At 45.2% G+C, this 51977-nt stretch overlaps 4 protein-coding genes across 13 annotated transcripts in view; 2 read left to right on the top strand and 2 right to left on the bottom strand.

Annotated features, from left to right (window-relative positions):
- The first annotated feature begins 6556 nt into the window (after positions 1 to 6556).
- On the top strand, positions 6557 to 44765 carry LOC106912834 (uncharacterized). 9 transcript variants are annotated; one of them, XM_088003634.1, is made up of 23 exons: positions 6557 to 7064; positions 15623 to 15709; positions 21796 to 21813; positions 21896 to 21964; positions 23841 to 23882; positions 24040 to 24090; positions 24208 to 24243; positions 25487 to 25540; positions 25611 to 25652; positions 26766 to 26825; positions 27081 to 27158; positions 27387 to 27449; positions 27548 to 27619; positions 30053 to 30151; positions 30421 to 30444; positions 32392 to 32517; positions 33550 to 33621; positions 35036 to 35206; positions 36199 to 36291; positions 38691 to 38783; positions 38875 to 38967; positions 39040 to 39166; positions 40374 to 44765. In XM_088003634.1, exons 1-23 carry the CDS (start codon positions 6975 to 6977, stop codon positions 43160 to 43162), a joined length of 4449 nt encoding a protein of 1482 aa, XP_087859760.1. In that variant the 5' UTR covers positions 6557 to 6974; the 3' UTR covers positions 43163 to 44765. The 9 variants fall into 9 exon arrangements, with proteins under 9 accessions (XP_087859760.1, XP_087859762.1, XP_087859766.1 ...); XM_088003636.1 differs by lacking the exons at positions 21796 to 21813; positions 21896 to 21964 and having other exon boundaries at positions 6558 to 7064; XM_088003640.1 differs by lacking the exons at positions 21796 to 21813; positions 21896 to 21964; positions 23841 to 23882 and having other exon boundaries at positions 6558 to 7064.
- On the bottom strand, positions 20414 to 21782 carry LOC148160985 (uncharacterized; the record flags this gene model as incomplete). Its single annotated transcript, XM_088003705.1, has 1 exon — positions 20414 to 21782. A coding segment is annotated over one exon (1344 nt), but the record flags the coding sequence as incomplete, so codon positions are not given.
- On the top strand, positions 44754 to 47882 carry LOC106907366 (leucine-rich repeat flightless-interacting protein 2-like). Of its 2 annotated transcripts, XM_014973039.2 has the most exons (6): positions 44754 to 44891; positions 45957 to 46006; positions 46081 to 46192; positions 46278 to 46357; positions 47088 to 47192; positions 47268 to 47882. In XM_014973039.2, exons 2-6 carry the CDS (start codon positions 45995 to 45997, stop codon positions 47373 to 47375), a joined length of 417 nt encoding a protein of 138 aa, XP_014828525.2. In that variant the 5' UTR covers positions 44754 to 44891; positions 45957 to 45994; the 3' UTR covers positions 47376 to 47882. The 2 variants fall into 2 exon arrangements, with proteins under 2 accessions (XP_014828525.2, XP_087859788.1); XM_088003662.1 differs by lacking the exon at positions 44754 to 44891 and having other exon boundaries at positions 44901 to 46006.
- Positions 47883 to 49299: 1417 nt separating this feature from the next.
- Positions 49300 to 51977, bottom strand: part of tyw5 (tRNA-yW synthesizing protein 5) — a 3452-nt gene continuing 774 nt past the window's right edge. Inside the window, exons 2-8 of the mRNA XM_014973042.2 lie at positions 51923 to 51977; positions 51779 to 51848; positions 51661 to 51705; positions 50306 to 50443; positions 50142 to 50229; positions 49921 to 50037; positions 49300 to 49832 (exon numbers count right to left, since the gene is read on the bottom strand). The exon at positions 51923 to 51977 is cut by the window's right edge and continues 100 nt beyond it. Coding sequence (XP_014828528.1) covers positions 49516 to 49832; positions 49921 to 50037; positions 50142 to 50229; positions 50306 to 50443; positions 51661 to 51705; positions 51779 to 51848; positions 51923 to 51977 — 830 coding nt within the window. The 3' untranslated portion in view covers positions 49300 to 49515. The remainder of the gene's footprint in view (positions 49833 to 49920; positions 50038 to 50141; positions 50230 to 50305; positions 50444 to 51660; positions 51706 to 51778; positions 51849 to 51922) is intronic.

Raw genomic sequence — 51977 nt, 5'->3', positions numbered from 1 at the left:
TTGGATCGGACGAAGTCCATGTGACCCGGTTAGAATCTGACTGGTGGTTCTGATGGAGAGATGGAGGTCCAAACAGGACCAGCTCAGTTATTTAATGCTAAATGCGTTGAATCCAGCAGAACAAAGTTTATCTTATTAAAATAAATCAATAAATAATAAATGAGTTAATATCTTTATTTAAGGTGATTTGTTTTCTGCTCATGGTGGGAAAAGTCCAGCAGAATCCCATCAGAACATTTTGGTTCTTGAAAACAGTGGATGAACAGAACTTCATGCCTGGTTCTGGTTCTGCTCACTCAGGAATTAACCGTCCTGAAAAATCAACAAAACGTTTTAAACTTAATGACCCAACAACAACAATAATCTCAGTGATTACTGTTTCAACAAGGTGTTGCGCAATTCTCTGCATTTCGGTTCCATTACCAAAGTAACGAACAGAGGAGTTTAAATTAACTAATCAACCATCTCTGTGTTCATGAGAGGATTATTAATCGCAAAATAAATATCAAGCCTGAAAACCTGATATCGTAACGGACTGAATGTTTTTAACGTAATCTGTGGTCGGCTTGGGGAGCGCAGGAGGTTGCCATGGCAACTGGTGTGCTTAAACGACAGAGAGAGTAAAAAGTTACATTGGTTTAGAGTTGATCACCTGTTCAGGTTGTTTTACCTTTGTTTACCAGCCGTTGTAGTTTCTAAACGTTCAATAAACGACAAACTTGGACTAATTACCTCGTTCTTTGTGAGTATACGTCATTTACAACAAACATCAAACACGGCAAATATGTTTCATTAAGTATTTAACAAACAAATGGCTTCTACCGCGATAATTATGTGAAATTAAATTAATTGTCTAATATGAAAAAATAGTTTGGTGCTGTTGGGCTCAGAGTCTGAGAGGCTTTACTTTTATCAAACAAATATTTTTTGACTCTTATTTAGTGGAAATATTGATGTTGATGAGACTTTCTCCAAAATGATAACAGTGGGCTGAGGGAAATACAGCTTTATTTTGTAGCAGTTCAAGAGCTAACCAGCTTTCATCGCTTCGCAAAAAAATGAAACGGCACAGAAAATCCAAAGCACACAAAGAAGCTATATGTGATTCTTGAGAATAAGGACAAAACAGGTCCTATGGATAAAGCATGAAATTTGAATAAAATATACACAAAATATATTTTTTCCAAATATCTAACTAAACTAACCTGGGTCATGTGAGCACAACAATGTATATTTTTCTTTTTTTTGCTGAATATTTTTTTATTTTAAACATTGTAGTCGGTGGATGATGCCTGTAAAAGCCCTTGTCCAGGAGCAGAACTCAATACATTCTTATAGTTTAAAACAATTAAAGAAATACTAAAATTATATATTATGACAATTAAGTATAAGTAGTCATATAAATAATTATAAAAGTATCGATAAATTTAATTAAAAATCATTTATATATATTTTCCAACTCCATTGAAATTTGTCCTTAGTTTTTGTCAACACCGTCAGAAATGAAAAGAATGTAAAAAAAATCAGGCATTATTGGGGGGCACCAGAACTTCTGAGGACCCCATGACGTTGTCTTTTCTCTTCCATTGCTAAGAGGGCTAGTTAGCTCCGGTTAGCTTAAGTTATTCTTTAGTTTTTTCTTCTGTTTTATTCCTAAGTTGTTTGTCACAACCATGATGTCTCAACTCCATAACTGACAATTTACAAAACTTTGATGAAATTTTGTGAAATAAAAGCTTAATTTTGGTATAATGTAAAGATTTCATGGACCTGATGAGCTACAATATGGCCTCCTTCAGAATAACATCATATAAATTGAGGTAGTTTGGCATTTCGTCAACTCCATCAGAGTTTTTGTGACTCTTTCAGTGAAATTGTTGTCAAATCTCACTTAATTGTGCAACTAATTCATTTTAATGTATTTTACATGAATTGCATTACTTCACATGTACCAAGTTTTTCATTTTACTCACTAGTTTGTCACCACCTTCAGTTCTGTGTCAACTCCATCAGATGGACTTTTTCTTGTTTTTTGTTTTAAATAATATTTATTTTATTTCTTGAGAAGCATTTGTCTGTAAATTGAGTAAAAATATCACTAATGGGGTATTTTAAAAATCATTTTAGATTTATTTTTGTCAGATGGTGATGACAAAGTTTTGGGTCAGGTCGATTAAAAATGTAATTTTTAAAAAAAAATTCGCAACTGGGAGCCTGTACCTTAGCATCTTCATATTTTCTAAACATTATTTGTCATATTTGCATACATAAGGTTGAGAAATAATTTTAAAAAAAATATGGGAAAATTAAAACCCATTTTGTCCCTATTCTCAAGAATCACTGATAATCAGTGACGTATGGTGAGGTTCATTGCTGGTGAGCCACTGACTTACGACGGGCAAAAAGACTAACCTTTTACATGTCATCCATAGCCGCGTTAACTCAGTGAAACTTAGAAATGTAGCTATTAATTTCGTGCTACGATCCGCAGCAAAGGGAAAGAGGTATTCGCCACGCTATGCAGACTCGTTGCCATAGCAACTGCCAACATGTTTTAGGATTTAACACAAAAAAAAACTAGATTAGCTACCGCCTCTACTTTACTGAATTACTTAGACACACAAACTGTAGCCCACAAAACGCACATTTCATTAAAAAAAAGCTAAAAAATATCTTATTGCTGTCTTACCTTTATGTATCAATGCAAGGGCGTAGGTTCGGTCTAAGTTTTGGTGGGGACCTTGGTGGGGACCTTGACCCCCCCCGGCAGCACAGTGAAATACCCAAGAGCACCGAACATTTTTGAGAAGGGGGGGGGAAACCACATTGGCTTAATAACCCCCTCCCCCCAACCATAACCATATCATACATCTTGTGTATACAACCAGATACAGTCATACTCAGCAGATCAGTTCAAGAACACTGGTTTGTATTCACACTAGCTTAACTTAATTTAAGACTAACACTTCAAATGCCATATTTACTGAGATAATTTCACAGTATATTTCATATCTGAGAACTAACACCTCACCTGGAGCCCTGAAGCTCCAGCCACCTCTCCATCGTTCTGCTCTGCTGTCTGAGCATCCTATGTGAAAAAATATTACATCATTAACAGACCTATTCTACCTCACATTCAGTGCTGACCTTACTAAACACCGGACTTTACAACAAATGCGTTGCGTGATAGATATCTAACTTATGGGTCCACTCACTGTACTTACAGCCGACGTAGCGAAATAACTTCTAATGTCTGTCCTTTTCTCTTTTGGTGGCGACATGGTCTCGGAGACTCAGAAGGAGACGCGTGTGCCCAGCTAGCCGCCGCCTTTTGCAGCTAATCAAAGAACGTCCGACGATTCAACTGACTCCCCCCCCCCCCGTTCCGACACGGTCTCGGAGGCTCATAATAAATGTCAAACTAAGAAGCTTCCGTTCCGCGCACCGCCTGTTGCTGCTAATCAAAGATCGTAGATCCACGTTCTTTGAGCCAATATGGCAAAAATTGGTCGGGACTTTTTCATATCCCGTGAATATTGGTCGGGACATGTCCCTACCGTCCCTACCCAAACCTACGCCCATGCTATAATCCTTTCTGGATATTTTTCTGTGAAGAACCCAGACAATTTTATTTGATTGTGCTTTCTGGAAAACAATATATTTTTACATTTAGGCACTCCTGCAAACGTTACACATTTTCTGTTACAAACTGACTCCGGCCCCCACCAGAGAAAGGAAAAGTTATGTGGCCCTCACAGGAAAAAGTTTGGGGACCCCTGCTGTAACCTGTCAGGGAGAACTGGTGAAGTTCTGTCTCCAGTTCTGAGCTCCCAGTCCTGCAGCCTGAGGGAGGGCGACCTGCAGGACTGTGCAGACTGTACACTGGAGAGATTCAGGTGACGATTCATCAGATCGGTTATTATGGGTTTAATGAGGAACCAATTAAAATGGTTAAAATGATCAGTTGATGGTTTTCTGGTTACCATCAACTGATGGTTTCTGTAGACCCACAGTGTCTACAGAAAGCTTTGAGCTAAACAACAAATCGGATCTTATCAGGCGGCCTGCCTGGTGGTGTCGGTCCTGCCTGCCTTGTGCCTGGTGTTACCTTGGGTTTTACACCATGCGGACTGATTTTTTTTTTCAGTTTCTCTCTGGATCAGTCAGCAGTCAGTTCATCAACTGGTTCATTGAATCCTTTGTGACCAATCGCTGCCCTGCTCGCTCTGACCAGACTCTGGTTTCATGGAGATTCTCCTTAGCTTCAGTTTTAGCAGGCAGACAGTGAAGCTGCGTCCTGAAGCTCCATCACTTTGGTTCCTCCATGCTGTTACACCGTGTGAACACCAGGGGGCAGCATTCCTCATGTTTAGAAACCCAGTGGAGAACTGGGCTGAAGTAATAATCAGGAATCAGAAAGTAACTCCTTAATATTTATTTAAAAACAGTACAAGTTCCTCTGGTGAAGTTTTTTCACTTCTAACAAAATGTTTCAAATGTTTTAAGTGAAAAACTGCCAGTGGAATCAAGACTTTGTTTTTTTAATTACTAAGGAATTTTTGACTGAAAACAATCTCCCTGAAAAGTTATTTATAAATTAGTTTTGTCTTATTTCAAGTTCACTCAGATATTTGTACCTGAATCTAAACAAAAACACTTGGTGAGATTTTGTGCTTTTGCAGTTTGTTAGCTATAGAACGTTCTCCTGGCTCAGTTCATCTGTTTCTCCTTCCTGACCGCTCAGAGAGGCAGACTGCTGCTCATTACTGGTTCCGGCTCTGGTTCTGATTCTGGTGGGTGTTTTCTTTCCTCTCAGTGAAATGGAAACTTTTAAGTGTAACTAGCCCCTAGTGAAAGCTTAGGCCCGCCACCTGGCGAGTTTCACCAAATGGGGAGGAGACACTGCGGGGCGGAGCCTATAGACACCGAGGGGCGGAGCCTAGAGACAGTGAGGGGCGGAGCCTATAGACAGTGAGGGGCGGAGCCTATAGAGACCGAGGGGCGGAACCTAGAGACACTGAGGGGCGGAGCCTATAGACACAGGGCAGGAGCCTAAGAGACCGAGGGGCGGAGCCTAGATACACTGAGGGGCGGAGCCTACATACACTGAGGGGCGGAGCCTATAGACAGTGAGGGGCGGAGCCTAGAGAGACCGAGGGGCGGAGCCTAGATACACTGAGGGGCGGAGCCTAGAGACACTGAGGAGCGTGGCCAAACGTGGGGATGAGTGATGCTAAGTGAGGCTGTGGTCAGAACCAAAGAAGCATTACTGCTAACTTAGCTTTGTTGCTATATTTAGCAACTGTTCAGAAACTCCAAACTTTTTTCAAAAAATCAACTAGCAATTTTTTTTTCAAAGGACTAGGGACAATTAAACAACTTCTTTAAATAAAGCAATTAGAGACAAATGTGGTGACTTTTTTCATTAAAGCGGCTAGCAAAAACATTTGTTTGCTTTTTCAAAAAAAGTCACTGGAGACCATTTATTTTTCTACAAAAAAGCAATTTAGGTTTTTTTAAGAAGTCTCTAGTGGTAAATGTAGATGATTAATCATCATCTAAAAGTGGATTTTGAGTTTATTTTCTCTTTAACGATTCATTAGAAAGGAGCTGAATTAAACGTATGTCTCTAAATATCCATAAAACCTCATCATAAAGTCACCAGTCCACGTGGTTCCGGTTCCGAACCGTGTGGCAGAACCGGCCGTGTTTCTCTTTAAGAAGCTGCGGCCTGTTTTAGAGCTCAGTGGTCATCATTAAAAATAGCTCAGAGGTCTGAGGGGGGCTGAGCTTTCCCACTGAAACTGAATCCCTGAACGCTTCTGGAGTCCAGCAGTTGATGCTGCGTTCAGGGGAGGCTCGGAGAATCCAACACTCAGTTGCTCGCTAGAGGCGGGTGGTTTTAAATCTTTTATTCTGAACACAGAGACAAACTGGAATATTATGAAGATTAATCTACTTCATTTGGACCCAGGTTCGGATCACTTACTGACATGAATAAATATTAACGCAGTGTTGCTTTATTCTTTAATACATATACTAAAGTATTGAAATTCTTCCTGTGATGATCGGACTTTGCATAAATATTTCCTCCTCAGCAACATGAAAAGAAGGACTCCATTTAGGAAGAACCCCGCAGAACCAGAACCAGTAGGAGTTTTCATCTTCGCAGAAAACGTGGGTCAGAAAACAGAATATTAAAAAGTGGGTTTATTTCAACTGCTTTTAAAGGGAATGTGAAAGTTTGATGTCTTATTTTTATATGTCAAGATAATATTAATATAATGACAAACATATATTATTATATGAAACTATAATAATGATAATGCAGATTAACATTATTATTAAAATTATTATAAATTACGACTAGAAAGTGTTATTATTGCACAGCCAACGAACAGAAGCTGTCAATTTTTAAATAATGTTTTTATTATTATTATTATTATTATTATTACGTCACATAGTGACGTAACAGTGACAATCTCTTGTCTCCAGACCGCCAGTTGGTGAGTTTTAGCGGCGTTAATGTGGTTTACTGAATATTCCGACGGTCCGTGAAGGCACCGCGCGGTGAAGTTTTTAGTGCGGCAGGTTCGAGTCTTCCGCTGCGGCTGCGTCACGTTTCCAGACTGATGAGAGTCAGTTCAGCTCTCTGGAAAAGTTCTGGTTCTGCTTTTATTTCAGTCAGAGACCGGACCGGTTGGACTGGACCGTGAGGTCGGTGTGAGCGCAGCTTTGGGTCGCAGCGTTTCGGACTGAGCAGAACTTCGCTGCGGTTCGGAAACACAGGAAGGAGCGACTGAAAGAACGGATGTGTGACAATGAGCCGAGCCGCCGCGGTTCGTCTCTTCGGTTCCTCTGACTTGACATTTTAGAGACGCATGAGAGGCTCCAGCTGCTCTGGCCGACCCGGTTCGGATTAGTAGCGAACCGAATCGAACCGAGCTGCAGAAGACAAACACCGAGACGGAGACATGGGGACCCAGGGGACGGGACGAAAGCGATCTACCAACAAGGAGAAGTCCACCGCGGAGGACGATGCCCTCAACCTGATCGCCAGAGAGGTGAGTGGGCTTTGACTGGGCCACCAACTGCGCACAGCACCACGTGTTCTAGGTCCAAACGCCAGTTACCAGAGGCGGTTCTGGCATGACTGGGGCCCAGAGCCCCTCCTGGTGTTTACAGCAAAAAGTCATGTGACTAGTTAGCTCTGATGCTAATTAAATATATCTGTTTTAAAAATTATTTTAAAATTTGTAGTGTCGTTATAAAAACGTGTTATGAAAACTGGTAAAAATTTCAGTTGCAGCTCAAATGTTTTGAAGTGTTTATTGGTGAGTCAGGGCGCCCCCTGTCTGTTACACACAGAACTGGGTAAAAGTTAAAAGTTCTGGTTGACATGTTCTGATGATCCAAAATGTCTCCATGTTTTGACAGTTTCTCCAAAATGAGAAGTATCCCTTCAAATTTAGCACAGAGGCAGACAGTTGCCATGGAAACTAGCTGCCAATTCTGTGTGTAACAAACAGGGGGCGCCCTAAGTAACAGAATAAACATACAACTAAAACTGTTGAATCCGACACATGACCCCAGACATGATGCCGCCCTGAGTGCTGAGCCTCAGTTACTCCGACGTTTTTCTCTTCCATAAAGATGTTTTCAAAACCATTTTAACAGCTTTGGTGGTTTCCTAGAACCAGAACCGGACCGATTCTGTTCTCAGGACGCAGATCTGTGGTTCTGGTTCTGTGACCAGAAATAAAACATTTACTCAGATTTTATCTGTTCAGCTTCACATGAGAGTAAAGTTCTACCTCAGGGCTGCCGGACCCGGCCGGTTCTGCTGGAATCGGGTCGGCCCAGACCTGCTGAACGCCTGCTGCCATTTAAAAGCAGCTGCTGCGGCTCAGAACCGCTCAGGTTCTGAGCCTTCTGGGTTGTTGGGTCAGTGCCGTGAAGGGAACTGGCAGCCGAGTCCGGCTCGTGTTCCGACAGGTTCTGACTGTTGTGAAGTTCCTGACCCGTTTGGAGTCTGATGGTGGTTCTGGTTGTTCTGTTTTACCTTTGTTCTTTAGGACCTTCTGTCTTCTGTGGAGATCGGACTCGTTAAACAGAACCTGGTTTAACAGAACCATTCAGAACTGACAGTCTGTCTGTAAACGGGTCGAACCAGCAGCTGATTGAGGTCCTGCTCTCTGGGTTCTGTTGGACTCTGGTTCTGCCGGGCAGCGCCGCATTTTGCTGCTTTGTTCTCCTGCAGGGCGGTTTGGTTCTGATCAGTTCTGGACCCGGACGGCGCCATCAGCCTGAAGCATTTCCTCAGGTAAAGACCCAGAACCAGGAAGAACCAGAGTTCTGATGAACGGACCTGAGATTCAGAACCGACCCGTCAGAGACGCTTCAGATTCTTCTGGTTCCCAGAACCCTTGCTCTGCTGGGTTCTGTTGGGTTCTGCCGAGTTCTGTCGAGTTCTGCTGGGTTCTGCCGAGTTCTGTCGAGTTCTGCTGGGTTCTGTTGGGTTCTGCCAAGTTCTGTCGAGTTCTGTCGAGTTCTGCTGGGTTCTGCCGAGTTCTGTCGAGTTCTGCCGGGTTCTGTTGGGTTCCTGCTGAGAGCTTCATGGCTCTCATGCATGAGGCCCGAACAGAACCTGTGGGATTAACCTGGGCCGGTCTGAAGGAAGAACCGGTTCCCTCTGAGGTTCTGACGGGTCGGAATGTCGGCGCTGATGACTCGGCCCGTTCTGCTGAAGAGCTTTAAAAATAGACGGGCCCAACGGGTCAGCTGCTGCCGCCGCCGCATTTAGACCTGAGGGGAACAGGTGGGAAACCAGCCATGTTTATACCACTTTACCCCGACTCCGGTCTGTCTGTCTAGTCAAAGTCCGGTTTGGTTGTGAGGTGTGAATTGACCTCTGACCTCTGGTCCTCCAGACCTCGGTCTGGCTTCAGTTTGAATGTGAATGCCAAGCGGACCGGAGACCGCTCCAAAAGCAGGAAGTGGACTACAGCACAGGGCATTCTGGGTAACTACAACCAAAGCTAATGTGCTAGCCTAGCGCTAGCAGCAGAAATGGCTCCTGGTCTTTAGCCTAAAGAGAAATCCTCCAACCGCTAAAATCTAACGCCTCCATCTTGTTTCCATCTGGTGAAGAAGGAAGTTGCTCTCAGTGTCTTCAGAGGTTTTTGTGTCGTTTCCTTCAGTGGGTCTTGGTGCAGCGCCCCCACAGGCCAGGAGGGGAACAGGTTGCTCAGAGGGTTTGGTTGTGAGGCCTAATAATCTCTTATCTGGTTCCTAAATTTTGATAATCTAATTCAAACCGGACTTTATTCCACTTTCTCACATCTGGATCAAAGTTACTGAGTTCTTTTAGTTTTAATCGTCAGTTTTATTAAATTTAAAAGTTCTGAAGGTTTTCTGATCTGGATTTCAGTTGTCTAGATTGCTAGATATCTTTTTGTTTCTTGCATCACTCAGTAATAATCTCATGCTTAACAACTGTTTGCTGTAGTCAGTGCAGATCTGAGGTCAGTTTTACATCCTGCTGCTGCTGCTACATCGTCTGGCCGCAGTGGTTCTGTTTGGGTCATGAAGAACTGAGCAGAACTTCTCCCGGGGCCTCATGTGCGCCGCCGTATTTTACACACAAGTCAGCATGTATGAAAATGAACGTGGCGTGGAAATGTGCGTAAATATATGCAAACTTTTGACCTGCCGTTAAAATGTGTGGCAGTAATGTAAAACTTTCTCACAATAAAAAGTCAAAACTCACATAAATGCACTGAAACCTGACGACATTCAGTCATTTAGACCAAGAATCATCAAACCCGATGATGTTCACACTTCAATACTTTATTGTATTGAATACAGTGAAACTGAACCATATTCATCCTCAGACAAAAACCCAACACACACAACATAAAGGGAATAAAAACAACGGATGTGAAAACCTCCTCCAGTGCAAATAATCTGATGTAACGTTGGTCTGTGCGCCAAAGCGCATGAAATGCATAATGAGGTAATTTCATCCTGACTGAGAAACCACCATTGAAATATATATGTATAACAATTATTATTATAAATACTATACTGCTACAAACAGGGGGCCGTTGCCATGGCTACTGCTTCATGTGGCGGCAGACTTCTGGGTATTTATACTAGTTTACATTAATATGTATTTTATGACCAGCAGCTGCTCTGTTTCTGTAAACTGGGATGAATAAAGCTGTGAGCCAACAGATGGCTTTTTTGAGTTCTAAATTTGTCCTAGTCCAAGTTTTAGTGTGAAAACTGCAGGGTGTTTGATGCAGGAGGCTGTAGGTTCAGATTTAGTTTGGTGTTAAAATGCAGAACCTTCAAATTCCCCTTCAGCTTTTCCTGCTTAAACCAAGATGGCGGCCGGCTAGCAAAACTGCATCTGGAAGAAGGACAATGTGATGATGAGTTCTCCCGGTCCGACCCGGTCCGACCCGGCCTGGTTAATCTTTAATGCTCAGGGCTGAACAAACAGCCATTCTGCTAATCTTTAACCGGTCCGGTTCTTCCTGGAACCGTCAGCGATTCCCATCAAACCTCCATGAAGCGTTTTGACTCCTGGCTGACAGAACCGCCTGTTACTTCCTGACCCGCTCAGGGTTCTGGCTGCGGCTCGGCTCCTTAAAAGGAAGCGCAGCCTCTGACTGTTTCCTCTGGGTGACATCACCTTGGGCTCGGCCGCGCAGATTGCTATCGCTAACTACTTCCTGTTTGTTGAGCGTGGAGGAGTTTTGTCCTGAAGGAGGGCGGGGGGACCGGTTTGTTTCTCACAGCTTCAGCTGGCCGGATCTCAGAACCGGTCCAGAACTGGTCATGTTGGTCTGTTTGTTCAGATTCCAGCAGAGCAAATGCCACTGATGAAGATGCTAACTGGAGATTTCCTCTTTTAGACTCTCTGAAATGCTACAAAATGAGTGACATCATCTGATATCTACGTTAATTCAGATTTAATATCGTTCATTTCTAGCTGGAACCAAATCATGTTGGACCTGTGGACCGAATCTCACTCAGAACCTCTAACAGAACCGGTCGCCTGGCCTCCTGTCAGCTGGTTCACAAGAATATTTGTGAATTACTGTAAATAAATTCTTGTTCTTCAGTGAAACATTTTAAAATGTTGAAGTTCAACATTTTTCACATGATCATGTGATGAAGATTCACTTCTAGTCCTGGTGCTTTGTTTCTGTCAAGATATGAAAATAAAATCTAAATCTACAGATGCGACAGTGGAATCAGAACCAGTCAGTATTGATAACCAGCAGCTGGTTCTGAAATCACTCGTTTCTCTTTGTGTCAGCTGTCGGCGCCGGTCCGTTTTGGTCGGTCAGTGTGGCGTTCATCTGGGTCCAGATCCAGCTGCTCTGACGGCCGGTGTGTCGGACTCGTCTCTCCATCTGAGAAAAACAGATTTTATCAGTGAGCTGCTGGTTTCCTCTCTGGAGGGCAGCCGTCCTGCTAAATGAGAGCGGTTCTGATGAACTCGGTCCGATGTAGGTCGGTATAAATAGCGGCAGAACCGGCCCAGATAGCTTCATCTTTCTGATCAGAAACAGGTGAAACCAACTTCCTGGTTCAGGAGGAGACCAGCTGGACGATCCAGTCCGACCACATGCTGAGGTCCGGAAGCTTCCTGGTTCTGGTTTGTCCGTCCTGTTGGACCTCATGTCCTCTCTCTGTCCTGTCTCCATTTCCAGTCTGGATGCTGTGAATCCGTCAGCGACACAATAATCTAATTGACCACATTTCATCCGTCGCCTCCTGCTGGCTGCTGATTCTCCAGTCCGACACCAAGAACAGTTCATGCAGATGTAACAGCAGGAATGTTGCTGGAGCTCTGAGCTGCACAAAGCTACAGTAACTCACATGGTTCCTAACCTCCATGTTTTTCGTCCACTTTTAGAGACTGAAACGTCTCAATGGAGCAAAAATCACCAAGAAGTCATCATTCGATGAAAAACATCAAAACTCAAAGTAAACACACTGATGCAGTTCAGTTGGACAGAGTTTCTCATCTCGTTTTCCAGCTGTGATTTAACCAAACTGCTGGGCCGGAACCGGACCGGGTTCTGAAGGACGGGATGAGAACCGGATCATTTTTCTGTTAAACTCCTCCTGATGACAGGAGATGTGAATCGGTGCGACATAAACTGAACTATAAAGGGTCAAAGAAGAAAAACGCAGTGCTGCTTCTGTTTCTGCTCCCATCAATAAATGGGAGAAAATGAACGTTGAAACCATAAATTCATAATAAATTGATTTTATTTAAACTCATAAACCTCATTAACCTAAACGTTGATCGTCTCCTGGCTACACCTGAAATCAGCAGCAAAAGATTATTTCAGTCAGTTTGTTTGGGGAAGTTTATTAAACTTTTTTATTTTATCTAAATATTTTATGAAATATCTTTCCTCCCAGAAATATTATGTTATCCATGGCAGTAATCTAATCTAATCTAATCTAATCTAAAATGTAAAGTTCCAAGAGAAGCAATGAAATAAAAGATTAAAATATATCAGCCGTGTAGCTTAATGTTTATTTACGACTAATGAAGAATCTTTGAATTTGTATTGAATCTTCATCACAACAGCAGGTAAAACTGTTTGTAAAAGTAATAAGATAATATAAACGTTAAACAGTGACGGCAGAAATGCAGATATTTTTGGAAAACATCCTCAGAACCGCTGCTGGTTTTTAGACCAAAACATTTTATCTTCTCAAACCTTCAACCTGTACTGAACGGTTCTGGTTATGCTGGAGGTTTCTTCCTGTTTAAAGATGAGTTTTTTTCTCTACTGTCGCCCCCTGCTGGTCAGGAGGAGTGAATGCTGCAAGTGAACGACTCCATGCTCAGCTGGGATCCCTTTGAAAACTTTTTAAACTAATTGAATAAAACAAACTTGGAATGACGTGATTTTTCTGAAATGAGTTTTTTAGTAAAGTGCCTCGAGACGACATGTTACTGGTGCTTTAGAAATAAACTGAATTTAAATACATTTTCAAATGAGAGGAAAACGTTCTGCTTCAGGACTGAAACATTTCAAGGAGGTTTTCTGCTGTGATGAAGGCTGTTGCCTAATATCTTCTATCATCGTTTGTTAAATAAGAGGAACTAAAAGATGAGTCAATAAACCGAATGTGTAAATTTCCTTCCTGAACTGTGAAAGTGGGTCGTTTTATTCTTCTTGTATTTACTTTCTCACACCTGTAGCTGTTTTTAAGCAGCTGGATCTGACAGGTTACTGAAACACGCTTCATGCTTGGAGTTTAAATGAGAATCATTTCCAGGTCTGATCTGATCAGGTTGATCCACCTGACCCACAGGTGTGAGATCATTAAATGATTTGTTAAAGTTTCCACTGCAGCTTTAATTCTCTCTCTTTGACCTCATGACCTTCATGAAGTTTGGATCTGTTCAGATTTCCTAACAGGCTGAAGCACGATGAGCCAGACCTAAATATCATCAGAGTTTCTACATGTTGCTGCAGGTTTCAGTTTGCATCACCTTCATGTTGGGAGTTTATATAAAAGAGTTAAAGCCGATGATGATGATGCCATGTTTACTGCATTGTTCCTGCTGCTACTTAAGAAAATATTTGCAGAGCGTTTACTCCCCATTCCAGCAGCTGCAGTCGGCCTCAGGTTTCTATTTTTAGTCCAGTGTGTGACTGGAAGGAGGTCGGCCTTTATCAGGCTGCAGTGAAAGCTCTTCAACATGGACGCTATTAAAGGCAGCGCTAATTACCGGCCGCCTGGCGGCGACGGGGGCGGCTCTTCACTGCTGCTTCATTCTGCAGAATGAGACGTTTTAATAAACAGAAAACTGTCCATCCATTTTCTAACACCCTTGGTGGGTCAGGAGCTGCTGCTGCCTCTGCAGCTAACGTTTTGGGTGAGAGGCGGGGTCACCTGGACAGGTCACAGGGCAACACACAACCACACACACACCCCCGCACACACACACACACACACACACACACCGAGGGACAATTTAGAGATGCGCCTTGCACAGGGAGAACTACCAACTGCGCCACTGTCCTGCCATGTATTAACATGTTTAGATATAATTTAGCTGTGAACTCAGGTTAAAGTGACTGGTGCTGCTGTGAGATCATGGCACGACTCCACCTGATGTTCTTCTTCTGTGGTTCTTCAGAAGTTGAAACTTAAATGATTTATGACTGGTTAACATTTTGGACTAAATATGTTTTAGTTTTCTAATTAATCTAAAGGTTGTTGTTTGTGAGATGTAAAAACAAATAATTACATCAATAACTGTCTGTATTATATTTTTCACATACAGAGGTCACCATTTTATCACCTGCATGCAATGCATTCTGGGCCAATTTTGTGGCCAGGTTACAGTCAACTGGAGGCAGTTAGCTAAATGCTTGAAGGTTTAGAGGCTAACAAGGGAAACAAAACATCTGGAAGGAGACAAACTGCTCAAAGTGTTCAAGGGCCGCTAACAACTTTTGAAACAAGCTAGCATGATCGGCTAGTGGACTACTATTCACTGTGTTAGCAGGAGCTAGCTCCACTAGCAAAAGCTAAGCCCATTAGCATGAGCTAACTCCACTAGCATGAGCTAACTCCACTAGCATGAGCTAACTCCACTAGCATGAGCTAACTCCACTAGCAGGAGCTAACTCCAGTAGCAGGAGCTAAGTCCACCAGCAGGAGCTAAGTCCACCAGCAGGAGCTAAGTCCACCAGCAGGAGCTAACTCTACCAGCAGGAGCTAACTCTACCAGCAGGAGCTAAGTCCATTAGCTAGAACTAAACACTACTAATTAAATTCAAATCAGTTTATTTCAATAGCCCCACCAGGTCACATGTTGTCTTGATGCATTTTATTAAAAAATTATTTAACTTCAATCATTTCTTCTAATTTATTCTAATTATCAATCAGAGCATCAAGTTCATTATTCAAATTAGCATAAAATGTTTGTTTTGAGGAAAACCAGCAGAGCATCACTCCTCCTGACCAGCAGGGGGCAACATGGGAGAGGAAATCACCCCGGTAACAGGAAGAAACCTCCAGCAGAACCAGAACCAGAACCAGTACCTTCGGCCGCCTGGAGGTTACAGAAGAACTGAACCAGGAGAAATTTCTGTTAATGAATGTAAAAGTTTAAACACAGAAACACCAAAGTTAGGATGACTGAACCAGACGAAGCTGGGTTTTTATCTCTGTTCTGCTTTCAGCCGATTCTGAGTGAGAAACGTCTCACTGGCCGGTGGGGGCAGAAGGGCGGGGGCAATAGTGGAGGCATTAGAGCCACCGCCTTGAGCCCAGCGGCTGAAACCACCGACCGCAGAGAGAGAGGAAGGAAATGCTCACACACACACACTCACTCACACACACTCTCTCTCTGAGACGTCCTTTTAAGGGAAAAAGTCTCTCTGGGTTATGAATTCTGCAGAGAGGAGAAAAACAGAAACAAGTTTAAAACATGAAGCAGAGCACTGACCTTTGACCCCTGGCCCAGCCAATCAAAATTGGTCCCAATCGTTCTCAGTTGCTCTCAGTTACCCCCAGTCACCCCCCTGTTCTCACCAGTCTCTCTCTCTCTCTCTCTCTCTCTCTGCAGGCAGAGGCCAGGCTGGCGGCGAAGCGAGCGGCCCGGGCCGAAGCACGGGAGATCCGGATGAAGGAGCTGGAGCGGCAGCAGAAAGAGGTAACCGGGTTGATCAGAACCAAAAATTAATTATGACCCAAGACACAACAGATCCCACAACTTCCTGTCTGTTAAAGGAACTGCTTCCTGTCTGTTAAAGGAACTGCTTCCTGTCTGTTAAAGGAACTGCTTCCTGTCTGTTAAAGGAACTGCTTCCTGTCTGTTAAAGGAACTGCTTCCTGTCTGTTAAAGGAACTGCTTCCTGCCTGTTAAAGGAACTGCTTCCTGCCTGTTAAAGGAACTGCTTCCTGCCTGTTAAAGGAACTGCTTCCTGCCTGTTAAAGGAACTGCTTCCTGCCTGTTAAAGGAACTGCTTCCTGCCTGTTAAAGGAACTGCTTCCTGCCTGTTAAAGGAACTGCTTCCTGTCTGTTAAAGGAACTGCTTCCTGCCTGTTAAAGGAACTGCTTCCTGTCTGTTAAAGGAACTGCTTCCTGCCTGTTAAAGGAACTGCTTCCTGCCTGTTAAAGGAACTGCTTCCTGCCTGTTAAAGGAACTGCTTCCTGCCTGTTAAAGGAACTGCTTCCTGCCTGTTAAAGGAACTGCTTCCTGCCTGTTAAAGGAACTGCTTCCTGTCTGTTAAAGGAACTGCTTCCTGCCTGTTAAAGGAACTGCTTCCTGCCTGTTAAAGGAACTGCTTCCTGCCTGTTAAAGGAACTGCTTCCTGTCTGTTAAAGGAACTGCTTCCTGCCTGTTAAAGGAACTGCTTCCTGCCTGTTAAAGGAACTGCTTCCTGCCTGTTAAAGGAACTGCTTCCTGTCTGTTAAAGGAACTGCTTCCTGTCTGTTAAAGGAACTGCTTCCTGCCTGTTAAAGGAACTGCTTCCTGCCTGTTAAAGGAACTGCTTCCTGTCTGTTAAAGGAACTGCTTCCTGCCTGTTAAAGGAACTGCTTCCTGCCTGTTAAAGGAACTGCTTCCTGCCTGTTAAAGGAACTGCTTCCTGTCTGTTAAAGGAACTGCTTCCTGCCTGTTAAAGGAACTGCTTCCTGTCTGTTAAAGGAACTGCTTCCTGTCTGTTAAAGGAACTGCTTCCTGCCTGTTAAAGGAACTGCTTCCTGTCTGTTAAAGGAACTGCTTCCTGCCTGTTAAAGGAACTGCTTCCTGCCTGTTAAAGGAACTGCTTCCTGTCTGTTAAAGGAACTGCTTCCTGCCTGTTAAAGGAACTGCTTCCTGTCTGTTAAAGGAACTGCTTCCTGTCTGTTAAAGGAGCTGCTCAATAAAATCATCATGTTGTTAAAATGCTGCTCTGTCTGATTAAAGCAGCAGGATTCCAGGATTCTGATTGGTTCAGGATTTAATGTGACAGAAAAAAAAGTAGCAGCAATTTGAAAAGTGTGGCATGTATTTATATTTAACTCAGTCAGGCTGGATTGAAAACATCTGAAGACAGAAGTTTTCAAGTCTTCCTACAGATTCTCAGTGAAATTCAGTCTGGACTTTGACTAGGCCATTTTAGCCCTTCTAATCCATCCCATAGTATCTCTGGTTGAACCTCCACCTGCTCTCAGCTCTGCTGCAGGTTTTCCTCCAGGATTCTCTTAGTTTATCTCCATCCATCTTCCCACAGCATGATGCTGCCACCGCCATGTTTCACCACAGGGACGTTATTCTCTACTTCCACATGCTTGCTCTCTCCCCAACATGGCTTCCGATAAACTAACTTGTTATATTTATAACAACCTGGCTGCCAGGCTGCAGGTGCAGACGGATTGTCCCACCTGAGCTGAGCAGCTCTGCTGCTCCTCCAGAGAGGCCGTGCTCCTCTGGGCTGCTTCTCAAATATGACATTGCAAAAACTTGATGAAAACAGCAAAATTAAAAATATCTTCCACAATTAAACTGAGCAAAAAGTTTCTATGTTGAGGTGGTTTCTGCTTTTTCCTAAAAGTTTTAGATCCACTAACATCTCTCTCTCTTTCTCTGTATCTCTCTCTCTTTCTCGCTCTCTCTCCACATCTCTCTGTCTCTCTCTCTTTCTCTGTCTCTCTCTGTCTCTCTCTCTTTCTCTGTATCTCTCTCTCTTTCTCGCTCTCTCTCCACATCTCTCTGTCTCTCTCTTTCTCTGTCTCTCTCTCTCTCTCTCTCTTTCTCTGTATCTCTCTCTCTTTCTCGCTCTCTCTCCAAATCTCTCTGTCTCTCTCTCTTTCTCTGTATCTCTCTCTCTTTCTCGCTCTCTCTCCAAATCTCTCTGTCTCTCTCTCTTTCTCTGTCTCTCTCTCTCTTTCTCTGTCTCTCTCTCTCTTTCTCTGTATCTCTCTCTTTCTCGCTCTCTCTCTTTCTCTCTCTCTCTCTTTCTCTGTATCTCTCTCTTTCTCGCTCTCTCTCTTTCTCTCTCTCCATCTCTCTCTCCCTCTGTGTCCCTCCATCCGGCGGCGTGCCCAGGTCGCCGTCTGGTTTGTGTTTGCGATTACAACCAGCTAAGAATATCTGAGGAGGAGGAGCAGCAGGATGAAGGTCTCTGCTGCTGCTCAGTGAAAAACGAGACAAAAGATCAGAAATTAAAAAACATCGACTGCTGAAGGGAAACTCAGACTTCATAAATACCTGCTATAATCTGATTAGGGACGATTGATTAATCAGATTAATCGATTACAGAAAAACACAGAATGACAAACATTCAGATTAAAACCTTAATCTGTAAATCCTCTGGTTTCAGTTTCATCCGGTTCACATTCAGGGAAATTAATCCTCTATTAATCACATTTTGCATCCAGTTATTAATCAGTTGATCAACAGTTTTCATAATAATGTCAGAAGGATTATTTCACTGAAGCAACTGTTGACTTTCAGCCAACAAAATGTTTTTGTCATTTGAAACAAGAATTTATTTATTTCCACCTTTTAGTGTTTTTATATTATACAGAATAAATTTCATTTATTGATTCAATGAAAAATTTGCAGAATGTGGCAACTTTTTAAATCCGATTAATGATCAGAATAATGGATTAATGATCAGTTTATTGGTCACAGCGTTCTCTCCGGTCGGAGCGGTGAATCTGTTCTGCTCCATAGACACTTCAGGTCCGATTAGTTCTGTTGGTTAAGCCGGGCCGGGCCGGGCCGGGCCGCGTGTGACCCGTAAACCTTTTAGCCGAGTTTTAAAGCAGATTAGCGGCTGCGCTTTAGCCCTGATTGTTGTTGCCGTGGCGATGGCTCCAGATCTCCCAGCAGCCTCTGGCCGTCGAGGCGTAGCGGCGAGCCCAGACCGGCCGGGGCGCTGACCTCTGACCCCTGCAGGACGGCCGGGCGGCGGCTGACGGGGCGGGGGCTGCGGGCGGCCCTCGGCGCGCGGCCCCGGGTCCCTCTGCTCAGGAAGGGAACTGCGGTGAGTGGAGCGGAGGAGGACCGGTAGAACCTCACGGCTGGTTCTGGTTCTGCTGAACCGGGTCGCTTTGGTTTAGGTTAATCTGCTGGAAAGTGTGGGAATGGCTCGAGTTTCATCAGCAGACCGGGTCCGGTCCAGTTTCAGGACCAGGTCCGGTCCTGTAACTGGACCGGTTCAGACAGACCACAGGCTGTTTTCTGGTTTACTGGTCCAGTCGGGTCCTCCAGCAGGTCGGCTCTAAATCTGGATTAAAGTCCTGGATGCTGTGATGGAAAAGCTGCGGTGGGTCGGAACCTGCTGGGTCGGGTCGGAACCTGCTGGGTCGGGTCAGCGCCGGTTCTGGAGGTCTGACTTCGAGAAACAACTGAAGGAAACTTTGGTTGATGTTTTTATTTTCCTCCAGCGATTCAGAACGACGTCTCTGTTTAGCTGCAGCTAACGATTAATTTACTGATCGATTGATCGATCAGTCAGATAGAAATAATCAATCTGCAGGTTTTTCATTTCAGCCTCTTTTCTATATTATAAATACATTAAAAGATAAATAAACTAATTCATTTGTTTTATTGAAGAAGAAAACAAACATGTTGTAACAGGAACATTGAAACGGAGTGGAGCTGATTATTGATTATCTGCTGTTTGTACTCCTGTTCACTAAATCAGATGAGAATTATTTTAATAATCTGTTAATCATTTCAGCCCTTCATAAATATCAATTTGGGGGTAAAGGTCATCTGTCTGACCAGTGCGACTCCACAGGCTTGAGTTAGCAGGTCAAAGGTCATGACCCTGAACCAGTGAGGCTGAGTTGAAGGAAGAAGTTTCTTCTCTCTAGAAACAAGATGGCCGCCGCACTGAGGTTAGCAGAGCTGCTTCTGGATTGGGGCGTCCAAACTGTACGGGCCGAAAACACTGATTCAAAACTTCTGACGGGTCAAGAAAATAATCAATGAAATTAAATCAAGGAAATGTCTCCATTTTCAGTTTTGTAGGAGGTTTTTCATCGTAGATCCAAAACGTAGAAATAATTCAGCATGTTTTCTGTTTTAAACCAAACCTGCTGCTGTAAATGAAAGAAAACAATAATTTGACCCTGATTAGGAACAAAGTTTAATGAACTACTTTGTCCAGTTCGGGGGACAACATTGTCTCGGGGCCACAAACGGCCCTCGGGCCGCTCTTTGGACACCCCTGAGACGAGTCCAGAGATATTGGACCAAGATGGAGGAAACCAGACACAGCAGATCAGCTGAAAATGTCCTAGTCAAAGTCCAGACCAAGCTGAGCAGAAACTGTATCACTGATGCAGCAGGTTACAGGATGGAAATTCACCAGGTGCTGGTTCTGTGGAGGTTTGAACCCAACAGAACCCAACCAAGTCTCTCAGGTTGCTCCTCGTTGTTTCTTCACATACCTGAGAAATTCAGAAGCGAATCTAGAATGTTTCTACAGGGACCCTGATACATCCTCCATGTTCTCATTGCTTCTCCCTGTTCCCTCCTTCCTGTTCTCTTTTCCCTCCTTCCTGTTCCCTTTCTCTCCTCCCTGCTCCCTCCTCCCTGTTCATGTTCCCTCCTTCCTGTTCCCTTTTCCCTCCTTCCTGTTCCCTTTCTCTCCTCCCTGTTCCCTCCTTCCTGTTCCCTCCTTCCTGTTCCCTTTCTCTCCTCCCTGTTCCCTTTTCCCTCCTTCCTGTTCCCTTTTACCTTCTTCCTGTTCCCTCCTCCCTGTTCCTGTTCCCTCCTCCGTTCCTGTTCCCTTCTCCCTGTTCCTGTTCCCTCCTCCCTATTCCTGTTCCCTCCTCCGTTCCTGTTCCCTCCTTCCTGTTCCCTTTTCCCTCCTTCCTGTTCCCTTTTCCCTCCTCCCTGATCCTGTTCCCTTCTATCTGTTCCCTCCTCCCTGTTCCTGTTCCCTCCTTCCTGTTCCCTCCTCCCTGTTCCTGTTCCCTCCTTCCTGTTCCCTCCTCCCTGTTCCTGTTCCCTCCTTCCTGTTCCCTCCTCCCTGTTCCTTCCTCCTTCCCTCCTTCCTGTTCTCTCCTCTGTTCCTGTTCCCTCCTTCCTGTTCCCTTTTCCCTCTTCCCTGTTCACTACTCCCATTTCTTGTTCCTTCCTTCCTGTTCCCTTTTCCCTCCTCCCTGATCCTGTTCCCTTCTTCCTATTCCCTCCTCCGTGTTCCTGTTCCCTCCTCCGTGTTCCTGTTCCCTCCTCCGTGTTCCTGTTCCCTCCTCCGTGTTCCTGTTCCCTCCTTCGTGTTCCTGTTCCCTCCTCCCTGTTCCTGTTCCCTTCTTCCTGTTCCCTCCTTCGTGTTCCTGTTCCCTCCTCCCTGTTCCTGTTCCCTCCTCCGTGTTCCTGTTCCCTCCTCCGTGTTCCTGTTCCCTCCTCCGTGTTCCTGTTCCCTCCTTCGTGTTCCTGTTCCCTCCTCCCTGTTCCTGTTCCCTTCTTCCTGTTCCCTCCTTCGTGTTCCTGTTCCCTCCTCCCTGTTCCTGTTCCCTCCTCCGTGTTCCTGTTCCCTCCTCCGTGTTCCTGTTCCCTCCTCCGTGTTCCTGTTCCCTCCTTCGTGTTCCTGTTCCCTCCTCCCTGTTCCTGTTCCCTTCTTCCTGTTCCCTCCTTCGTGTTCCTGTTCCCTCCTCCCTGTTCCTGTTCCCTCCTCCCTGTTCCTGTTCCCTCCTCCGTGTTCCTGTTCCCTCCTCCGTGTTCCTGTTCCCTCCTTCGTGTTCCTGTTCCCTCCTCCCTGTTCCCTCTTTCCTGGCCTCTGTTGCTGCTGCAGATCTTCCAGGTGCAGAAGGTAGGACCCTCCAGATATCTGTGTGTGTTGCCATGGAAACCTGGCCACTCGTTAACCTTTGCCCTCGTTTCCCGTCTTTCAGAAGTATTACGGTCTGAATCCCCGAGAGGAGCGGGCCGACAGTAAATGGGGAGACATTGAGCAGTGGATGGTAGATTTTGACTAAAAACACTAAAAGTTTGTGCACCCTGCTAACTGTGTGTGTGTGCCGAGTTCCTGATAATCCCCGTTAATCCTTAAAATGGAAAATATGGATTATATTGAATCAAAGTCAGAGTGTGGATGGTAATCCAGTTATTTGAAGGAGTGGGAGGCCTGGCTGGATTAGAGCCACCATGACCATCTGCTGCAGAGTGATCACTTTAGCTAACGCTAATGCTAATGCTAATGCTGATGCTGCTGGACAGACGGATGCTTTTATTGGTCAGATTAGCAGATTTTCATCCTGCAGATTATCAGCAACACGTCCAGATCAGCTCTTTATTCGGATTGGTTGAAAATAATTTGCATGGAGTCCCTGACTTCAAACATTCACTGATCATGCATGTGGTGACAGTGGAGAGGAAAACTCAACTTTAACAGGAAGTACAGACGCTTGACTGATTTGCTTTTCCACAGTGTCTAAAGGTATTTTAGACACCATGCAGCACAGTTTCACTAACCGCTAGTAAAGGAGCTAATTTTTAGCTGAGCGCTTTAGCATTATTGCTAACTTTGAAAACATTTAGTGCACTTAGCTTCCCCAGATCAATTCTGAAGCACTAATTTGTTTGACTGTTTTGTAGCTCAACATCTGAGTTTCAGTTTTTGGTTATTTACAGTTCAGAATTTTCCAAGTAGATGGAAAATTCTGTTTCCATTCATGCTCTTATTTTGAAGTTTATATTCATGCTCTTATTTTGAAGTTTGTTTACACAGCAGTAATGTTTCCTGTCCTCATGTTATCTCATGTGGTGCATCAGATATTCTGTACCCAGAATGCATTGCTTTAGAGCAGGGGTCCCCAAACTACGGTCCGCGGGCCGGATCCGGCCCGCCACCTCATTTGGTCCGGCCCCCTGAACAATACCGGATCCGGCCCGCCTCTTCATACCAGAGAGCATTGAGTGTTTTTTTTTTTTTCATATATTGTATTTTCCGGTTTATATGTGGATTTTTCTTCAACCACCAGGGGGGCTCTTGAGCAGATGTGAAACTTACTTTCCCTCAATGGAATATATACTAGTCAGTCCCAGTCACCGTTTCGCTGACGGTTTTTTCCATTTGCATTCTGGGTAAAAATCGTCATCGACCTTAATCCCCCCCCCCCCCCCCGCCTCGACAGACCGGCCCCGACCACAAAAGGGAACACTTATGTGGCCCTCGCAGGAAAAAGTTTGGGGACCCCTGCTTTAGAGCTACAAGGCAAAATTTAGGTAAAACCAGCAACAGAGTTAGCAAAACAACTATAAACTAAACTGAAACCAGGAGTGAAGTTTGTTCCACAGAATCACTTCCTGAAACACAAACCATACAGGAAGCTGAGTAATGACAAGATGAGCCTGTAGAGGGCGATACGCTGAGTCATTGACTCGTGATTGAATTTCGTGCCGTAGCATTAGCTTTTGGCTAAACACCATGTTGGTATAGCATTTCAGTGTTAGCAGAGCTAATGTTTGCAGTTAGTGCTTTAGTGTTAGCGCAGCTAGCTTTGTAGCCATGTTGTCCCATGCTTACCAAATCAGTTCCTCTTTAAGGAGAGGAAACGTCCAGCAGGAGCCGAACCAGGCTCAGAGTGAAGCAGCAGGAGCCTCCTTTAGCCTCCAGAGACGCAGCAGAGCGGCGAGCAGTGATGATGTCAGAGCAGCGTGGAGTCTGGAGCGTGTTGCTTCGTTTGGGCTGAACCAGATATTAACGAACCGTATTAATATTAACACTGCAGTGCTGGTGGATAATCAATCACTCAGCCTGAAGAAGGAAACTTAGAGGCAGAAAGTTTCAATAGCTTCATGTTTCAGATTTCACTGATCCTCCTCTTCCTCCTGCAGGAGGACAGTGAGAGGTTTTCTCGTTCTTCACGGCTCCACACGGTTTGTTTCCTCTTCCTCTGTTTCCTGAACCGTTTCAAACTGAACCCAGTTCTTCCTGCTGTGTGTGGTTGTTCCGGGTCGGGTCCAGAGGGTTTCTCAGAACCGGCCCGTGGATCTGCCCGACCCATTTCTGATCGTGTCGTTTTGCTCTCCACAGCTGTCTGATGACGATGAGCGGATGTCGGTGGGAAGCCGCGGCAGCGTCCGGGTCAGTACCGCTCTCTCTCTCAGACTTCTCAGCTGGTTCTGGTTCCTAGAACCAGAACCAAACGGACCTTCTGACTGATCATCTCGTTCTTCATCAACTTGTTTCTGTCTTCTCCAGTCGGATCTGGACTCTGTGGGGGCGTATGGTGGAGGGGTGAGACCCCGTTGAACTTTGACCTTCTCTGATTGTTTGTGGTTGACCCAGCATGTTTGACCCGATTTGACCCAGTTGCTCTGATTGCGGGTGTGTCGGTCTGTCAGTCAGACTGAGTTGCTGATTCTGTCTGGTTGTTTCTAACATGGAAACTCAGGAACATTGGTCAGTTACATTCTGGTTCTGACCGGTCCATTTCTCATGTTTTCATCAGAAAAAGCGTCAGAATCTCCCGTTTGCTTTGTCTGCAGCTGCAGAAAAATATCTGCACAAAGAAAACATGATTTAAATGTTGTTTTTCTGAGATTCTGCACTGAGTGAGACGGAGAACAGGCACAAGGGGAGGGACGGGGCAGAGCATGTACTGCCGACGACATATTCGCGTTTGTAGATAGATTTTTACCCAGAATGCAAATGGAAAGAAACCGTGAGCGAAACGGTGACTGGTACTGACTAGTATATATTCCATTGAGGGAAACTAAGTTTCAAATCTGCTCAAGAGCCCCCCCTGGTGGTTGAAGAAAAATCCACATATATATGAAAAAAAACACACTGAATGCTCTCTGGTATTGTTCAGGGGTCCGGACCAAATGAGGAGGCGGGCCGGATGCGGCCCGCAGGCCGTAGTTTGGGGACCCCTGCTGTAGAGGCTAATCTGCTACTATAACAATATATTCTTTATGTTTCACCCATTTTCTCTTCATTTATGGCTTTATTTGATGTAAAAACCAAATACTGACTTGATTAAAGTCACATTATATTTATGAAACCGTAATATGATCAGCGTTCCTGCAGCAGAGAGTAAAACCAGTTCAGCCTCTGGAGAAACAGCCTCATGCATTCACCACTGGCAGGAGCAGAGCGGCCACCAGGGGGCGGAAGCGGCGCCATCAGGTTAATCAGGCGGTAACAGGAGCGTCAGACGACCAATCAGCTGGCAGCGCAGCATCGTGGAGGAAACTGCTTTGTGTCGTACAACAGTTTCCCTCTGCATGATTTCACTCTGTGGATGATGAATGAATGAATGAATGTTTTCCTGTTTTTGGTTCTGCTGTTGAATAATGTTCCGTAATGCAACGGATCCCTTTGGGTTCGGTTCAGTCAGACGGTTCTGTTAGAGAAACAGTGACAACTCTGAACCCAGAAACAAGCCGGGGAGGGGCTCTGTCCTCGCTTCCTGCTGCTTCCTGCATCATGGGTGTGATTCTTCTTCTTCTTCTTCACTGTTTTCTTCTTCTCTCAGGGTTCCTCTTTGCACAGGAAGTCAAAGAAAAAGAAGAAGCATAAGCACAGAGACGTGAGTGAGGAAACGTCAGAGTGAGACGCAGAGCGATCTGCTCGTCTCATCAGGTGTTTGTCGTTCACAGAGAAACGGTTGCCATGACGATTACAGCGCGCTGTCCAGCAGGGTCAGTGGCTGCTTGACACACTAACGCATGACAGGAAAAAACGCGACGTAAAACACGCTAACCACATGTAGAGAAACCCAGATCTGTTTTTGTGGTGATACTTTAGAAACGTATGCAAGAAATTCTGACATTTTTAGTCATTAAACTTTTTATCAAATTTACATGTAGAAGAAAAATCATGAGAATAACAGACACATTGGGTACGCAAACATTTTCATTCTTTAAAAACTTTAAAAATAGCTCAGTTTTTGTTTTTCTCCACATCGATCACAGACTAAAACAGCCGAGGCTGCGGTGGAGTAGAAACACTGCCACCTGCAGGTGGGAGTTGGCATCACGTAGACTCAGTGTTTTCCACCATTTTTAAGAACATCTGAGATAAACTCACAGTGATGCATTAGCATGAAAAAATGCAGGGATCTGTTGATTTTTTTTTTGTGAATCGCTACAGACTGGAGTAACTGATTTATTAGTGATTGTTTCCAGAATCTGATAAAACCCTAAAGCCACAGAGCCGATGCCAGAGATGAACCACAGAATCATCAGCATACAGTTTGACATGCTGCACCTTATTGGTGCAGAAATTAATGAAAGTGGAGAAAAGGGAGGAGATATCAACCAGATGGAAAGCTGAGCTGCTTCCATGAATCATTTTAACTTTTCAGAAACATTTAAACAAAACAAATCAGGGGTTCAGCACAACCCACATATGGAGGCCTTAGTCCTTGACGCAGCCGTCGCAGGTTCGATTCCCAGCCTTAGTGACCTTTGCTGCATGTCTTCCCCCTTCTCTCATTACCCGCTTTCCTGTCAATTAACTGTCAAATAAAGGCCACTAGAGCCAAAAAAAATTAAAAAAAACAAACAAAAAAACAGGATTTTATCGACTCTTTTCCTTCCTTTCTGCTCTGATCTGTCGCTGTCGGCGCTCTGTCCTCCTGCTGCCATGAATAATAATCATATTTACACTCCAGGTTAAATCGGGTCTAACTGTTAAGTGATGCTGAAGTTGTTCAGGTCCTCGTTCTCCATTCCCGCCTTTTCTGGGTGGTTGGGGAGCCCACAGCACCACTGTTTTCTCAGAGCCTTCTGTGTTTCCCTGTTTGGCCTCAGAGCTCCAGGCTGAGCGATGACAGCAGGATGTTCCAATCGTCCAGACTGGACCTGCAGCCGGTGCGTGGTTCTGTTCTGGTTCTGGTGTGTTTTCTCCTCTAATGGCACCGTGTGAAGATGATAACTGCGGCTCAGAGCATTTCACCTGAAATCAGTCTAACCAACATGCTGCATGCTGAGAGACAGCAGAGGACATATTGTATGGACTCTTGCATGGGTTCTGGTTCTGGTTCTGATACCTTCTGCTGTAGTTTGAGTGCTGAAATGCTGCGTTATTCCTGATGGATCTCTGGTTGCTTCACTTCCTCTCTCCAGTCTTCCTTCACTTCCTCCGACCTGTTTGATCTCAGCGGCCCGTCCAGAAACCCCGGCTTGTCTTTCAATGGCTACCAGGTCAGTAAGCTAACGGTAGCAACAGGGTCAGTAAGCTAACGGCAGCTACCGGGTCTGTAAGCTAACACTCAGACAGACTGAAGTTCTGATTGGACCCGTCTCTGCAGTTTTAGGTTGGTTCTAGCTCTGTTAGCCATTAGCCAGCCAGCGTTCGGTGACCTAACACTCAGCACTGATATCATGTGTGTGCGGTTCTGCCCGGCTGAGCTCCTGATCCGTCCCCTGCAGAGCTCTCTGTATGACGACGGTCTAAGTCTGTGCAGCGGCTCCCGCAGAGTCTCCACCTCTCACGTAAGCCAGCGGAGCGGGTCCAAACGGGTCCGGTCTAACATCTGGGAGGGTAATGCAGGCAGACTGACAGAATCGTATGTGGTGTGTTCTTCCTGCAGCCTGTGGAGTACAGTAGCTACCGCAGCTCCAGAGCGTCCAGCAGGGCCAGTTCGGCCCGGACCAGCCCAGTGGTGAGAGCCACCGGCTCCGTTTGAGTTCATGCATGGGTCGGTCTGCTGCTGTCTATGCTATGTAGAAACAGTTCGGGCACTGCTAACTGAAAAGCTAGGTGTGCTAACCCTAAAGCACCAATCAGAAACATTAGTTCTGCTAACGATACAATGCTAACCAGCATCGTATTTAGTGAAAGCTAATTAAAAAAACGCCACTGCTGCAACAGTAGAGCACCAGTTTAATTTCCATGTTCCTTTCATCCATCCACACACACACCCCTTGTCCCCTAGTGGGGCCGGCAGGTGCTGGTGCCTCTCCAGCTAACGTTCCGGATGAGAGGCGGGGTCACCTGGACAGGTCACCAGTCTGTTGCACCACAGAGACACACAGGACAAACAACCATACACACACAGGGAGAATTTAGAGAGACCAATTAACCTGACAGTCATGTTTTTGGACTGTGGGAGGAAGCCGGAGTACCCGGAGAGAACCCATCCTGCACAGGGAGAACATGCAGACTCCATGCAGAAAGACCCGGGCCGGGGTCATGTTCCAGAAAGCCCTTAAATATTTAATTCATGTTTATATCTGATTCTCTGTCAACTAAATGTTTAGTTTGAAGCTACAAGTTTATTAGCAAGTTAAATATTTAGCATGATGTTAAATATTTGGCTCACTAACTGAATATGTAGTTTGGAGCTAAATGAGTAATTAGCTATGCATTTAGTTGGAAGTTAAATATTTAGTTTCAAGCTAATTTGTTTTAGCTCCAAACTAATTGCTTAGTTTAAAGTTAAACTTAATGTTTTGCTAAACATTTTTGCTTGAAACCAACTAGAGTGGGAGCTAAGTGAACATTAGGTTTGAAGCTATGTGTTTAGCATCGACGCTGAATATGTTGTTGGTAATCTAATGTTTAGTTTCAAACTGACATTTGAATGAAAATAGGACTTTGAAATGAACCTCCATTTTATTCTCCTACAGGCTAAATAACCCAGATTATTGCGGTTAATTTCTGACTGTTACAAATGGCTTCCCACAGAGTCCTGCTTTATCACACCTGGATCAGGTGACTGACAGCAGGAAGCTGCAGCTCGAGTCCCAGCCCTTTGAGAAACGCCTGCAGGAGGAATGAAGGCGCTTTTATTAGCATTTTTCACATTTGTTCACATACATAACGCATATAAACAATTCACATTCAACATTACATAAAACTTTTGCTTGGGAGCCAGTCCTCTGTGACCTTTGCCCCCTCCAGTTCGTCCAGTTCTTTCTCTATTTTTGGTCGCTGTTTTTTGTCTTTATTTTTGTTCATTTCATCCATTTTTCTTCCATTTGTGCTTTGTAGTCTCAAACCATGTATCAGCTTTTCCATAATGTAGATTTCTTCTATCATTCCATTGTTGTTGCCCAGGGGGCGCCACCCTTCCCCATTTCCTCCTAAAAGCTTAGATATTAACATTGTACCTATATTTCACTCTTACTTTCATGCCATTACAGTTGCAGAGCTGTAGCACCATGCTACCAAACATGTAAGAATGATCGGCCTTCACTGATCCACAGTTCCTCCAACACCCCGTATTTATGCTCTTATATCTATTCTGGACTTTAGCTGGGATGAAAAATCGTGTTGGATTTTTCCACATATCCAACCAATCTTCATCTGTAATCGCCATGCCAAGCTCTGATTCCCGCTTTTCTTTTATATGCTTAGTTGAATGTTTCTTCAGCATCAGTTTTTGATATCGAGTAGAAATTATTTTAATTTTTGCTGCACTGAATGAATGGTTTGAATCACAGACGGATCCCACCTGATTTATCTCCTGTAATAGTCTCTCAGTTGCAGGCATCTGTGAAATTAACGATTATCTACATTATACTCGTCCTTTTTGAAAACGCTGCAGCGCCCCATCTTTCTGAAGGCGCACCGTCCTGTGACCCCTGGGTTATTAATTGAAAACCTTTTACCAAACATCGATAGTTTAACTTTTAAATAAGTCAATTTTTGTGCGACATCAGGAGTTTGCTTTAATATCTGAGGCTAAATAAACCTCAGATATAGTTAACCAGCAGAGAAGCAGATGGTTAACCAGATAGTTTCCTCTGCTCTGAGTGGAAACGCTGCCCCCTGCTGGCAGCTTTCAGTAAACTCTCCAGAGAAAAACAAATATTTAACTTTTACTTTCAGTTCACATCAGACTAGTCTGCCCTGGTGAACCGGTGCTGTGTGTGTGTGTGTGTGTGTGTGTGTGTGTGTGTGTGTGTGTGTGTGTGTGTGTGTGTGTGTGTGTGTGTGTGTGTGTGTGTGTGTGTGTGTGTGTGTATTTCCCTGCATGCAGCATATTGCTGTGTTTTTCCCTCTGAAGATGGAAACAGTAGTTTGATAGTAACTCTGTCGTGTTGACGTCCTGTTGGGTTTTTCATTGTGTCGCCCCCTGGTGGCGTTGCAGGAGAACTGCGGCTCTGTCGCCAGTTTTGTGAGGAGTGGGGTGAGCGGCAGCGCCCTCTCCAGGCACCTGGATGACATCACTATCCCTGACTTCCCTGAAGTGAGTCCCCGGCTCTGACGGGACGGCAGGGTGTGTGTGTGTGTGTGTGTGTGTGTGTATATATTCGCCACCCTGACTGGATGATGTTCAGACATGTTGGAGCGTAACAACACCTGGGATTTATCTGGGATCTCATTGGATGCTCTGAAGGTGGTTTCTTTAACTGGAACGTTTTGAGTTTTTGGTGAATTTGCTGCTCGTCTGGTTGGACCTGAAGCCTCTTCATCGTCCTGTTCATCTGTCCTGATGTCTGTTTTCTGTCTCCGCAGGCGGAAGACAGAGACTTTGACAAGGTGAGAAACCGGATCTGATAGGAATTTTAAAAGTGATCTTCATGTCTAGTTGTTCAGGTTGTTTCCCAGTCTGACTCCATCATGACTCCATCATGACTCCATCGTGACTCCATCTTGATTCCATCATGACTCCATCTTGACTCCATCATGACTCCATCTTGATTTCCATCATGACTCCATCATGACTCCATCATGACTCCATCATAAATCCATCATGACTCCATCATGACTCCATCATAAATCCATCATGACTCCATCATGACTCCATCATGACTCCATCTTGATTCCATCATGACTCCATCTTGACTCCATCATGACTCCATCTTGATTTCCATCATGACTCCATCATAAATCCATCATGACTCCATCATGACTCCATCATAAATCCATCATAAATCCATCATAAATCCATCATGACTCCATCATGACTCCATCATGACTCCATCTTGATTTCCATCATGACTCCATCATGACTCCATCATGACTCCATCATGACTCCATCTTGATTTCCATCATGACTCCATCATGACTCCATCTTGATTTCCATCATGACTCCATCTTGACTCCATCTTGACTCCATCTTGACTCCATCTTGACTCCATCATGACTCCATCTTGACTCCATCTTGACTCCATCATGACTCCATCATGACTCCATCTTGATTCCATCTTGACTCCATCATGACTCCATCATGACTCCATCATGATTCCATCATGACTCCATCTTGACTCCATCATGACTCCATCTTGATTCCATCATGACTCCATCATGACTCCATCTTGATTCCATCATGACTCCATCTTGATTCCATCATGACTCCATCTTGATTCCATCATGACTCCATCTTGATTCCATCATGACTCCATCATGACTCCATCTTGACTCCATCATGACTCCGTCATGACTCCATCTTGATTCCGTCATGACTCCATCATGACTCCATCTTGATTCCATCTTGACTCCATCTTGACTCCATCATGACTCCATCTTGATTCCATCATGACTCCATCATGACTCCATCTTGATTCCATCATGACTCCATCTTGATTCCATCATGACTCCATCTTGATTCCATCATGACTCCATCTTGATTCCATCTTGATTCCATCTTGACTCCATCATGACTCCATCATGACTCCATCTTGATTCCATCATGACTCCATCTTGACTCCATCTTGACTCCATCATAACTCCATCTTGACTCCATCATGACTCCATCTTGACTCCATCATGACTCCATCATGACTCCATCTTGACTCCATCTTGACTCCATCTTGACTCCATCATGACTCCATCTTGATTCCATCTTGACTCCATCATGACTCCATCTTGACTCCATCTTGACTCCATCTTGACTCCATCTTGACTCCATCTTGACTCCATCATGACTCCATCATGACTCCATCTTGATTCCATCTTGACTCCATCATGACTCCATCTTAATTCCATCATGACTCCATCATGACTCCATGTTGATTCCATCTTGATTCCATCATGACTCCATCTTAATTCCATCATGACTCCATCATGACTCCATGTTGATTCCATCATGACTCCATCATGACTCCATCATGACTCCATCTTGACTCCATCATGACTCCATCATGACTCCATCTTGATTCCATCATGACTCCATCATGACTCCATCATGACTCCATCATGACTCCATCTTAATTCCATCATGACTCCATCATGACTCCATGTTGATTCCATCTTGATTCCATCATGACTCCATCTTAATTCCATCATGACTCCATCATGACTCCATCATGACTCCATCATGACTCCATCATGACTCCATCATGACTCCATGTTGATTCCATCTTGATTCCATCATGACTCCATCATGACTCCATCATGACTCCATCATGACTCCATCTTGACTCCATCTTTCTGCTCCAGCTATGATTTCAGAGGTTCATCTCTGATTGGTTGTTTCTTCCTTAGGGACCTCGAGCTACTTCAGCTCTCACGGCGGCGACCCTCACCTCGGTGGGCGGGACTTCCTCCCGGCGAGGCAGCGGGGAGACGGCGCTGACGGTGGATGCCGACGGCTCCATCCGCGAAATCAAGGTAAAGCCTTCTGGGCCGGAGTCGGTTCTCAGAGCCGGCTGGAGAAATCCGCGTCATGTTTCCGTTTCGTCCCGGAAGTTCAGTGAACCGACTGCGGAGCGTTTCACTGCAGGAACCAGGAAGTGATCACATTCAGCCCAGAAATCGGACCGGTACCGATTCACCCAGAATCTTCAGGTTTGGGTTTATCTGAGCTGGAATAACTAGACGGGATAAAACCCGGATAGAATCACGTTTGGTTCTGATATCGATCCAAACTCATGAAAGTCTGGCCAGATTTTATTTTTCTCTCCATTTTCAAAGTTTTGTGAAAGTAAAAACTAAAATGTCAAGATTTAAATATTATCAAAAATGTTTCCCTTCATAAATTTATTTCCCTAAAATAGTGTTTTCGTTCCAAGTATTTCTGTAAAATATTTCTTTCATTTCTCCAGCAAACAAACCAACAGAGAGGAATATAAAAATATATTAAATATTTTTTTCTTATTTATGAAGGAGGACAAAGAAATAATTTAAATTATTATAATTTAAAAAGAAGAAAAACTTTAAATTATGAGGAAAAGTCACAGTGTTACCAGAATGCTGTGATATTAGCAGGACAGTGATACTCCAATAAAACATGAAAATGAGGAATGTTGAGCAGCTCGTTAAGTTATACTTTGGTTTTATCAGTAAGGAAATATTTCATCTTTTAACACAAACTTCTTCAAAAATCTCTGAGAAATAAAAAAGATGTACAGAATTAGCTGGTTGGACGTTCATGACTTTGTTTCGCGGTTCTGCAGTAAATAATGATCAGATTGATCCAAACAGAATGAAACGTTTCTGCAGCGTCGCAGCAGACGGACTTAAATCTGGAAAGTTGTTTTATGCAGAGGAACGCTCCGTCAGGCTCGGTCTGTGACGGACAGACGGACCTGCTGGTTCTGCTCTGACCGTTTTCTCTCCACATCACTTCTGCTGCTGCTGCCATCACCGTGCTTCACCTTCATCGCTCCTCTTCCTCTCTGCTGCTGCCGCTCTGCCCACCAGGAGATCCATGAACTGAAAGATCAGATTCAGGATGTGGAAACAAAGTACCAGCAGAACCTGAAGGAAGCGAAGGTACCAGCCTGAAGCGTCGCTAACTAACTGAGCTAGCTTTAGCTCGGGGGTGCCCAAACTTTTTGAGACCAAGATCTACTTTTTGACTCACCAGCCGCCTGAGATCTACCTCATGATATGAAGACATAAAAATTACAAATTAGACTCTATTGACTTATTTTATATGCAAATATCCATCAGTTATAGCCGAAATAATAAAGTGAGAGAAAACCTGATCCAGTTTCTTCCTCAGTGACATTCTGACACTGGGAGCAGGTTACTGGTTTCTCAGTCAGAAGCTGGTTCTGGTCAGCAGGTCAGTCAGTCATGGTGGATCTGAACTTTGGTTTGATGACCTCAGTATGAGAAACTGCAGCAGGTGTGATGAGCCACAGCAAAGGTGATCAACTCTAACCCACTCCCACCTCTTTACTCTCCATCTCTTGGTCGTTTAAGCACACCTGTTGCCGTGGCAACCGCCTGCGCCCCTCAAGCCGAGCAGAGACGTTAACATTCAGGTTTCCAGGCTTGATATTTATTTCTGGATTATTAATAACCCTCTCATGAACACAGCGCTGGTCGAGCAGCTCATTTAAACTCCTGCTCTGCTCTCAGTCGGTCATCAGTCGCCTTTTTTTTTTTTTGTTAATGGGACCGAAACGCACTGAATTGCGCAACACCTTGTTCAAACAATAATTACTGAGATTATTAATTTTAACACGTTTCGTTGATTTTTTTAATAATTATTCTTTTTTAATGAAGCTACAAACGTTTAGGATCTTAGTGAATATTTTTGATAAGCCCGTCAGAAGCTGCACGGTGGTGCAGTTGGTAGAGCTGATTCCTTGCAGCAAGAAGGTTCTGGGTTCGATTCCCGGCCCCGGTCCATGTTCTCCCTGTGCATGGTGGGTTCTCTCCGGTTTCCTCCCACAGTCCAAAAACATGACTGTCAGGTTAATTGGCCTCTCCAAATTGTCCCTAGGTGTGGTTGTGTCTCTCTGTGTTGCCTTGTGACAGACTGGTGGCCTGTCCAGGTGACCTGTCTAGGTGACCTGTCCAGGTGGCCCCGCCTCTCGCCCAGAATGTTAGCAGGAGAGGTAGCAGCACCTCCTGACCCACTAAGGGACAAGGTGTTAGAAAATGGATGGAAACCTGTCAGAAGAGGAAGTGCTGGTCTCGGCGTCCTTGCGGCGTTCAGTTTGTCCCCTGCTGAGATCGACTCAAAATCTTTCTGTGATCGACCGGTTGATGATCGACGTACTGGGCACCCCTGCTTTAGCTAAACAGCTTCATATCTGCAGCACAGTTAGAAACTACAGAAACTTCCTCCAGTTTGTGTAGAAACCGCTGATCTTCCTGCTGAAGCTGCATCTTCTGCTCAGGTTTTACTGCTGCTGGGTTTGATGTCAACTCCTGTTCCTTCCTTCTCCACCAGGAGGCGCTGGCGGAGGTGGAGGAGAAGTACCGTAAGGCCATGGTGTCCAACGCCCAGCTGGACAATGAGAAGAACAACTTGATGTACCAGGTGGACACGCTCAAAGACTCGCTGATGGAGCTGGAGGAGCTGCTGTCCGAGTCGCGCCGGCAATACGACGACAAGCTCAAGGTGAACGAAGCCAGAAATCAGGACGGGTTTTTATCCTCACCGTGAATCTGAAGCCAGGAAAGACAGCCGAGGATGTTTTTATCCTCACCATGAAGAGAAACTGGAACCCGGTGCTGCCGGGATTTCAGTCCAGCTGGAAAACCCGGACCAAGGCCAGGTTCTGTCTGCGGTGGCACGCTAACTCAAACGTTAGCCAAAACCGCTAATTAGCAGAAGCTAATGCTAAAGCACTGACTTCAATTCAGATTACATCTGCCCTTTGGTGCTTCAAGGTTGCAGCTTCTATTTAATTTTGACATAATTCACGTTTTCTAGAATGGCCTTAGATTTTAGGTTTATTTGCATATCTTTTTCTCTACTGTCTGGTTGTTGTTGTTTTAAATGAAGCGGGTTAGCTCCAGAATTGGCACGTTAGCGTGTTAGCTCGAGAATTAGCGGGTTAGCTTCAGCATTAGTGCGTTAGCTCAAGAATTAGTGTGTTAGCAGGTTAGCTCCAGAATCAGCACGTTAGCGGGTTAGCTCGAGAATTAGCGTGTTGGTGGATTAGCTTCAGCATTAGTGCATTAGTGGGTTAGCTCAAGAATTAGTGTGTTAGCAGGGTAGCTCCAGAATCAGCGGGTTAGCTCGAGAATTAGCGTGTTAGTGGATTAGCTTCAGAATTAGGGCGTTAGCGTGTTAGCTCGAGAATTAGCAGGTTAGCTCCAGAATCAGCACGTTAGCGGGTTAGCTCGAGAATTAGCGTGTTGGTGGATTAGCTTCAGCATTAGTGCGTTAGTGGGTTAGCTCAAGAATTAGTGTGTTAGCAGGGTAGCTCCAGAATCAGCGGGTTAGCTCGAGAATTAGCGTGTTAGTGGATTAGCTTCAGAATTAGGGCGTTAGCGGGTTAGCTCCAGAATTAGCATGTTAGCGGGTTAGCTCGAGAATTAGCACGTTAGCGGGTTAGCTCCAGATGCTAGCTGCGGTTTCCTCACCAGCTCTGCTGTTCCCTGCAGGAGTTTGAGAGGCAGAAACACGCTCACAGCGTCCTGCAGTTCCAGTTTGATGAGCTGAAGGAGACCCTGAAGCAAAGCGAAGAGCTGCTGAACGTGAGTGCTGCTCCTCTCCCTCCTCCTCGCCTTCCTCATCCTCAGGGATCCACATGGACCGATTGTAAAGTTACACATAAGATTCAAATTAAAGGCTTTAATTTTGAAATTCCACATCAGATCAGGTTGAAATTTGGTGTCAAGTGAAGGAGAATTATTATTATTTTATTTATTATTATTTTATTTATTTATTTATGTATTTATGTATTTATTTATTTATTTATTATTATTATTATTATTATTATTATTATTATTATTATCTGAGTCAATTATCACCAAAAATGACTTAGTTATTACATATGTTAAACTGGAAGTCTTAAATTTTGATTGATCTAAAGCTAACTTATAGCAAATCAAACAAGAACCAGGAGCTAAATATTTAGTTATCAAGCTAAATATTGAGTTCGTCAGAAGAGCCTGGCTTCGGTCATCCAGGGCAGATGCAGCTACATCCTGTAGCATCGTCAGTGAAGGAGCCCTTTGAGATTTCAGGTTTAAATGAATGAATAAAATGTAATGCTGTGTTAGCAGTTTCCAAACTAAATAATTAATTAAAAGCTAATTTTAGCTAGCAGGCTAAATATAACTAAATAATTAAATATTTATTTGGCTTGAAACTATGAAATTTATAAATGTCTTAATAACAATATGGAAGTATGTATTTAAACATGGAGCAAATTTTTTTCTCTAAGTTATTGCTGATTTTATCGTGTAACTTTACGAACAGCCTCCTGTAGTCAGGCTCAAGTCTGACAGGAACCCAGCCGCTCGCTTCTCAGCTCAGCAGTTAGCGTGTCGGCCTGCGTGGTGTCGGCCTGCGTGGTGTCGGACTGCGTGGTATCGTACTGCGTGGTGTCCGGCTGCGTGGTGTCCGGCTGCGTGGTGTCCGGCTGCGTGGTGTCGGACTGCGTGGTGTCGGACTGCGTGGTGTCCGGCTGCGTGGTGTCCGGCTGCGTGGTGTCGGACTGCGTGGTGTCGGACTGCGTGGTGTCGGACTGCGTGGTGTCGGACTGCGTGGTGTCGGGCTGCGTGATGTCCGGCTGCGTGGTGTCCGGCTGCGTGGTGTCGGACTGCGTGGTGTCCGACTGCGTGGTGTCGGACTGCGTGGTGTCGGACTGCGTGGTGTCGGACTGCGTGATGTCCGGCTGCGTGGTGTCCGGCTGCGTGGTGTCGGGGTGCGTGGTGTCGGGCTGCGTGGTGTCGGACTGCGTGGTGTCCGGCTGCGTGGTGTCCGGCTGCGTGGTGTCGGGGTGCGTGGTGTCGGGCTGCGTGGTGTCGGGGTGCGTGGTGTCCGGCTGCGTGGTGTCCGACTGCGTGGTGTCCGACTGCGTGGTGTCGGGCTGCGTGGTGTCCGACTGCGTGGTGTCCGACTGCGTGGTGTCGGGCTGCGTGGTGTCGGGCTGCGTGGTGTCGGACTGCGTGGTGTCGGGCTGCGTGGTGTCCGACTGCGTGGTGTCGTACTGCGTGGTGTCGGGCTGCGTGGTGTCGGGGTGCGTGGTGTCGGACTGCGTGGTGTCGGACTGCGTGGTGTCGGACTGCGTGGTGTCGGACTGCGTGGTGTCGGACTGCGTGGTGTCGGACTGCGTGGTGTCGGGCTGCGTGGTGTCCGGCTGCGTGGTGTCGTACTGCGTGGTGTCGGGCTGCGTGGTGTCGGGGTGCGTGGTGTCGGACTGCGTGGTGTCGGACTGCGTGGTGTCGGACTGCGTGGTGTCGGACTGCGTGGTGTCGGGGTGCGTGGTGTCGGACTGCGTGGTGTCGGACTGCGTGGTGTCGGACTGCGTGGTGTCGGACTGCGTGGTGTCGGACTGCGTGGTGTCGGACTGCGTGGTGTCGGGCTGCGTGGTGTCGGGCTGCGTGGTGTCGGGGTGCGTGGTGTCGGGCTGCGTGGTGTCCGACTGCGTGGTGTCGGGGTGCGTGGTGTCGGGCTGCGTGGTGTCCGACTGCGTGGTGTCGGGCTGCGTGGTGTCGGGCTGCGTGGTGTCGGGCTGCGTGGTGTCGGGCTGCGTGGTGTCGGGCTGCGTGGTGTCGGGCTGCGTGGTGTCGGGCTGCGTGGTGTCGGGCTGCGTGGTGTCGGGCTGCGTGGTGTCGGGCTGCGTGGTGTCGGGCTGCGTGGTGTCGGGGTGCGTGGTGTCGGGCTGCGTGGTGTCCGACTGCGTGGTGTCGGGGTGCGTGGTGTCGGGCTGCGTGGTGTCCGACTGCGTGGTGTCGGGCTGCGTGGTGTCGGGCTGCGTGGTGTCGGGCTGCGTGGTGTCGGGCTGCGTGGTGTCGGGCTGCGTGGTGTCGGGCTGCGTGGTGTCGGACTGCGTGGTGTCGGGCTGCATGTTCGACTGCACTCACTTCCTCCTCAGCCTCACTTTCCTTCTTTCTGTCGACTTCTTCTCCGTCTTCCTGCTCTTTAGGAGATCCGCCAGCTGCGGCTGAAGCAGGACGGTTACGTTAGAGAAATATCCGACCTCCAGGAGACGGTGGAGTGGAAGGATAAAAAGATTGGGGTATGACCTCTGACCCCGTTCCTCCTTTTGCATGAAATGTTTCCACTCTGCGTCTTCTCACTGCTCCTCTCTGCTTCCCGCTGCCGCTCAGGCGCTGGAGCGGCAGAAAGAATACTCAGACGCCATCCGCATGGAGCGGGATGAGCTCAGGGAGGAGGCGGTGAAGCTGAAGGATATTCTGAAGGTACTGAGAGGAACCCCTGCTGGTTTCCTCTGCGCCGCTCTCTGCCGCTAACATGCTAGCTGTTTTGTGCAGAAACACGGGATAGTCCTGGGACCGGACCTGAACATCAACGGAGACGCCGGGCCGTCGGAGGTGGACGGGTCAGCTGGAGCGGAGCGGCCGGCCCAGGCGGCTCCCGCAGAAGGAAACGGCGTCCTCGGTAAAAACTGCTGCTGCTGCTGGGCTCAGACTGAAGGCATGCAGCTTCTCCTGCTCCTCCCTCTGAACGCCACCAAACTCTGACCCATGCTCCTCCTCCTCCTCATCCTGATTCGTTTCACTGCTTCCAGTTTGGTGATCCTCTGAGTTTTTCTAAAATTCAGTTTGTTTCAGATGTGATTTTACTGAACCTTCAAACCCAGAAGGATCTGATTAAAGATTATTGCAGTTTTATCAACTTTTCTATCGTTGGTAACGAATCGACAGTAAAATGAGTTGTAATAATTCACAGAAACGACATTTATTAGTAAAAAATTATAATTGATTATCTGAAAACAAAGAGAATCACCAGCTTTAATTCTTAAAGGGATAGTTTGATGCTTCAGGTTCAGTGGAGAAGTTTTAAGCAGTCAGTAGCTGTAAATTTTTAGTATTGATATCTGTAATATTCTCTGCTTATTTCCTGAAATGATAATAACAAAAATAGTTTCTGGAAAGCTAAAGTCGGGTGATTGTGAGTCGAGACATTGAGTCGTTTAGGCTCCAATTCTGACCAGCATTGTTCCTCTGACTCCTCATTTATCAAACCAGTATAGCGTACACTACATTAGTGAACCTTGCAGTGACTGTGTGAGCCTCACTTCGCTCCACATCAGTAGTTGGTCTAAGGGTTTAGGTTCTGTCCTCCATTACTGCCTGTAAAGAGTCCAAACTGGTAGGACAGTGACTGCTTAAACCTTTCCTCTGAAAAACCAAACTGTTCCTTTAAGTAGGACACATGCATCTGACATCTAGCTGTTCCCTCGAAGCTAATGTCTGCTCTGCAGACTTCCTCCTCCTCCTTTTGTGTGAGTTACTTTCTGCTCTGGCTTTAATGGGGCGTCTCTAGATCTGATGGGAGTCGGGTTATGAGCGCTGAAGTGTTGAGCGGCCGCCTCCTGGTGCGATCCACGCCGTTTTCTCTTGATGATGGTGTAAACTCAGCTCCAGGCTTCCCTCTCGTCCCCAACTGGTGGGGAATGAAGGTGTTCTTCTTTTCCTGTTTCGCTTCTCCTGCTTCTATCAGACATCTTGGCTCTGAGCTTCACCAAATCGGTCCATTGTTCTTCCTGTCCCTTACTGCTGCTGGCGCCTCCTGATGAACTTTGTAATGCAGAAAGCTGTTTTTGTTGGCCGTCTATCACCGTCTGCTCTCCATGATCTCCCAGGCAGCACAGAGGAGTTGAGGGCTTGCAGAGAGGAAGACGTGGCTCCAGAGCAGCAAGAAGAAACACTGGAGGACGTCAAAGAGAATCACTTGAGCTGCGATGGACAGGCTCCAGAAGCCCAGACCTGCTTTCCTTCTGAGGAAAGTCACCTCGACGGTCAAATAACTGTAGATCCGATTGATCGTCCAGATCCTAAAGCGAAAGCCGTAATCGTTGTCAGCCAAGATCTTCAGTTGATCCAGACATCTGGAGAAACAGAAACATCTGAGATTGATTCCATCAGTCATCCAGGTTTAACCGAAACCCAAAGTACCGGCACTGAAGCACCTGGTGGTGACCTTTCAGGAGGTCAGGAACGCAAACAAGAAGTTGTTACAACAGAATCTTTAGCTAAACAAGCTGTTCCAGTTGGATTGAACTCCGAACCTCAACAAGAACCTGAGGAGGCAGAAAATGACGAGGCTGAGGAAACTGCGAGTAAGTCCCAAGCTCAGGCCTCTACCGCGTCTGGGAAGAAGAAGAAAAGGAAGAAGAAGGGAAAGAAAAAAGGAGGAACTCATGAAAACAAAGACCAACAAAAAGCTGGAACCGAGAAGCAAAACGAAAAAACCAGGAAGGATTCAGTCATACAAAATAACGGGCTCACAGCAGAACAGGATAACAGTGGGTCCACTGCTAGACCTCAAGACAACCAAGAACCTGAGAAAGTAAAAGATCTGGAGCCCTCTGAAAATGTTTCTACCAAGGAAAATCTGCAAGAACCGAACACAGATCCGGGTTCAGAAGGTCACAACCAAGAGAAATATACAAACACCAAGATGTTAGAAGGAGCTGATGTTCTGGGATCAACCCAGGTGCCTCGTCTTGGAGTGGAGATCGTTAATGATACGCAGAACGAGGAATGTGAAGATCCAGAAAAGCCAAATGAAGGTTCTGCTGTTGACATCCTAAAGGATTCTGAAATAACTGGTCCTGATCAAGAAGGTAATCTCGTCGCATGTAAGAGCAAAGATGATCCTGATTCGAGTGAAGATATCCCTACAAGAGAAGACACCTCAGATCTCCAACAGTCAACCACAGATCATGTTTCAGGAGATGAAGGGAAAACCGGAAACACGGAGATGTTGGAACAAAGTGATACTGTGGGATCTTCTGAAACATCTTGTCTGATTGGAACGAGAGCAGAGCTTTCTGAGGACGAACAGAATGAGGAAACATCTCCAACAGCCAAAGAAAGTGCAGAACCCCCTGAAGGATTCCTCCAAGATGAACCACTGGAAGAATCTGTTCCAGAGGCCAAGATGGCTGGAGGTGATGCTACAGAAACAAATCTGCCCTCAAACGAAGGTGATGAAGGTCCAAACAAACACCTTCCATCATGTGACGATACCGCTGCCACTCCAGCCTTCCAGGAACCCAACAATGATCACGTTTCAGGAGACCAGGAAGAGGAAACCGATGCTGTGGAATCACCTGAAACTCCAGATGAGGAGCTTGTTGAGGTTCTGCAGAACCAGGAAGGAACTTCAGAACCAGAGAAACATGAATCAGTTCTGCAAACCACAGAAACTTCCCAAGCTGAAACAATTAAGAGGCCCAATGTGTCTGAAACGGCTGAAGATGTTAAAGAGATGGAATCTGAAACCGGCTCTGATCGAGGAGCAAACCTCCTGACTTCTGGAAAGAGTGAAGATCCTGAAGAGGAGTTTCCTCCAGACAGCTCTTCACCAGAAGACGTCGCTGTTGTCCAAAATGTCTGCACCAAGTCAGAATCAATGGATAGAGACGGGAAGATGATTAACAACCCTGAAAGCATCGTTGAGTTGGCTGGTGAAGAACATGATGGAGTCCCTGAGTCCAGAACCTGTCCTGAAATTAATGAGGAAACATCTGCATCATCAGCAAACGATGACGCCAGAGCTCATCCCGAAACCTCGCCAACCTCAAACGGCCCCAAGCCCTGCATGAGGGAACCAGAGGAGGCAGCTGAGCCAGACGATGGAGAGCCAAAGGTCGAGACCTCTGAAGAAATCTGCCGAGATGATGAAGAGTTGAATGGAGGAGGAGGAGAACCTGAAGATCCACTGTTACACATGAAAGATGAGGTGGAGTTAGCGGATCTAACCAAAGCAGAAACTGGAGATACTGGTTCTCCTCCCAAAGAGGAGCAGAAGGAAGCGTCTGCTGAACGCCCAGAGCCTGAAGATTGTCCAAACACTGAGGAGGTTAACTCTTCTCAAGGTGCTGAGCAGGTGAAGGAGTCCATGGAGGAACCTGAGGGGGATGATTCACCTCCAGACGTTCAGCTGGACAGCGACGAGGACGGCGGAGAGGAGGACGAAGGACAGTCTTTTGATTTTGATGACTCGGATGTGGAAGCAGCTGTTGAATCTGCTCTGTGCAGCAAACTGGAACAGGAAGACGATGAGAAAGGAGCTGAAGTCAACGGGAAGAATTCAGAGCTTTGCCAAAGTAACGCGGAGACAAAGACAGAAGGTGGCGAGGAGAAGGTTTCCGAGGATGACGATAGCAAAGTTGATCAGCCTTCAACTCAAAATGACCTGCCGTGTGGAGACAACCCACCTGAAAAGGTTGAAAATGTTCCAGAGAACATTGAGCAGGAAACGTCCCCAACAGTTGAGGAAGGGTTAGATGCCACCGAGGTTCCTTCAGATCCACAAAAGACTCCAGAACAAACCAATGGCACCAAAGAGGTACCACAGGCAGGGAAAGACCCAAAGAAGAAGAAAGGCAAAGGCAAGAGTAAAGAGGACTGTAAGATGTCTTAGTTGGTCTGGGACAACAGGGTCCAACACTCAGCAGGACGGGTCTAAAATGGACCACATACACACCAGTGATGGATTCAGTTTGCAAAGAGCTGGAACATCTAGAACCTCATCAGTACTGGCTACTGAAGCAACCAGAGGCGGTGATATCAGCACTTCATGGAGTTTGATGGGGTTTGATGTCCCAGTGACCCGATGATGGAACCAGAAAATCCACTCGTTGTTTCATTGGTACCATGTTTCAGAACCAGATAAATCTGCTTCTATGCGATTCGGCAAGAACAAAACAAGATTCTGTCCGTTCAGGACGTTTTGTACATCTCTAGAAACCCAAGAGCAGAACTTCCACCGCGTCACACACCATTACTGTAGCCACGCCCACTTCAGATTTTAGACCAGTTGCGAACTCCCAGATCAGATCTGCAAACAAACACCTCTGGAGACAGAACAAATGTCCTGGTTCTTGTGGAGTATTTCCATCCCTTTAGGATGATGGCTGACGACGAAACACGTTGGGAAAGCATGAATGAAACTCCGAAACACAAAAACAACAAAAAGTGAAATGAAAAACACTGCAACCAGAGGAAGCAGAAGCAAAAGGGAAAATGATGCAAATAGCAAAAACAGCAGGCAGCGTAAAATGCTGCAACCTGGTTCCACAAACAGAAGTCCTCCAGACCACTAGGGGGAGTCTGGAGCAGGTACATATACATTCTGCTGTTATGTAAAAGATATGAAGCATAATATACCTTTTCCAACTTTCTTCTGGACTTTACTGAGGGTCTGGACCCAGATGATTTGGTGACCAACTCCCCCTGGTGGTGTGGAGGACTAATGTTTCATGGAGCCAGTTTGCAGCATTTTGCATTTGCTGTTGTTTTTACCATGTATGGCATTTTACCTTTTGCGTTTATCTCCTGTGGTTGCAGCGTTTTCTGTTGTTTGAGAGTTTGTGTCAGTCATGTGAATGCTGACACATCATCAGATGAGGGTTTGCTCCACCAGATGTGGGTTTGCTCCATCAGATGTGGGTTTGCTCCATCAGATGTGGGTTTGCTCCATCAGATGTGGGTTTGCTCCATCAGACCTCCTGCTAACCCACAGTCAAACTCCCTGAAGTTCTGCTGAGCTCTGGCTCCCATCCCAGACCAGCCAGCTGCTTGGTTCACCATCTCTGGTCTGCATGTGGCCCAAACCACAGAAAAACTTACACAGCGATGTGGCGTAAAGCGCCCTCTGCTGGAGAGTTCAGCTCTCTACAAGTTGTCAGAATATTTAAAGTCCTCTCAGCACTTTGATGTATTCCTGTATGAACTGAATGCAAGAGAAGTTGAGTGACCTGAACTGTCCATCTCTGGTTTATTGAACTGATATTATGTTTGCTGTCTTCCTGCCGTTCCACTGCCTTCATGGTTTAACTGTAAACTTTCAGGCCAAAGCAACTTCTGCATGTTTTTCTCTGTTTACCTGGAGAGCAGATCAGACTCTCAGCTTCCCTCTGGAGTTCAGAATGACTTTGATTTTGTTTGCATCTTGTTGCACTAAACCGTTAAAACCTGCTGTTACCGTTGCTCTAAATAAACATCTACTGAAACTTTTTGACGAAGCGGCGGTGTGTGTAATTGACTGTGTGCATGCTAACACCATCACCCTCCCGCCCCTCCTGGATGCTGCTGCGCTGCATGCCTTGGTTCTCCTCCCCATCCATCTCCCTGGCTGCTGCCACCCTGCGGTACGTTCACACATTCCCTTTAAATAAATCATTGCTGTATTTATTGATTTGATCTGCGATGCTGTAGGAAAGTCTTGATTCTTCTCCTTTCTGGAAATTTTGAAGATGAGACTTTGCTTTTTCACTCAGTTACATTAATCGCTATTTGTAGATGTTTTTACATAAAAACATGCAAAAAACACACACAAAAAAAAGATTTTGGGGAATTCCTGCTAACAGTTGGAGAGGTTCTCTGTCATTATTTAGCTCCTGCTCTGGTTCTTGAGTCGTCGTCCTGAAATTCATCTCTGCCCCAACACATGATGTTGTGGTATTGGTGCCAAAATTCAGACTATGGCTCATCTAGCGGTGGCTACATTCATGTCGCAGGAGAATATATCCCTTCAGAAGCTACTGATCCGGTACCGCTAACCAAGTCCAAATGAGGAGGAGCCTTAGTTAGCATTAGCTTTGGAGATGATTAGCAGGCCTAAGCTGAGGACTGTCTGGATTGCCTTCGTCCTCTGCTGTCCGTTAGCACAGGCAGGCTAGCATTAGCTTTGGCTAAGTTAGAGTTAACATTGGATAGACTGTTAGTTTTGAATATGCTAGCGTTGGCTCTTGATGTGTGCTGGTGTTAGTCTTGAATAGTCTAACAACCAGTGTGTTGAGGCTAGAGGCCGGTCGTCCACGACTTTCAGTGTCTTTAATTTGCTGTAGTTTGAAACTTTCAATACTTAAAACCTGGACTAGATTATTCTGCACTAAAAGCAGAATGTTTAAAACCATTTTGTGAACGTTCAGTAAAAGAATGGCTAGTTTAAGCTGGATGTCAGAAAAACATCTGCCGTATTTAAACAGTATGTTTTCCTACGCTTCCAGTTTCAAAAAGCATCTAGCATCAAATCTTAAGGAACATTAAAGAAGCCAGGAATTGAGGTAGCAATGATTTTCTAATTTAACAAGAACATGAATTATTTATGAAGATCTCTTCAACAGATAACAGGAAGGTCTGAAACTGAACTGATAAATGAAACAAAACTGATCATTTATTTGACTCATGAACGATGTTTTGTCTGTTTTCAGAGATTCGTTTGAGGAAACTAGTGGATGAGCGTGAAAAAATGATTGAGCAGGTGAGTTTTTTAAGGAAATGCAGATGAGGTGATTTAAGAATCTGGAGGTTTAACATCAGGAGATCCTTTTGCAGATAAAGAAACTAAAATCCCAGCTGGACCAGAAGGACGGCGCAGACGGCGGTTCCAGTCCAGACGGGGAAGTTGCTGAAAACGGGAACGACCCGAACATCATGGAGTTACAGAGTGGGTGGAGCGGGCCGTGGACAAAACTTCTGGGTTTTCCTTAACGTCTCAAACAAATGAGCGTTTTCCTGTGATTCTTCTCCAGGAGACTCCAGCAGGCAAATAAACGACCTGAAGTTCAAGCTGGTGAAGGCGGAACAGGAAGTGACGGCTTTAGAGCAAAACGTGAGCAAGAGATCGTCTGACTGCTCCACAGGGTTTATTTTAGAAAAGTATTCACACCTCAGTTTTATTGTTTAAATTGGATCACATTCAAACCTCAAACTTAAATAGTTCTTACTGGTTGGAACTTCAGAAATGACCTAACCCTTATTTGATAAGCTAACTAGCAGCTAAGCTAGCCGGTCAACTAGCATGCCATTTCACTCTCAAAACAGTCTACATAAGACTGGTTATGCAATGACAAATGTTATAAGAGAAAAACTTCATGGGAATCATATTCATGTGCTTAGTGACGTTAGTCAACCTAAAATTAAACAAAAATAAGACGGAGACTTTTTACTTGTCTTTTTTTCCCGTGAGAAATAAAGCAGGAAAACGATGCATCAAACCGTCACATGGGAAACACCGCCACCTTGTGGCGTAACTCGGTACAACACTTCAATTTAATTCTGTTAAATAATCAATAAAGCAAAACAACGTGATCGCACCTCATTTTATGAATTTGTTACATGTTGGATCATGTTAGGGTATATTTAGAAGTTGAACTTTAAAATAAAAATTACAAAAAATGTCTAAGTTTTTATAAAACTTTTTTATAAAAGTTTAATAAAATCAAACTTTTCTTAAAGTTTGATTTGAATGTGACAAAATGTGAAAACTTTGAACAGGTGTGAATACTTTAGAGCAGTTCTGTGATCTCATCGGGGTTCTGAGTGGAGTTTTTGGTGTGCAGGTGACCAGACTGGAGAGTCATGTGACTCGTTACAAATCTGCAGCGGAGAACGCAGAGAAGGTGGAGGACGAGTTGAAGGCGGAGAAACGCAAACTGCAGAGAGAGGCACGGTGTTTCTGGAAGCTGGTCTGTTCAGGAAGCAGAGTTCAGGCTAACTGTGATTCTCCTCTGGTCCAACAGCTGCGGACGGCGCTGGATAAGATCGAGGAGCTGGAGTCGAGCAACAGCCACCTGAATAAAAGGCTGGAGAAGATGAAGTCGAGCCGCGGCATGGCCCAGACGCCGTAACAGAACCTGTCCGGATCCCTCCAAACTACCCAACTCCCAACGTGCCATTTTCTGTCTGCTCCCCGTGGAAAGGAATTCTGCTCGGTGCTGATCCTGGACCCAAACGGGTCGGTGTGGACGCTCTTCATCAGCTCCAGCTGCAGGTGGCAGAGTTCAGGCCGTCTCCACCTACACACAAACTGTTTCCCAGTTTCTTGGATGAACATGAACTCAACACCTTTTACAGGATCAATTCCTTCCTATCACTCCTGTCCTTCACCCTCGGTTTTCTACCGCAGCAGTTTGACTGGATGCCGTAGCCGCGTCTCCAAGCTGCTTCCTGTAGTTGGTCACTGGTTGGCTTGTAGAAACACTGAGACTTGCTGAGGAAACACAGGGACTGAGAGGAGGGTTAGCAGGAGTTACCAAACACACTGGGGAGATGCTGTTCACTGTTTACAAAGCTTTAAATGTTTGTAAGGACACATGAAGAACTGTAGTCTGTGCAATAAAATATCTGAGACTCTTCGTTTTTCCACTGTGTGTTGTTGGACTGTTGCAGGTCCCACAGCGGATGTAGCGCCTTGTTTCAGGGTGTTGCAGCCTGGACGTCATTAAATACTGTGTGGGGCAAGATCACTGTTAATAAGAAATGTACATGCAGGAGTCTGTCAGTAAATATGCATAAGTTTAAGATTTGTATTCTGTTTTTAATTTTTGCAAACAGATCGCAAATTTACGAGTTCAAATCAGCAATGAAGCTGTAAAACTTACTGACATTATGAATGGAAGAACATGTAAATTTGTGATTTTTGGACTTGTATTATTGCAGAATTGTAACTTGATTCATAACTTTTAAACTTGTATTCTCACAGATAAAACCTGACTTCATATGTATGAGTTGGAAAAACATGGAACACAAGCAAATCTTAAATTTATCCACGTTTAGTGACAAATTTAGATTCCAACAGGTACAATTGGCAGTGATCTTTTCCCATATGTTAAAGCTGAATGTGCAGCTGCTCTGCTGAAGGAGAAACTGAAGCAGAAACTTTTATTAGGTCTGTTAAAATATTAAAAAATATGCTGAAGTGGGGCTCAAACGAACTGAATGGGAAAAGGTTTATTACTGTGAAAATAAGTTAAATGTTACTGAATCCCTTGGAAAGTTGACATTGGTTAGCATACTAGCACTAGCTAACATTTTAGCTTTAGTTTAGATCAGATTAGCCGTTATGATTTCTATGTTGGTAGCATTAGCTAAAATGCTTTTAAAATCTGAATGATGTTCCCATCAGAATAATCGGGACTCCATATCGTGTTTTTATTTAAAGGATCTCGGTTCATTTATATAAAAATAAGAGATTATTTAAAAAAAAAGTTTAAGCAATGATTATTAGTGTGAGACAAATTAGCTATTAATGCTAACATGCTAGCATGATGTTTGATGCATTTCAGTAACTCTAGTGACTAAAAGTCAGATTTTATTACATAAAATCTGATGAACTTTGGGAGTTATTTCCTCTTGCTGTCACATTTGCAGCAAGCGGTTCTGACTCTACTCTAGATGGCGCCACAGATTGAGGTAAGAACAAAAACATTTTCTTTATTTTACCAGGAGAAATCCTCAGAAACTATGGAAGCCCATTTCCACCATGAAAGAAAAAATAAAAGACCAACAGGAAGTCATAATTATGAGAAAGTCGAAATTATGACTTCCTGTTGGTCTTTTATTTTTTCTTTCATGGCGGAAATGGGCTTCCATAAAAAACAATGTTTTTCATTAAAATTTGTCATTTCCTGAGGGTCTTCTAGTGTTTGATACTAGTCAGTTTATTACTTGTAAATAAAGGTTGTAAACTCTGAGGTTAATCAGACGTAGCATCTTAAGGAGTGATGATTTCTAGCCAACCTAAAATGCAAAACATGAAGAAAATGACATTGATCTGATGAAAATGTTTTAATTCTCTGGTCCAGTTAAATCTTCAACAGCTATTTAGAGAACTTTCAAGAAGAGACATTAGTAAAACAATTTCTTATTTCTTGATATTTTTGTCTCTTTTCCAGGAAAATTAATTAATTCTGAATAAATTAAACCAAGAAGTGAAACTTTACCAACGTTTATACAAAGAAATAACTGATATTCTTTGTTTCCGTTGCTTCATAGATCTTTATACACTCGTCCATGTTTGTGGGACAGACTTCTGGGTATTGTAGTTTCTGAGTCTGGATTGTGGCAATACGTCCGGTTCTGGATGCGTTGGACCATCCGCCGGCCGTAGAAGTCCCGGTACTCCGCCGGAAGCTCGTCCAGAGTGTGCAGCGCCCTCTCCAGAGTCTGCAGCGCCCGAGCAGCGGCCACCGGGTCTTTGTTGCCATAAGGGTCCTTCTTGTCGTAGGCCTCCGCAGGCAGGTGGCGCCAGAAGACGTTAACTCCGACTCCAAAGTGCAGAGCGAGGGTGTTATGGAACCACAGCGCTGGGGAGGACAGGACGATGGGACGTTAGTTTGGGTTCATCCAGAGTTTCTGGGAGCTTTGAAAGTTGTGAAATCTGGATTTTCCTACCGGGGATGAAAAGCAGATCTCCAGGCTCCAGAACGCAGTCGTATCTCTGGGCTTTTATAAACTCAGGAAACCGTTTCAGATCAGGAGCATCGATGTCCAGAACCTCTGATTTGTCACCTGATGGGTTGAATCAGCAATGCGACACTTTAACGCCTCACCGAACCGTTTACCTCAGAGTTTAAACATGGATGCATCAGGCTCAGGTTTTCATAGGACCTCACCGTTGAGGTAGAGGTGCAATGCATCCTGGGGCCTGTAGAGGGCCACCCTCTTCCTTCCTGTGACCTGAGCCAGCAGGTTGTCCATCACCTTCAACAACAGAGCAATCTGAAAACAGCTGACCTGGACATTAAAGCCACTGAGACCCGGTCCAACCACAACTCACGTCATAGTGGGTCCACAGCTGCAGACCGCAGGAGCTGATCCGGAAAACACTGGAGAAGAACCGGTCCGGTTCAAAGAACCGCGGCGTGTGAAAGTCCTCAGCCAGGTCCGGGAATTGTCTGCTCAGGTCAGCAGGTTCCTGCAGAGACAGAACCAACCTGAGGAAAACCGGACCTGCAGCCCATCAGAACCCAGAAACTCAACATCTGAAACCCAGAACTGACCCAGCTGAGTGACACCGGAAGGACGCGTCTGCGTTCAGAACCTAACAGGAACTACGCTGCGTCCATTTGGAGCCAGAATCAGAAAAATCATCTGGAACGAAGTCGGACTTGTCTGAGGATTTTGTTGCGTTGCGAACTCGGAGCTGGGTTCGATGTTAGACCTGAACCAACAGTCAGCGATCAGGTTTCCAACATGGCGACGCCAGCAGCTGCTGTTCGCATTTCTGCTTCCAAACATCAAGTTAAATTTCCTTTCCATCAGCAAACGCCAACTTTAATCTGTTCAGTTTGGAGCTGCAGACGCTGCATGTGGCAATGATTTTAGACTCATGTCTTCTAAAATAAACATGTTTCCACCTCAGTTTCCTGCTGTCGATGCGAGGAGCGGCCATATTGAATCGCTAAGTCGGCCTTACAAGTCGGGTCAGTCGGAGTTTCTCCCAGTTTCCCAGTGGGAAGTCCGACTTCGGACAGCGTTCCATCTGATTTTCGAACGCACTGTTTTACTTTGAGTTTCAACATGGCCGCTCCTCACATCAACAGGAAGAAGGATGAGTAAGAGTGGATCTAAAATCAATGCTACATGTAGCGCCTGCAGCTCTAACAGATTAAAACTGATGGAAAGTAAAGCTGCAGACGATGTTCGATCAGCCGTGTGCGATAGTGAAGAATCGCATTAGGAAATGGCAAAATTATAAATGAATTAATGTTTCATAAAAGCATTTTTACACTCGTTTTTTTTTTTTTTTTTTTTTTTACTTTTCTAGAAAATCTTTAACATTCTAACAGGAAGATGGAAAACGGTTTGCAGAATAAGTTCTGATGTAGAGAACTTTTCCAAGCCTTACCAGAGCCACCAAACTGAGTCGTTCTCTATTGTTTTAGACTTTTGGTCCAAAGTGAGCAACGTCTACTTCCTGTTTACTGCAGCCATGCGGAGCGTCAACATCTGATGGAAACACTGAATTCACATTTTCTTTTTTTTATGACATTTTCCAATCAGGTGTGAAATGCCTACGAAGACACGCTCGTCCAATCATTCATGTCTCATCATCATCCTCATCCTCCTCCCAAAGGCAGCCAGACTGAAAACTCCACACTCAGGTTTTCTCAGGTCGTTTCAGTCTTTTACCTTCCGGACGTCCTCTCCCAGCGAGCGGAGATAGTAGCTCTCCTCCTGAAACCAAAGTCAGGAGTTTACCCCAGTGAAGGAAAACGATCAGCAGTAAATCCAGCTGATCCGATCCTACCTCAGCCAGGAAGAAGTCAGAGTGTTTGGTCTCAGCTGCTCTCCTGACGAACTCATCAAACGGCAGAGTCCTGGTGATAAAACGTCAAGACGGTTAGAGGTCGGCTCCTCCATCACAGCTGAAGCTCTGGATGTTGGAGCTCACCTGTAGATGAAGTTTTTATGAAGAAAATCCATCTGAGCTACGGAGGAGACGTGGA

The sequence above is a fragment of the Poecilia mexicana genome, unplaced genomic scaffold (genome assembly GCF_051168715.1).
Source record: "Poecilia mexicana isolate PSO_F unplaced genomic scaffold, ASM5116871v1 scaffold_2, whole genome shotgun sequence".
NCBI classification, from domain to species: Eukaryota; Metazoa; Chordata; class Actinopteri; order Cyprinodontiformes; family Poeciliidae; genus Poecilia; species Poecilia mexicana.
This window is presented reverse-complemented; position numbering and strand designations above follow the sequence as displayed.

Coding starts and splice junctions, on each gene's coding strand:
- LOC106907366 (XM_088003662.1), top strand. CDS start 45,938: ATGTTTTGTCTGTTTTCAGAGATTCGTTTGAGGAAACTAGTGGATGAG. Junction 46,007..46,080: donor GTGAAAAAATGATTGAGCAG/GTGAGTTTTTTA, acceptor ATCCTTTTGCAG/ATAAAGAAACTAAAATCCCA. Junction 46,358..47,087: donor TGACGGCTTTAGAGCAAAAC/GTGAGCAAGAGA, acceptor TTTGGTGTGCAG/GTGACCAGACTGGAGAGTCA.
- LOC106912834 (XM_088003634.1), top strand. CDS start 6,975: ATGGGGACCCAGGGGACGGGACGAAAGCGATCTACCAACAAGGAGAAG. Junction 25,653..26,765: donor ACAGCGCGCTGTCCAGCAGG/GTCAGTGGCTGC, acceptor GTTTGGCCTCAG/AGCTCCAGGCTGAGCGATGA. Junction 35,207..36,198: donor AATACGACGACAAGCTCAAG/GTGAACGAAGCC, acceptor TGTTCCCTGCAG/GAGTTTGAGAGGCAGAAACA.